This window comes from Bufo gargarizans, chromosome 7 (genome assembly GCF_014858855.1).
Source record: "Bufo gargarizans isolate SCDJY-AF-19 chromosome 7, ASM1485885v1, whole genome shotgun sequence".
Classification (NCBI taxonomy): domain Eukaryota; kingdom Metazoa; phylum Chordata; class Amphibia; order Anura; family Bufonidae; genus Bufo; species Bufo gargarizans.
In genome coordinates this window covers 11,121,915-11,194,003 of record NC_058086.1, presented here as the reverse complement: position 1 = coordinate 11,194,003, position 72,089 = coordinate 11,121,915, and the positions used below count along the sequence as shown (strand labels likewise).

General features: G+C 47.5%; 1 protein-coding gene and 1 long non-coding RNA gene across 3 annotated transcripts; one reads left to right on the top strand and one right to left on the bottom strand.

The window, feature by feature from the left end:
• Positions 1-55,865: 55,865 nt before the first annotated feature.
• LOC122943324 (protein BTG1-like) lies at positions 55,866-57,873 on the bottom strand. 2 transcript variants are annotated; one of them, XM_044300974.1, is made up of 3 exons: positions 57,727-57,873; positions 57,204-57,361; positions 55,866-56,511 (listed from the first exon to the last, which is right to left on the bottom strand). In XM_044300974.1, the coding sequence occupies exons 2-3, from the start codon at positions 57,319-57,321 to the stop codon at positions 56,168-56,170; spliced, it is 462 nt and encodes a 153-aa protein (XP_044156909.1). In that variant the 5' UTR covers positions 57,322-57,361; positions 57,727-57,873; the 3' UTR covers positions 55,866-56,167. The 2 variants fall into 2 exon arrangements, with proteins under 2 accessions (XP_044156909.1, XP_044156910.1); XM_044300975.1 differs by lacking the exon at positions 57,727-57,873 and having other exon boundaries at positions 57,204-57,707.
• LOC122943325 lies at positions 57,826-59,787 on the top strand. Its single transcript, XR_006390853.1, has 3 exons — positions 57,826-57,932; positions 58,367-58,534; positions 59,745-59,787. It is a non-coding gene; the product is annotated as an uncharacterized LOC122943325 (long non-coding RNA).
• The last annotated feature ends 12,302 nt before the right edge of the window (positions 59,788-72,089 follow it).

Below are 72,089 nucleotides of genomic sequence, written 5' to 3'. Positions count from 1 at the left end.
CCTAGAAACATATTTAAGGTGTTTTGTGTCTGAAAACCAAGAGGTGTGGTCATCATATTTACCGTTAGCCGAGTTTGCCATAAATAATCGCTGTCAGGAATCCACTGGCAAGTCACCATTTCTTGGTGCATACGGTTTTCATCCCCAATTTTGTACTTTCAAAGAGGGGGGGTCTTCAGAGGTTCCCGAAGAGGAACGGTTTTCTTCATCTCTTTCATCGGTATGGCAGAAGGTGCAAGCTAACTTGAAAAATATGAGTGGTAAATATAAATGCATGGCCGATAAGAAACGGTCGCCAGGTCCGGACCTAGGAGTGAATGACTATGTGTGGTTGTCTACTAGGAATATTAAGTTGAAGGTTCCCTCTTGGAAACTGGGCCCTAGGTTCATTGGTCCTTATAAAATAGTAGCCGTCATTAACCCTGTGGCTTTTCGCCTGGAGCTACCTCAGACTTTTAAGATCCATAACGTCTTCCATAAGTCGTTACTCAAGAAGTATGTTCCACCTCTAGAACCATCACCGCTGCCACCTCCTCCTGTTATTGTGGATGGTAATCTGGAGTTTTAAATATCCAGAATTGTTGATTCTCGTCGGGTCCGCCACTCTCTTCAGTATCTGGTGCATTGGAGGGGTTACGGTCCCGAGGAAAGAATGTGGGTTCCAGCGTCAGAGGTAAACGCCAACAGGTTAATTCAGGCTTTCCATGCCTCTCATCCTGAGAGACCTGGTCCTGAGTGTCCGGAGGCCCCTCGTGAAAGGGGGGGTACTGTCACGAGGGTGTCAAGAGCCACGTCTGACTCCGTTATACCCGGGGTCAGGAAGTCGCAGCGGGTGGCTGCGCGCTCTATGTCTAAAGATCACGTTGTTTCTTAGTGATTGTTTTCTGTGTTTGCCTTGCAATCCTTTTTGTCTCACTCAGGGATCCGTAGCTTCTCCTCCTCAGCTGTTTCTTGTCTGCCACTCCCAACCTCCTTATATTCTCCTCTCACACTTCTCTAGTTGCCAGTTATAGAGCTTCCTGCCTGGACTTCTATACTAACCCACTGGAGCTGTGAATCCTGGTTGTTGTTCCAGAGTGCTACCCTCCGGATCCCTGTTGGGCTTTTTGTTGTCTCCTGTTGTCGCCCACCTGGGAGTATATGTTTAGTCTGTATTGTCTGTCCTCCCCTTGGTGTTTTCCTTTAGAGCTAGTGGTGCGGACTAGTGTTCCCACCGCCCTGTTCACTATCTAGGGCTCATCTTAGGGAAAGCCAGGGTTTTAGGCACGTGATCGGCGTACGGGTGAGGAACCCGTCTAGGGACGTCAGGGCAGCCAGGTGCCAGCCGCAAGGTGAGTCAGGGGTCACCACCTTCCCTCTCACTTGGGCAGGGCCTTCCTCTTTCCCTCCCTCTGTGTCACGTATGTGATAGTCACGCCGATCGTGATAGACACTAAACAAATTGTGAATAAAAACTGAATGCAATGATGTGGAGATGGCAAATGTCAATATTTTGTTTGTAATAGAACGTAGATGACAGATCAAACGTTTAATCCGAGTAAATGTATCATTTTAAAGGAAAAATACGTTGATTCAAATTTTCACGGTGTCAACAAATCCCCAAAAAGTTGGGAAAAGTAGCAATAAGAGGCTGGAAAAAGTAAATTTGAGCATAACGAAGAGCTGGAAGACCAATTAACACTAATTAGGTCAATTGGCAACATGATTGGGTATAAAAAGAGCTTCTCAGAGTGGCAGTGTCTCTCAGAAGCCAAGATGGGTAGAGGATCACCAATTCCCACAATGTTGCACAGAAAGATAGTGGAGCAATATCAGAAAGGTGTTACCCAGCGAAAAATTGCAAAGACTTTGCATCTATCATCATCAACTGTGCATAACATCATCCGAAGATTCAGAGAATCTGGAACAATCTCTGTGTGTAAGGGTCAAGGCCGTAAAACCATACTGGATGCCCGTGATCTCCAGGCCCTTAAACGACACTGCACCACAAACAGGAATGCTACTGTAAAGGAAATCACAGAATGGGCTCAGGAATACTTCCAGAAACCATTGTCAGTGAACACAATCCACCGTGCCATCCGCCGTTGCCAGCTGAAACTCTACAGTGCAAAGAAGAAGCCATTTCTAAGCAAGATCCACAAGCTCAGGCGTTTTCACTGGGCCAGGGATCATATAAAATGGAGTGTGGCAAAATGGAAGACTGTTCTGTGGTCAGACGAGTCACGATTCAAAGTTCTTTTTGGAAATCTGGGACGCCATGTCATCTGGACCAAAGAGGACAAGGACAACCCAAGTTGTTATCAACGCTCAGTTCAGAAGCCTGCATCTCTGATGGTATGGGGTTGCATGAGTGCGTGTGGCATGGGCAGCTTGCATGTCTGGAAAGGCACCATCAATGCAGAAAAATATATTCAGGTTCTAGAACAACATATGCTCCCATCCAGACGTCATCTCTTTCAGGGAAGACCCTGCATTTTTTTTTAACAAGATAATGCCAGACCACATTCTGCATCAATCACAACATCATGGCTGCGTAGGAGAAGGATCTGGGTACTTAAATGGCCAGTCTGCAGTCCAGATCTTTCACCTATAGAGAACATTTGGCGCATCATAAAGAGGAAGGTGAGAAGGCCCAAGACGATTGAACAGTTAGAGGCCTGTATTAGACAAGAATGGGAGAGCATTCCTATTTCTAAACTTGAGAAACTGGTCTCCTCGGTCCCCAGACGTCTGTTGAGTGTTGTAAGAAGAAGGGGAGATGCCACGCAGTGGTGAAAATGGCCTTGTCCCAACTTTTTGGGGATTTGTTGACACCATGAAATTCTGATTCAACATATTTTTCCCTTAAAATGGTACATTTTCTCAGTTTAAACTTTTGTTCCGTGATTTATGTTCTATTCTGAATAAAATATTAGAAGTTGGCACCTCCACATCATTGCATTCAGTATTTATTCACGATTTGTATAGTGTCCCAACTTTTTTGGAATCCGGTTTGTATTTTATTTGCACAAAATGGCTGTATTTCAAATGCCTGAATCAAACCCCTGTACAGGGAGTGCAGAATTATTAGGCAAGTTGTATTTTTGAGGATTAATTTTATTATTGAACAACAACCATGTTCTCAATGAACCCAAAAAACTCATTAATATCAAAGCTGAATATTTTTGGAAGTAGTTTTTAGTTTGTTTTTAGTTATAGCTATTTTAGGGGGATATCTGTGTGTGCAGGTGACTATTACTGTACATAATTATTAGGCAACTTAACAAAAAACAAATATATACCCATTTCAATTATTTATTTTTACCATTGAAACCAATATAACATCTCAACATTCACAAATATACATTTCTGACATTCAAAAACAAAACAAAAACAAATCAGTGACCAATATAGCCACCTTTCTTTGCAAGGACACTCAAAAGCCTGCCATCCATGGATTCTGTCAGTGTTTTGATCTGTTCACCATCAACATCAGCAACCACAGCCTCCCAGACACTGTTCAGAGAGGTGTACTGTTTTCCCTCCTTGTAAATCTCACATTTGATGATGGACCACAGGTTCTCAATGGGGTTCAGATCAGGTGAACAAGGAGGCCATGTCATTAGATTTTCTTCTTTTATACCCTTTCTTGCCAGCCACGTTGTGGAGTACTTGGACGCGTGTGATGGATCATTGTCCTGTATGAAAATCATGTTTTTCTTACCTTGCAGACTTCTTCCTGTACCACTGCTTGAAGAAGGTGTCTTCCAGAAACTGGCAGTAGGACTGGGAGTTGAGCTTGACTCCATCCTCAACCCAAAAAGGCCCCACATGCTCATCTTTGATGATACCAGCCCAAACCAGTACTCCACCTCCACCTTGCTGGCGTCTGAGTCGGACTGGAGCTCTCTGCCCTTTACCAATCCAGCCATCTGGCCCATCAAGACTCACTCTCATTTCATCAGTCCATAAAACCTTAGAAAAATCAGTCTTGAGATATTTCTTGGCCCAGTCTTGACGTTTCAGCTTGTGTGTCTTGTTCAGTGGTGGTCGTCTTTCAGCCTTTCTTACCTTGGCCATGTCTCTGAGTATTGCACACCTTGTGCTTTTGGGCACTCCAGTGATGTTGCAGCTCTGAAATATGGCCAAACTGGTGGCAAGTGGCATCTTGGCAGCTGCACGCTTGACTTTTCTCAGTTCATGGGCAGTTATTTTGCGCCTTGGTTTTTCCACACGCTTCTTGCGACCCTGTTGACTATTTTGAATGAAACGCTTGATTGTTCGATGATCACGCTTCAGAAGCTTTGCAATTTTAAGAGTGCTGCATCCCTCTGCAAGATATCTCACTATTTTTGACTTTTCTGAGCCTGTCAAGTCCTTCTTTTGACCCATTTTGCCAAAGGAAAGGAAGTTGCCTAATAATTATGCACACCTGATATAGGGTGTTGATGTCATTAGACCACACCCCTTCTCATTACAGAGATGCACATCACCTAATATGCTTAATTAGTAGTAGGCTTTCGAGCCTATACAGCTTGGAGTAAGACAACATGCATAAAGAGGATGATGTGGTCAAAATACTCATTTGCCTAATAATTCTGCACGTAGTGTATATAGAGGGTGTATTTCACAGGGCCTGAACCAGTATAGGCCTAAATTAAATATTTCTTTGCACAAAATGGCTGTATTTCAAATGGCTATATTTCAAATGCCTGAATCAAACCCCTGTATGTAGAGGATGTATCTCACAGGGCCTTAACCAGTGTAGGCCTAAATTAAATATTTCTTTGCACAAAATGGCTGTATTTCAAATGCCTGAATCAAACCCCTGTATGTAGAGGGTGTATCTCACACGGTCTGAACCACTGTAGGCCTGAATTAAATATTTCTTTGCCCAACAAGGCTGTATTTCAAATGCCTGAATCAAACCCCTGTATGTAGAAGGTGCATCTCACAGGGCCTGAGTCAGTGTAGGCCTAAATTAAATATTTTTTTCCCAAAATGGCTGTATTTCAAATGCCTGAATCAAACCCCTGAATGTAGAGCGTGTATTTCACACGGCCTGAACCAGTGTAGGCCTAAATGTAATATTTATTTGCACAAAATGGATGTATTTCAAATGCCTGAATCAAACCTCTGTATGTAGAGGGTGTATCTCACACGCCTGAACCAGTGTAGTGAATTAAATATTGGTGCACCAAATGGCAGTATTTAAAATCTCTGACTATAACCAAAATGTATTAAGGGTGTATCTCACAATGACATCTGCATCAAAGGCTGCCAACAATTTTTTTTGTGCCCAAACGAGTGTTTGTTTAACAACTGAATTTGACAGCAGTATATAAGCCTGTAATTTCACACGTGCTGATGCTGCAAGGCCTGAAACTAGCATTTCTTGTCAAAAAAGTGTGTTTTTAAAACCCCAGAAAATGATGGGTGTATTTCTAGCTTAAATTGCACACTGACTAATCCAGATGTTGTAGATTGACAAAAAAAATTGTGATTTGCAATGTCCCAAAAGCTCAGATGGTGCACTGACCTTGCATAAAATGGCCGATGCTGCCGCCCACCTAACTAACAGAAATATAAAAGTTATTTTTTTTTTGGTCAATGGGCTCAGGGCAGGGTAAAACGATTGTGCCATGCACCCACACAACTATTTCTCTGTAGATCGCTGAGTTAGATTCTCTCCTATTCTCTCCCTGAAATCACAAGTCCAGCAGCATCCTCTCCCTACACTTGTAACAGCAGAGTGACGTGCAGCGCTACGTGACTCAAGCTTATATAAAGGCTGGGTCACATGCTGCTCTAGCCAATCACAGCCATGCCATTAGTAGGCATGGCTGTGATTGCTTCTAAGGTCAGACAGTTAATTGCTTGTTGATTGGCTGCTCTGCAGCCTTTCAAAAAGCGCCAGGAAAGCGACGAACACCGAACCCAAACTTTTACGGAAATGTAAAAAATCCTAAAGTTCGTTACGAACCCAAACTTTACAGTTCGGGTTCGCTCAACCCTAGTGCTGGGCACAGATGAGGGGTGCTGGGCTCAAAGATCCATGAGGCTCCTCTCTCCACGGCTCCAGGACGCAGTGTGGAGGAGGAGAGTAGAGCTGGGGGAAGTTAACCCCCGCCCACCCGTGCAGCCAATAGGAAGCGATCCTGGATCGCCACCTCCCAGGATCTAAGGATGGTGATTGGTGGTGTATTATCACGCCACCGATCACCATCCTATTCCGGGTTATCGGGTCACCGGAGACCCGAATAATCCGAAAACGCAGCAAACCGCAGGTCTGAATTGACCTGCGGTTTGCTGCGATCACCGATACATGGGGAGGGTCAGGACCCCCCTCGGCATTGTCACAGAGTGCCTGCTGAATGATTTCAGCAGGCACTCTGTTCCGATCACCACCCGCCGTAGTGATCAGAAATACACAGGGCATACATGTACGCCCTGTGTCCTTAATTATCGGGACATCAAGGCGTACCTGTATGCCCTGTGTCCCCAAGAGGTTAAGGATACTCATACAGTTTTGCAATCTTTTGATAATTTTGAATGGTGTGATGCTTTCACATGGATTACAGCTGATGTGGTTTGATTATATATATCAAATGGTTTTTGGGAAGTTATAGCAACTATACTGTGGAGTTGCAAGATTTAATCTATATTTCAGTCGATTTTTTTATGAAACACAAATTTTTTTATGTTTGATTGCAGTTTTTTTCTCCAGGTCTCCATATCCTGCCTCATGGGTGGGGAAGGAAGTTAAGTTAGTGTAACCCACCCCCTTCTAGGGGTAGGGTGTGCATGTAGGAGCTCCCAGATATAGGGATCCAAGCCAGGATCTTGTCTCGGCTGAGACATTGATCATCATCCCCAGCCTGAGTCCTTCAGCCTCAGCTGGAAGAAAGCAAGCAGACAACTCCAGTTACAGGAAGAAGCATACCCTGTGAAGCTAACTGTGAGTCAAAGACCAGAGACCCCAGGAGAAGCCTTATTCCTCCTCAGCTAGTCAGTCCCCAGACAGCATAAGATAGATGGTGCAGAAGCCAAATTCCTGCCATATTACAGAGCAATAAGCAGACGTCCTTTTCCTGCAAAACCTCCAGGCACATGATAGAGCAGAAGATATATTCCTGCCACACATTGCCAATAACTAGTGGGACCAAAGACTATTGCTGTACCTTGCTTGAATGAAAGCTACTACCAGTAAAGACAAGTTTGAACTTTACCAAGGTCTAGATCTCAATTTCTGCAGCAAATTCCTCAATTACTCCTACTAGCACAACACTAATTTTATTGCAAGTGAGCCAGGATCCAGGAGTCCACCCGTACCCAGGTAGGAGACACCGTTGACACCATTACCACTACCATACAGAGACATGACACCACTCTGGCATTCCTAACCTGGTACGTGAGTTACAACACCTTAAAGGGCTCTGTGTTAGTACCCTGTGCACGCTGCAATTGGCGTCACGAACAAACAATAGACTATTATACACATATCCTGACCCACTGCATAATTTGGCATCCGTGTAATGGTACCACGGTCCTGCTCATTGCACATATGATCGATGAAGGGGACATCACATGGACTAGTGTAGTGCCCTGGAGCAGGGAGTACTTTGACATTTGGACATTTGTGGACATTTGCCTATATCCCCAATGCAAAGTTAAAACAGCTTACTTTATTTCTCTTGAAAGGGTTAACTTATACTGTTTATTACTGTGTTACTGCATTATATATATATATATATATATCTGTTGTGATATATATCCTGTGCATTATCACTGTATTTACATGGCTCTGTGGAAAGGGTTAATAAATACTGAGAGACTGTTAGGACCTTGATTGAGAAGCTGGTCATTTTCCACAGCTGCGACAGGTGGCAGGAGATCGGTGAGACTGACAACACGTGGTTTGATCTGACAGGATTTCCTTATGGATCAATAGGCATCTGTGTTGTTTCTGGGAATGGCCACACCCCTTGCCTCAGGTGTTGCTTATGTGTTCATTTAACCTTCCGTATTTATAGTTGCTTCTCCCACTATGCTGTGCAGTTTATAGCTTCAGTTTCAATTGTGGATTGCTGGTGTGTGAATCTCGGCGGAGTTCCTTGTGGTTCCATAGCCCCTTTGAAGTTAAGTCTTTCCTTTCCCTTTTTGTAATTTGTTTGAGTTCTGTGTGTTGCATTTCCCTATTGTTTGTATTAGGCCTGAAGGAGACTCCTGTTCGTCCTTCCTTTTGGAGGAACAGGTAGTCTTGTCCCTGCCATTAGTACCAGGGCCTTATAGGGCTAGATAGGACTCTAGGTAGTCCTGCGTATAAACACACCTGCCTCTGGGGTCTGTTCATACTGGTAGTCAGTCAGAATTTTGGTTAGAATTTTACTAGGAGGTGCCCATCTGCCTTCCCTAGTTCTCAGGCCTGATTCCCTGTTCCCCCCTTCCCTTTTATGCTCGGTGTGGTGTTTCCCTCCCAAACCAAAGCAGGACATGCCATAGGGATTCAAAAAGACCATGTTTTGGAGGGAAAAACCCAGACTTGTTTACCACCAAAATCAGACAGTCTGACCTTTTCAATATCTGGTTTTAGCTATGTTATGTCTGGAAACTTGTTTTTGTCTGAAAAAACTGCTCTGTCATTGCTATTGAGTATTATTGAAGCTCTAATGTAAGTCTATAATTGTCATGGAACCATGAACCGGACGTACAACAGAGATAAGTGGAAATAAGAAGGCTTTATTAAAAATCAAGCTGTAAGGCGAAAGTCCAAACGGATGGCTAAACCGAAGCAGGGTCTTGCGAAGCCAGAGGTCAGGAACGAGAAGGGTGGTCAGACGAAGCCTGGATCAGGAACCAGCAGGGTAGTCAGACGAAGCCTGGATCAGGAACCAGCAGGGTAGTCAGACGAAGCCAGGATCAGGAACCAGAAGGGTAGTCAGACGAAGCCAGGATCAGGAACCAGAAGCAGCAGCAGTCTTAGAAGCATGTGAACACAGGAGGACCAAGCAAGGAACTGAAGCCACAGACCTCCTATATATATGAGCTGGGCATCCAGCTCCTCCCAGTGGGAAGGAGAAGCCGCAGGGTGGGAGGCTACAAGAAACCCAGAAACCAAGATGGCCGCCAGCACATGTCAAACGAAGGGGAACAGCAAGAAGGTAAGACCATGACAGTACCTCCCCCTCAAGGGCCCCTCCTCCGTGGAGTAAAGAACGGTTTCTGAGGGAAGCGTGCGTGGAAGGCTCGGAGCAAGGCAGGAGCATGGACATCTGCGGAGGGAACCCAGGAACGCTCCTCTGGACCATAACCACGTCAATGGACCAAAAACTGCACCCGACCGCGGACCAGGCGTGAGTCCAGGATATTGCTCACCTCATACTCCTCACGATTGCCCACTTGGACCGGACGAGGCCGAGGAACCGATGAAGTGAAACGATTACACACCAGTGGCTTCAACAGGGAGACATGAAACACGTTGGAGATCCGCATGCCAGGAGGAAGCGCAAGGGCATAGGCTACCGGGTTTACCCTGCGAAGCACTCGGAAGGGACCAACAAAGCGAGGCGCCAGCTTGGGAGTGGGCACTCGAAGGTTGAGGTTGCGGGTGGACAACCATACGCGGTCTCCGACCTGGTAGGAAGGAGCGGGCGCTCGTCTGCGATCAGCCTGGAGTCTCTGCCGCTGCGCAGAGACCTCAAGGGACCTCTGGATCTGTACCCAAGAAGCACGTAGGACGGAAAGGTGATCCTCCACAGCCGGAATATCCTGTGGAGAGAATACCTCCGGTAACACGGCAGGTTGGAACCCATAATTGGCCATGAAGGGAGACGTCCCAGAGGAAGAGTTCACCCCCGTGTTCCTGGCAAACTCAGCCCAAGGCAGGAGGTCAACCCAATTGTCTTGGTGATCGGAGACATAGCAACGAAGGAATTGCTCCAAGGCCTGATTGGATCGTTCTGCGGCCCCATTGGACTGAGGGTGGTAGGCCGAGGAGAAAGAGAGATGAATCCCCAACTGGGAGCAAAAGGCGCGCCAGAACCTGGACACAAACTGACTCCCCCGATCCGACACAATCTCCTTGGGCAACCCGTGCAACCGGAAGACCTCCCTGGCAAAAATCGTGGCCAACTCTTGTGCAGAGGGTAACTTCTTGAGAGGAACACAGTGGCACATTTTGGAAAACCGATCCACTATCATGAGAATGACCGTATGGCCTCGGGATGCAGGGAGGTCCACAATGAAATCCATCCCCAGGTGTGACCATGGACGCTCCCCGGTGGCTATGGGTTGCAAAAGGCCCAACGGAAGGTGCCGAGGGGACTTACTCTGGGCACAAACGGAGCATGCCGCTACATTTGCGGCGATGTCGGAACGTAGAGAAGGCCACCAGAACAGACGTGAAACAGCCCAGGACAGCTGATTCTTTCCAGGATGCCCCGCGGTCTTGGAGTTATGGTAGGTTCGCAACAACCGAGTGCGCAACTCCTCAGGCACAAAACATCTGCCGTTGGGTCTCCCAGAGGGAGCACCAGATTGAGCCGCCAAAATCTGCTCACCCAGGGGAGAGGTCAGGCTGGTGCGAATGGCGGCCAGGATCTGATTCGGAGGTATGACCGAAGTCGGAATCGACTCCTCCCCGGACAGCTCGGAGTACTGCCGTGATAAGGCATCCTGCTCTGATGTTCTTGGAACCGGGTAGGTAGGAGACCACGTAATTAAAACGTGACAAGAACAGAGCCCATCTGGCCTGACGTGGTGTCAATCTCTTGGCCTCAGAGAGGTAGGTCAGATTCTTGTGGTCCGTCAGGATGAGAACCGGAACCACCGAGCCCTCGAGCAAGTGCCTCCATTCTTTAAGGGCCTGCACGATGGCCAATAACTCCCTGTCACCAATCTGATAGTTGCACTCCGCGGAAGACAGTTTCCGGGAGTAAAACCCACAAGGAAGCAGAGGGCCCTCTGGTGTTCTACGCTGAGACAGGAGGGCGCCTACTCCCGTCTCAGACGCGTCCACCTCGAGGACGAAAGGCAACCCAGGGTTGGGATGCGACAGAATCGGAGCCGACACAAAGGCGGACTTTAGAGCCTCAAAAGCTCGGATGGCCTCGGGCGGCCAGACCTGGGGATTACTGCCCTTCCTGGTCAGATCCGTGAGAGGCTTGGCTAGCATGGAAAAGTCCCTGATGAACTTCCGATAATAATTGGCGAAGCCCAAAAAGCGCTGCAGGGCACGAAGACCACTGGGCTGGGGCCACTGTAAGACAGCCGAAACCTTCTCAGGATCCATGGAGAACCCCTCAGCGGAAATGATGTAACCTAAGAAGGTTACCTGGGATCGGTGAAATTCGCATTTCTCAAGCTTACCGAACAGCTTGTTCTCTCGTAACCGTTGCAACACTCGTCTGACATCCAGAATGTGGGCCTCCATGGATTCAGAATATACCAAGATGTCATCCAAATAGACCACCACACACTGCTGCAACAGGTCACGGAAAACATCGTTGATGAATTCCTGGAAGACTGCGGGCGCATTGCACAACCCAAAGGGCATAACCAAGGATTCATAATGACCGGTCCTGGTGTTAAACGCGGTCTTCCACTCATCGCCCGCCTTGATCCTTACCAGGTTATATGCCGCCCTCAGGTCGAGTTTGGTAAAGACCGTGGCCCCTTTGAGGCGATCGAACAGCTCGGAAATCAAGGGTATCGGGTAAGCGTTCTTGATCGTGATGCGATTGAGACCCCTGTAATCGATGCAAGGCCTCAACTCACCGCCCTTCTTTTTCACAAAGAAAAATCCAGCCCCTGCCGGGGACGAGGATTTGCGAATGTGTCCGCGTGAAAGCGCCTCCCTCACGTACTCCTCCATGGCCTCATTCTCCGCTACCGACAGTGGATAGACTTTGCCACGAGGAGGAACGGCACCAGATTGTAACTCTATGGCACAATCGTATGGGCGGTGCGGAGGTAGGGCAACCGCACGCACCTTATCGAATACATCCCGGTACTCCTCGTATTCAGGAGGCAACAGAGAGTCCGAGGAAGTACACAGCAACTTGACAGGCCCATGGATGCAACTAGCCCCACACTGCGGTGACCACGAGAGGATCTCGGCCGATTTCCAATCGAAAGTCGGATTATGCTTCTGGAGCCAGGGGTACCCCAAGACCACCGAGTAGTGTGGAGACGAAATAACCTGGAGACAGACCGACTCTCTGTGAACGGCACCAATGGCCATCCCCACTGGAAGGGTCTCATGAGTCACGTGTGGCGGCAGAAGGGGTCTGCCGTCTATCGCCTCAAGAGCCAGTGGGGAACCTCGAGGCTGCAGAGGAATGGAATTGGCGGCAGCGAACACACTATCAATGAACAAACCACCAGCACCAGAGTCCACCAACGCCTGGGTCATCACCGAGCCCCCGACCCAGGAGAGGACAACAGTAATCAGTGGTTTGTCAACACGGGAAACCGGGGACGAGGAGACTCCACCCAAGATCTGCCCCCGACAGGATCTCAGGTGCGAGCGTTTCCCGGACGGTTCGGGCATGCCAACCGAAAATGCCCACCGAGACCACAGTACATGCATCGGCCCTCGCGTCTCCGGAGTACCCTCTCCCCCTCGGACAGGCGAGCAAACCCCAGCTGCATGGGTTCACCCCCAGACAAGTCATCCCCAGGAGGCTGTGGGAGGAGAGGGAGGCACGGGTGGGACAGCAAACGTAGGCGCCAATCTGTTAGAAGGCCTCCGCAGGCTCTCCTTAAAGGAAGGTCTCTCCCTGAGTCTGGTGTCAATCAAAATCAGGAAAGAAATAAGAGACTCGAGCTCCACTGGTAGGTCCTTAGCTGCAACCTCATCCTTCAAGGCATCCGAGAGACCATGAGAGAAAGCAGCGACCAGAGCCTCATTATTCCAGCCCACCTCTGCTGCCAGGGTACGAAACTCAATGGCGTATTCAGCTACGGATCGTGAACCCTGTCTGATGGACATAAGGAGCTTCGCAGCAGAGGCAGCACGAGCCGGCACATCGAATACCCTCCGAAGAGAAGCAACAAAACCGGAAAACTCGGCAACCACCGGATTGTTGTTCTCCCATAAAGGGCTGGCCCAGGCCAAGGCCTTGTCCGAGAGCAGCGAGATCAAGAAGCCCACCTTTGATCTCTCAGTAGGAAAGGCATGTGGCAGCAACTCGAAATAAATGCCCACCTGGTTAAGGAAACCTCGGCACTGAGTTGGCTCTCCCCCAAAGCGCTGTGGAAGGGGGGCAGAACCGGTCATACCCCGAAACACCGCAGGCGCAGCAACAGGTGTCGGGGTAGACTCTGGCGCAACAACCGGAGCGGCAGTAGGAGCGGGCCCAGGAGCGACAACCGACCCATCGGCAACGGAAGCTAAATGAGCCGTGCGTTCAAGCAGGGTTTGCAACGCCACAGCGAACCGACCCAACAGGTGATCCTGCTGATCAAGTCTGGCAACCAGCGTAGGTAGCGAGGATGGCCCTGTACCGTCAGAATTCATGGCTTGGTCCTAATGTCATGGAACCATGAACCGGACGTACAACAGAGATAAGTAGAAATAAGAAGGCTTTATTAAAAATCAAGCTGTAAGGCGAAAGTCCAAACGGATGGCTAAACCGAAGCAGGGTCTTGCGAAGCCAGAGGTCAGGAACCAGAAGGGTGGTCAGACGAAGCCTGGATTAGGAACCAGCAGGGTAGTCAGACGAAGCCTGGATCAGGAACCAGCAGGGTAATCAGACGAAGCCAGGATCAGGAACCAGAAGGGTAGTCAGACGAAGCCAGGATCAGGAACCAGAAGCAGCAGCAGTCTTAGAAGCATGTGAACACAGGAGGACCAAGCAAGGAACTGAAGCCACAGACCTCCTATATATATGAGCTGGGCATCCAGCTCCTCCCAGTGGGAAGGAGAAGCCGCAGGGTGGGAGGCTACAAGAAACCCAGAAACCAAGATGGCCGCCAGCACATGTCAAACGAAGGGGAACAGCAAGAAGGTAAGACCATGACAATAATAGACAGGAGTTGAAACAATGTATTTGTTTGTGCTGAGTTTCTCCACTCCACCCCTCCCACTAGAAGGTTTTAGTCTATCTAGAAACTGTATATAAGGAGAGCAGTCAGAGCCCCTAGTGTGCTGCAGTTAAGGACCAGTGCTTGGAGGGGAGACTCATGCCAGCCTGCATGAGTGACCAGAAAAATACGCTGAGATGGGGACGCTGAGCCACAGACCCTGGGTCACTAGCCCTGTGATGGAGCCACCCGAACTACAGACTATGGGCTTGAGACCTGGATGCCAGCCTTATGAACAGCTAGCTCAGGCCTTTCCTCAGCATCAAATCCTTCTTCTGCTAGGAAGGAGACTCTGCCAGACTACTGAGTGACCAGAAGAAGACACAGAGACGGGGATATGCTACCACAGACCCTGGATTACCAGCCCTGTGACGGAGCCACCCGGACTACTGAGCTACAGACTATGGGCTCTTGACCAGGATGCCAGCCTTCTGTGAGAAAGAGGTGAACAGCTAGCTCAGGCCTTGCCTCAGAATCAAATCCTTCTTCTGCCAGGAAGGAGACTCTGCCAGACTACTGAGTGACCAGAAGAAGACGCAGAGACGGGGATATGCTACGACAGACCCTGGATCACCAGCCCTGGACCAGGGTACCACTCTTCTGAAGAGAGAGAGGGACAGCTAGCTCAGGCCTTTCCTCAGCATCAAACCCTTCTTCTGCCAGGGAGGAGACTGGAAAAGCCAGCCCAATGCCTCGCCCGTATTGTTTTGTACCTTAATTTCTCCAATAAAGAAGCACCCTGGTTTACTGCAGACCCTGACTCTCTGGACTTATTTCCCATTGGGGTGCACCACGCCTTACTATCCCTTCCAGAGAGCAGCAACACGTGGTGACAGCTCAACAGTGTCACGGGCCACCCCAAGCCCGGCCACAGCACTAGGAAGAAGCCTAAGAGCTCACAGAGAGCCGCTGCCTTTTCATAATATAGCTGATCGATGGGAGTGGCAGGATTTCGACCACCACCGATCTCATATTGACCTAAACTAAGGATAGGTCATCAATATGTAAATCCCAGAGAAACCTTTAACCCTTTGGATACTGGAGGTTTTTTCATTTTAATGTTTCTTCTCTATTTTGACGGAGCCATAACTTTTTTATTTTTCCACCTATATACAGGCTTGTTTTTTGCGGAACAAGTTGTACCTTCAGGGGCGTAGCTAAAGGCTCATGGGCCCTGGTGCAAGAGTTCGGCTTGGGCCCCCTTTCCTCAGTGCTTTGTGTGTCTTCTTATGCGGCACAAGGGTCTTTGGGCCTCCTCAGGCTCTTGGGCCCAGTAGCGACTGCTATCTCTGCACCCCCTTTACCTATCCCCCTGCTTCTAATGCCACCACTTAATATGGCATACAATGTAGTAGGAAGTGGGGAAAAAATTCAAAGGAGTTAAAAAAAAAAAGAGATTTCTCCACGGTTTTATGGGTTTTGTCCCTACGGCGTTCCCTATGCTTCAAAACAGTCCAATGCCCTTCATTATCTGTGTCAGTACGATTACAACGATGCCACATATGTATAGGTTTTATATGTCTAAATACCTAATAAATTAAATCTTCGAAAAACAAAATGTTTTTTTTGTACATCACCATATGCTGGCCCTCATAACTTTTTTATATTTTTTTGTACATCACCATATTCTGGCCCCCATAACTGTTTTATATTTATGTCTACTGAGCTTGGTAGGGGCTCATTGTTTTGTGGGGTGATCTGTAGTTTTTACTAATACCATTTTTGAGTGTGTATGACTTTTCTATCACATTTTTTATTTTTTCTGGAAAGACAAGCAATGAAAAAATGGCGAATCGGCCATTTTGATACTTTTTCCGTCACTCCATTCACCTTATTGGAAAAATATTATTATATTTTAATAGTAAAGGTGGTTTCGGAAGCAGTTGATGCCCATGATGTTTATATTTTTTATTATTTATGTACGTAAAGGAGGGAGGGGTTAATTTTTATATTTTTTTTATTTTTTGTAGCCAGTCTAGGGGGCTTCCACCATCACAATTTTTTTTTAAAGGGAGTCTGTCACCAACCTGACCGGTTTTAAATTGATCACATAGTTCAGTGGGACACAAAGACATGACACAGATGTTACCTTTGTTTCGTTTTTCAGATCATCCAAATCGCCCAAAAAGTTGTTTTTATGATATGACGACAGAAGCTTTACCTTTTATTTCCATTCCCGAGGGTCATGGTCCAGAATTGATTATATTTTTGATCACCATTCCCTACAGGGCAAAGTAAACCAGACTGAGATGGGCTATTTGGTTATTTCAGATCACGCCCCAGTCATGCTACAGCTGAAGGACACCTACCCCAGAGGTCCAGATTACTTGTGGCGTTTCTCTGCCCAGCTGACTACTAATGCAGACTTCGTAAGTAAACTGATAGTATGGTGGAAGGAATATTGTGGTGACAATGCCGTTCATGTAGACTCCCCTGGCCTCTTCTGGAACGCCTGTAAGGTGGTCATGAGAGGCTGAATCATGACCTATGTCTTTGGCATGAAAAAGAAGGAAATGCTCCAGTTAGACCGAGTGAGTCAAAAAGTTAGGCAAACGTATTTAGCATTTACCAGTTCCCCCATGAGGGATAACTAAGAGAAATGGGTTGAAGCACGCCGAGTTTTTGACCAGTGTGAGAGGGAACGGGAATCATTAACACACACGTTATTCGAGGCGAGACTTCACAAATTTGGCAAAAAGTCTTGCTTGCTTACTAGCTAATCTAGCAGAAGGACAGAGATCACCACAATATATAACAAGCCTGAATCTCACGGACGTACCGAGACATACGGACGTTCCGGCGACAGGCGACTCCAGATAAGCCAGATTTTTGTGATCAGTGAATACCGTGATCGGATGGATCGCCCCTTCCAACTAATGACGCCATTCCTCAAAAGCCAGTTTAATGGCCAGTAACTCTCTGTTACCCACATCATAATTTTTCTCCGCTGGGGAAAGCAAAAATGCACATGGTAGTCATTTACCAGGTGATGGGCCCTGCGACAAAATTGCTCATACCCCTACCTCGGACGCATCCACTTCTACAATGAACGGTTGTGACCCATCTGGCTGTGCCAATATAGGGCAGAAGAGAAGCATTCCTTAATCACAGAAAAGGCTTGCAAAGCCGAATCTGACCATACAGAGACATCTATCTCTTTCTTAGTCATGTCCGTTAAGGGTTTTACTATTGTTGAATAATTCAGAATAAATTTTTGGTAGTAGTTGGTGAACCCCAAAAACCACATAAGAGCCTTCAGATTTTCGGGTCAATCCCAGTCCAATACAGTACGGAATTTCTTTGGCCCCATTCGAAAACCTGAACATGACAACAGGTAGCCCAAAAACTACACGTCGTGTACAGCAAAAACACACTTCTCTAATTTTGCTAACAATTTATTGTCCCTTAGGATGTGTAACCCCTGTCTCACATGATCCTGATGTGTTTCCATGTCTGGAGAATAAATTAGAATGTCATCCAAATATACAACAAACTCCCCACCAGGTGATGAAAAATGTAATTCACAAAATGTAGGAAGACCGCCGGAGCATTGGTCAACCCGAAAGGCATGACCAGGTTCTTAAAGTGCCCCTGAGGAGTATTAAACGCCATCTTCCATTCATCTCCTTCCTTGATCCTAACCAGATTATATGCCCCCCTTAAGTCCAACTTGGAAAACACCTTGGCACCAATAGTCTGGTTAAACAAATCGTGAATCAAAGGAAGAGGGTAAGAATCACGGATAGTTAGGCCGCTGCAGACAGCGACATTAGCTGCGCCACATCTCCTGTGTAACGTGTGCGCATCCCCAAAAATCAGTGACATCCAGTGTACTTTTTCCGTAGACGGTTTCTGCTTCTGACAGTGACATAGCCAGTGCCACATCTGCAGTGTAACGTGTGCGCTGAAAAATGTTATCTGTGACATACAGTGTCCTTTTCTGTAGACGGTGTCCGCTGCAGACAGTGACATTAGCTACGCCACATCTCTAGTGTAAAGTGTGCGCATCCCAAAAAATATCTGACATCCAGTGTACTTTTTCCGTAGACGGTGTCCGCAGCGGACAGGGACATTAGCTGCACCACATCTCCTTTGTAAAGTGTGCGCATCTAAAAAATATCTGTGACATACAGTGTACTTTTTCATTAGACAGTGTCCGCTTCTGACAGTGACATAACCAGTGCCACATCTGCAGTGTAACGTGTGCGCTGAAAAAATTTATCTGTGACATACAGTGTACTTTTTTTGCGTAGACGCTGTGGACAGTGACCTTACCTTACTGTATAACGTTTCCCCATCCCAAATACCTGACATTCCCTGTAATTCTTCATTACCCGCTGGTGACAGCATTGACATTACCTGCGGGATATCTCCTGTGTGATGTTTCCACATCCCAAATACTTTTAAATTTGTTTGCATATACACTTCCAAATCCTACGCTACTGTATGTGTGACAGACTTTCAATCATATATAACATTTAATATAAAGAAGGCAAGCAGTAAGGGACATGGCAGTGGCCATGATGCTGATGGTGCATGCATAGGCTGTGGCCCTGGGTGTGGTGAAACTGTGCCTGCTGCCAGAGCACAATAAAAAAAATTATCCAAGATACCTAGCTTCATGTCCCAGTTTGCAGCGCGGCGCAGGACACCACTCTAAGTCAGACCAGTGCGACCAGGTGGACGGTTGGATTGCAGCAGATTGTCATGGTCTTACCTCCTTGCTGTTCCCTTCGTTTGACATGTGCTGGCGGCCATCTTGGTTTCTGGGTTTTCTTGTAGCCTCCCACCCTGCGGCTCCTCCTTCCCACTGGGAGGAGCTGGATGCCCAGCTCATATATATAGGAGGTCTGTGGCTTCAGTTCCTTGCTTGGTCCTCCTGTGTTCACATGCTTCCAAGACTGCTGCTGCTTTTGGTTCCTGATCCTGGCCTCGTCTGACTACCCCGTTGGTTCCTGATTCCGGCTTCGTCTGACTACCCCGTTGGTTCCTGATCCTGGCTACGTCTGACTACCCCGTTGGTTCCTGATTCCGGCTTCGTCTGACTACCCCGTTGGTTCCTGATCCTGGCTACGTCTGACTACCCTTCTGGTTCCTGACCTCTGTCTCCGCAAGACCCTGCTTCGGTCTAGCCATCCGTTTGGACTTTGCTTACGGCTTGCTCTTCAATAAAACCTTCTTCTTCTCCACTTATCTCTGTTGTACGTCTGGTTCATGGTTCCTTGACATTAGGACCAAGCCATGAATTCTGACGGTACAGGGCCACCCTCGCTACCTACGCTGGTTGCCAGACTTGATCAGCAGGATCACCTGTTGGGTCGGTTCGCTGTGGCGTTGCAAACCCTGGCAGCAGAGGTGGGCTGGAATAATGAGGCTCTGGTCGCTGCTTTCTCTCATGGTCTCTCGGATGCCTTGAAGGATGAGGTTGCAGCTAAGGACCTACCAGTGGAGCTCGAGTCTCTTATTTCTTTCCTGATTTTGATTGACACCAGACTCAGGGAGAGACCTTCCTTTAAGGAGAGCCTGCGGAGGTCTCCTAACAGATTGGCGCCTACGTTTGCTGTCCCACCCGTGCCTCCCTCTCCTCCCACGCCTCCTGGGGATGACTTGTCTGGGGGTGAACCCATGCAGCGGGGGTTTGCTCGCCTTTCCGAGGGGGAGAGGGCACTCCGGAGACGCGAGGGCCGATGCATGTACTGTGGTCTCGGTGGGCATTTTCGGTTGGCATGTCCGAACCGTCCGGGAGAACGCTCGCACCTGAGGTCCTGTCGGGGGCAGATCTTGGGTGGAGTCTCCTCGTCCCCGGTTTCCCGTGTTGACAAACCACTGATTACTGTTGTCCTCTCCTGGGTCGGGGGCTCGGTGACGACCCAGGCGTTGGTGGACTCTGGTGCTGGTGGTTTGTTCATTGATGGTGTGTTCGCCGCCGCCAATTCCATTCCTCTGCAGCCTCGAGGTTCCCCACTGGCTCTTGAGGCGATAGACGGCAGACCCCTTCTGCCGCCACACGTGACTCATGAGACCCTTCCAGTGGGGATGGTCATTGGTGCCGTTCACAGAGAGTCGGTCTGTCTCCAGGTTATTTCGTCTCCACACTACTCGGTGGTCTTGGGGTACCCCTGGCTCCAGAAGCATAATCCGACTTTCGATTGGAAATCGGCTGAGATCCTCTCGTGGTCACCGCAGTGTGGGGCTAGTTGCATCCATGGGCCTGTCAAGTTGCTGAGTACTTCCTCGGACTCTCTGTTGCCTCCTGAATACGAGGAGTACCGGGATGTATTCGATAAGGTGCGTGCGGTTGCCCTACCTCCGCACCGCCCATACGATTGTGCCATAGAGTTACAATCTGGTGCCGTTCCTCCTCGTGGCAAAGTCTATCCACTGTCGGTAGCGGAGAATGAGGCCATGGAGGAGTACGTGAGGGAGGCGCTTTCACGCGGACACATTCGCAAATCCTCGTCCCCGGCAGGGGCTGGATTTTTCTTTGTGAAAAAGAAGGGCGGTGAGTTGAGGCCTTGCATCGATTACAGGGGTCTCAATCGCATCACGATCAAGAACGCTTACCCGATACCCTTGATTTCCGAGCTGTTCGATCGCCTCAAAGGGGCCACGGTCTTTACCAAACTCGACCTGAGGGCGGCATATAACCTGGTAAGGATCAAGGCGGGCGATGAGTGGAAGACCGCGTTTAACACCAGGACCGGTCATTATGAATCCTTGGTTATGCCCTTTGGGTTGTGCAATGCGCCCGCAGTCTTCCAGGAATTCATCAACGATGTTTTCCGTGACCTGTTGCAGCAGTGTGTGGTGGTCTATTTGGATGACATCTTGGTATATTCTGAATCCATGGAGGCCCACATTCTGGATGTCAGACGAGTGTTGCAAAGGTTACGAGAGAACAAGCTGTTCGGTAAGCTTGAGAAATGTGAATTTCACCGATCCCAGGTAACCTTCTTAGGTTACATCATTTCCGCTGAGGGGTTCTCCATGGATCCTGAGAAGGTTTCGGCTGTCTTACAGTGGCCCCAGCCCAGTGGTCTTCGTGCCCTGCAGCGCTTTTTGGGCTTCGCCAATTATTATCGGAAGTTCATCAGGGACTTTTCCTTGCTAGCCAAGCCTCTCACGGATCTGACCAGGAAGGGAAGTAATCCCCAGGTCTGGCCGCCCGAGGCCATCCGAGCTTTTGAGGCTCTAAAATCCGCATTTGTGTCGGCTCCGATTCTGTCGCATCCCAACCCTGGGTTGCCGTTTGTCCTCGAGGTGGACGCGTCTGAGACGGGAGTAGGCGCCCTCCTGTCTCAGCGTAGAACACCGGAGGGTCCTCTGCTTCCTTGTGGGTTTTACTCCCGGAAACTGTCTTCCGCGGAGTGCAACTATCAGATTGGTGACAGGGAGTTATTGGCCATCGTGCAGGCCCTTAAAGAATGGAGGCACTTGCTCGAGGGCTCGGTGGTTCCGGTTCTCATCCTGACGGACCACAAGAATCTGACCTACCTCTCTGAGGCCAAGAGATTGACACCACGTCAGGCCAGATGGGCTCTGTTCTTGTCACGTTTTAATTACGTGGTCTCCTACCTACCCGGTTCCAAGAACATCAGAGCGGATGCCTTATCACGGCAGTACTCCGAGCTGTCCGGGGAGGAGTCGATTCCGACTTCGGTCATACCTCCGAATCAGATCCTGGCCGCCATTCGCACCAGCCTGACCTCTCCCCTGGGTGAGCAGATTTTGGCGGCTCAATCTGGTGCTCCCTCTGGGAGACCCAACGGCAGGTGTTTTGTGCCTGAGGAGTTGCGCACTCGGTTGTTGCGAACCTACCATAACTCCAAGGCCGCGGGGCATCCTGGAAAGAATCAGCTGTCCTGGGCTGTTTCACGTCTGTTCTGGTGGCCTTCCCTACGTTCCGACATCGCCGCATATGTAGCGGCATGCTCCGTTTGTGCCCAGAGTAAGTCCCCTCGGCACCTTCCGTTGGGCCTTTTGCAACCCATAGCCACCGGGGAGCGTCCATGGTCACACCTGGGGATGGATTTCATTGTGGACCTCCCTGCATCCCGAGGCCATACGGTCATTCTCATGATAGTGGATCGGTTTTCCAAAATGTGCCACTGTGTTCCTCTCAAGAAGTTACCCTCTGCACAAGAGTTGGCCTCGATTTTTGCCAGGGAGGTCTTCCGGTTGCACGGTTTGCCCAAGGAGATTGTGTCGGATCGGGGGAGTCAGTTTGTGTCCAGGTTCTGGCGCGCCTTTTGCTCCCAGTTGGGGATTCATCTCTCTTTCTCCTCGGCCTACCACCCTCAGTCCAATGGGGCCGCAGAACGATCCAATCAGGCCTTGGAGCAATTCCTTCGTTGCTATGTCTCCGATCACCAAGACAATTGGGTTGACCTCCTGCCTTGGGCTGAGTTTGCCAGGAACACGGCGGTGAACTCTTCCTCTGGGACGTCTCCCTTCATGGCCAATTATGGGTTCCAACCTGCCGTGTTACCGGAGATATTCTCTCCCCAGGATATTCCGGCTGTGGAGGATCACCTTTCCGTCCTACGTGCTTCTTGGGTACAGATCCAGAGGTCCCTTGAGGTCTCTGCGCAGCGCCAGAAACTCCAGGCTGATCGCAGACGAGCGCCCGCTCCTTCCTACCAGGTCGGAGACCGCGTATGGTTGTCCACCCGCAACCTCAACCTTCGAGTGCCCACTCCCAAGCTGGCGCCTCGCTTTGTTGGTCCCTTCCGAGTGCTTCGCAGGGTAAACCCGGTAGCCTATGCCCTTGCGCTTCCTCCTGGCATGCGGATCTCCAACGTGTTTCATGTCTCCCTGTTGAAGCCGCTGGTGTGTAATCGTTTCACTTCCTCGATTCCTCGGCCTCGTCCGGTCCAAGTGGGCAATCGTGAGGAGTATGAGGTGAGCAATATCCTGGACTCACGCCTGGTCCGCGGCCGGGTGCAGTTTTTGGTCCATTGGCGTGGTTATGGTCCAGAGGAGCGTTCCTGGGTTCCCTCCGCAGATGTCCATGCTCCTGTCTTGCTCCGAGCCTTCCACGCACGCTTCCCTCAGAAACCGTTCCTTACTCCGCGGAGGAGGGGCCCTTGAGGGGGAGGTACTGTCATGGTCTTACCTCCTTGCTGTTCCCTTCGTTTGACATGTGCTGGCGGCCATCTTGGTTTCTGGGTTTTCTTGTAGCCTCCCACCCTGCGGCTCCTCCTTCCCACTGGGAGGAGCTGGATGCCCAGCTCATATATATAGGAGGTCTGTGGCTTCAGTTCCTTGCTTGGTCCTCCTGTGTTCACATGCTTCCAAGACTGCTGCTGCTTTTGGTTCCTGATCCTGGCCTCGTCTGACTACCCCGTTGGTTCCTGATTCCGGCTTCGTCTGACTACCCCGTTGGTTCCTGATCCTGGCTACGTCTGACTACCCCGTTGGTTCCTGATTCCGGCTTCGTCTGACTACCCCGTTGGTTCCTGATCCTGGCTACGTCTGACTACCCTTCTGGTTCCTGACCTCTGTCTCCGCAAGACCCTGCTTCGGTCTAGCCATCCGTTTGGACTTTGCTTACGGCTTGCTCTTCAATAAAACCTTCTTCTTCTCCACTTATCTCTGTTGTACGTCTGGTTCATGGTTCCTTGACACAGATGATGCTTCCAGTCGGTTAAGCACCACCCTGTCTTACACCAAGTCCAGTCTCAGTAGCCAAGATTCTGCTCAACCCAATCCTCACCCTGATTCTCCTTCCTCCCACCATGGAGAGTCTGGGTAAACAAGTGATCCCACACTCGGATATTCTTGTAATGACCGGCGTCACACACAGGGAGGAAAACAGGGAAAGCCCCGCCCAAGGGAGAGGGAAAGGTGGTGACCCCTAACTCACCTTGCGGCTGGCACCTGACTGCCCTGACGTCCCTAGACGGGTTCCTCACCCGTGCGGCGATCACGTGCCTAAACCCTGGCTTTCCCTGAAATGAGCTCTAGATAGTGAACGGGCCGGTGGGATCGCTAGTCCGCACCACTGCACTAAGAGGGAAACACCAGGGAGAGGACAGACAAATACAAACGAACACAAACACCCAGGTGGGCGACCACAGCAGTCCACAAAGGTCCAACAGGGATCCGGAGGGTAGCGTTCTGAAACAACCATCCGAGAACGCAGCAACACAGCTCCAGTGGGTCAGAATAGATGTCCAGGCAGGAAGCTCTATCTCTGGCAACCAGAGAAGTGTGAGAGAGGAATATAAGGAGGTTTGGGAGTGCTGGACAAGGAACAGCTGAGGGGAAGGAGCTACGGATCCCTGAGTGAGCCAAAAGGGTTTGCAAAGCAAACCCAGAAAGCTACCATAAGGAAAACAGCCCTATCTTAAATAGAGCGTGCAGCCAACCGCTGCGACTTCCTGACCCCGGGTATAACGGAGTCAGGCGTGGTTCTCGATACCCTCGTGACAGTACCCCCCTCTCTACGAGGGGCCTCCGGACACTCAGGACCAGGTCTCTCAGGATGAGAGGCATGAAAAACCCGAACTAACCTGTCGGCGTTTACCTCAGATGCAGGAACCCACATTCTTTCCTCGGGACCGTAACCTCTCCAATGCACCAGATATTGAAGAGAGCGGCGGACCCGACGAGAATTAACAATTTTGGATAACTGAAATTCTAGATTACCATCCACGACAACAGGAGGGGATGGCAGCGGTGATGGTTCTAGAGGTGGAACATATTTTTTGAGTAACGACTTATGAAAAACATTATGAATTTTAAAAGTCTGAGGTAACTCCAGGCGAAAAGCCACGGGGTTGATGATGGCTACAATTTTGTAAGGGCCAATAAACCTAGGACCCAGTTTCCAAGAGGGAACCTTCAATTTAATATTCCTAGTAGACAACCACACATAGTCATTCACTCCTAGGTCCGGACCTGGCGACCGTCTCTTATCAGCCATGCATTTGTATTTACCTCCCATATTTTTCAAGTTAGCTTGCACCTTCTGCCATACCGATGAAAGAGATGACGAAAAACATTCCTCTTCGGGAACCCCAGAAGACCCCCCCTCTTTGAAAGTACAGAATTGGGGATGAAAACCATATGCACCAAGAAATGGTGACTTGCCAGTGGATTCCTGACGACGATTATTTATGGCAAACTCAGCTAACGGTAAATATGATGACCACAACTCTTGGTTTTCAGACACAAAACATCTTAGATATGTCTCAAGGTTTTGGTTGGTACGCTCAGTCTGTCCATTCGACTGAGGATGGAAAGCTGAGGAAAAGGACAAGTGTACCCCCAAACGGGAACAAAAAGCTTTCCAAAATTTTGGAAACTTTTGCGCGCGCACAGGTAGAACAAGAAGACACAAAACCTAATACATCCTGACGCAACCTTGGCCACCAAAAACGACGAGACAATAGCTCCAAGGTTGCTTTACTACCCGGGTGCCCAGCAAGTGCCGAATTATGATGTTCCTTTAATAATTTGAAACGTAGGTTCAACGGTACAAACAATTTCTCTGAGGGGCAAGAGAATGGGGCGTCCCCCTGGGCCTCTAGCACCTTCCCCTCCAAAACAGAGTGTACTGCAGAGACAACCACTCCTCTTTGTAGAATGGGCACCGGATCACTCACAGTACCCCCTCCAGGGAAACAACGAGATAGTGCATCAGCCTTGGTGTTTTTTGCCCCGGGACGATAGGTAATCACAAAGTTAAACCTGGTAAAAAATAGCGACCACCTAGCCTGTCTAGGGGTGAGACGCTTAGCTGATTCGAGGTACAGGAGATTTTTGTGGTCCGTAATCACAGTGACGGGGTGGACTGCCCCCTCTAAGAAGTGACGCCACTCCTCAAACGCAAGTTTAATAGCTAATAGTTCCCTATTGCCAATATCGTAGTTCTTTTCTGCTGCAGATAGTTTTTTAGAAAAGAAAGCACAAGGACGCCATTTGCCAGGAGACGGACCCTGAGACAGCACAGCCCCCACTCCCACCTCTGACGCATCGACTTCAACAATAAAAGGCTGAGAGACATCAGGTTGGACTAGTACAGGTGCTGAGGTAAACCTCTCTTTTAGAGAGGAAAAAGCAACTTTAGCGGCGTCAGACCATTTAGAAAAATCAGTCCCCTTCCTAGTCATATCAGTAAGCGGTTTTACAATAAGTGAATAATCTTTAATGAATTTCCTATAGAAATTCGCGAAGCCCAAGAACCGTTGTAGTGCTTTGAGGTTCTCAGGAAGATCCCAATCTAAAATTGCCTGGACCTTCCTAGGATCCATACGGAAACCTGACGCAGATAAAAAAATAACCCAGGAATTGTATCTCCTGAACGACGAAGACACATTTTTCAATCTTAGCATATAATTCATTCGTCCGTAGGACCTGCAGTACTTGTCTGACATGCACCTCATGTGTCTTCAGATCAGACGAATAAATTAAAATATCATCTAGGTATATTACCACAAACCTGCCGATTAGATGACTAAAAATGTAATTAACGAAATGTTGAAAGACGGCAGGAGCATTGGTCAGACCGAAAGGCATAACTAGATTTTCATAATGCCCCTCAGGGGTGTTAAACGCTGTCTTCCACTCATCCCCCTCCTTAATACGAATCAGATTGTAGGCCCCCCTAAGATCAAGTTTGGAGAACCACCTAGCACCCGCAATCTGATTAAACAGGTCAGGAATGAGAGGAAGAGGGTATGGGTCTCGGATGGTTATCTGATTTAATTCGCAAAAATCTAAGCAAGGACGCAGGCCCCCATCTTTCTTTTTAACAAAGAAAAACCCTGCAGCCACGGGTGAAGAAGAGGGTCTGATGTGTCCCTTAGCCAAGCTCTCGGAGATATAATCTTTCATGGCTTGTCTCTCTGGACCCGAAAGATTATATAACCTGGTCTTGGGTAATTTTGCGCCGGGAATAAGGTTAACCGGGCAATCATAAGGACGATGAGGTGGTAACTTCTGACAACCTTTTTCAGAAAAAACATCCTCAAAATCCGAAATAAATGTAGGTAGGGTAGTTATGGAGGCGACTAAGCAATTGCTATTTAAGCAATTTTCTCTGCACTGCTCACTCCACTCCAATATCTCCCTGGCCTGCCAATCCACCACTGGATTGTGCGCTACCAACCAGGGAAGGCCCAGCACCACCGGAGTGGGAAGCCCCTCCAGAACATAACCTGAAAGCATCTCGTTATGGTGGTCCCCTACCCGAAGGTGTAAATTATGAACGATGTGGTTGAGGTTTATCTGAGACAGGGGAGCAGAATCAATAGCGAATATGGGAATGGGTCTCTGTAACGTACAGAGAGACAAACTCAAAGAGCGGGCAAAATTGGCATCTATCAAATTTACCCCTGCTCCACTGTCTAGAAAGAAAGAAATAGTCTCCGTCTTATCACCAAAAATAATAACCGCTGGCAACACAAATTGCGATGTACGTATGGAGGAGACGTATACCCCCCGGCTGACATCCTCCACACAGCCTGGGGTTAGTAGTTTTTCCGACGGTCTTTTGTTTCTGAGGAAAGAAGGACAGACATTAATGAAATGACCCCTCTCCCCACAAAAAAAACAAACCCCACGCCTACGGCGAGCCTCAGGAGGACGGACCTGACGAGTAGTTCCTCCTAGCTGCATAGGCTCGTCTAAGTCCATACAGACTAACTGCTGCTTGGGAGGGGTTACCAATTTCTCTGGTTCTTTCAACCTGTCCCTAAGGCGTCTCTCTATACGGATAGAAAGGGACATAACCGCATCAAGGGAAACGGGGGTCTTATATAATGCAAGCGCATCCTTAACCCTTTCGGATAACCCAGAGCAGAACTGACTCCTGAGAGCCGGGTCGTTCCATTGGGTATCCGTAGCCCACCTACGGAATTCAGAGCAATAATCCTCTACTGGCCGCTCTCCTTGTAAGAGTCTCCGTAATCTTGAGTCAGCCAGTGCTACTCGGTCAGGGTCGTCATATATGAGACCCAAGGCCCCGAAAAACTCATCCACTGACCGAAGAGCCTGGGAATCAGTAGGTAAAGAGAACGCCCAGGACTGCGGGTCCCCCTGCAGCAGGGAAATAACAACCCCCACCTGCTGATCTTCATTACCAGAGGAGTAAGGGCGCAGTTTAAAGTATAACTTACAGGCCTCACGGAACGTCAAAAACTTGTCCCTTCCCCCAGAAAATCTGTCAGGGAGAGGGACCTTGGGTTCCGCAACAACCTGGTTACCAGTAGCAACCGCTGGGCTTGCGGTCAGTTGTAATAGCTGCTGTTGCTGGAGGACCGACGCCTTCAATCCTACCACCTCCAAAGACAGGTCACAAAATTGTTTGGACAGAGCAGCAATTTGATCCATACTGGATTCTAAGTAGGTAAAAAATTATTATTATTTTTTTTATTTTTTATTTACCTACACAAAATAAGGGCCAGAGATAATGTAATGACCGGCGTCACACACAGGGAGGAAAACAGGGAAAGCCCTGCCCAAGGGAGAGGGAAAGGTGGTGACCCCTAACTCACCTTGCGGCTGGCACCTGACGTCCCTAGACGGGTTCCTCACCCGTGCGGTGATCACGTGCCTAAACCCTGGCTTTCCCTGAAATGAGCTCTAGATAGTGAACGGGCCGGTGGGATCGCTAGTCCGCACCACTGCACTAAGAGGGAAACACCAGGGAGAGGACAGACAAATACAAACGAACACAAACACCCAGGTGGGCGACCACAGCAGTCCACAAAGGTCCAACAGGGATCCGGAGGGTAGCGTTCTGAAACAACCATCCGAGAACGCAGCAACACAGCTCCAGTGGGTCAGAATAGATGTCCAGGCAGGAAGCTCTAGCTCTGGCAACCAGAGAAGTGTGAGAGAGGAATATAAGGAGGTTTGGGAGTGCTGGACAAGTAACAGCTGAGGGGAAGGAGCTACGGATCCCTGAGTGAGCCAAAAGGGTTTGCAAAGCAAACCCAGAAAGCTACCATTAGGAAAACAACCCTATCTTAAATAGAGCGTGCAGCCAACCGCTGCGACTTCCTGACCCCGGGTATAACGGAGTCAGGCGTGGTTCTCGATACCCTCGTGACAATTCTGAGGAGCTCTTTTCAGCGCCATTCCTTGATTTGGCCCTCTCGCCAAGCACGCTTGAAGAGGGACAGATCTTGTGCCCTGATTCCCAAACTCTTGAGCATCCACAATCACAATAAGATGACGGTGGGGAACGGAAATTACTGTTTAATGAGGTGGATGATGATGAGACACAGTTGCCAATCACTGAGGTAGTGGGAGAAGAATGAGGAAGCGGAAGAGGAGGTGGTGGAGCACCTCCTTGCGGAAATTTCCCTTGCCAAGGGGTAGGTGTTCTGCAGTATGGCACTTTTTTGAGGAAAAGTGCGGATGACAAAAGAATAGTAATTTGCAACCTGTGCCGTACCAAAATAAGCAGGGGCATGAACACTAGCAACCTCACCGTGATCCGCCACATGGCATCCAAGCACTGTAATAAGTGGGACGAACGACTGGGTCCACAATCTTTGTCTGCAGGTCACACCACTGCCTCTTCTTCCCTTGTGTTACCTGCAGGCCAATTCCCTGTTGAAGGCGCAGGCCCAGATGCCTCCCGCCCTGCACCTGGACCTTCGCAAGCACCATCAGCGACCACATCCACTTTCGTGTCCCAGCGCAGCATCCAAATGTCCTTACCCAGGCCTTTGTATGCAAGCGCAAATACCCAGCCACCCACCCACAGGCCATAACACTAAATGTGCAGCTTTCCAAATTACTGGCCCTGGAAATGTTGCAATTTTTTTGGGTGGACACTGAAGCCTTCTGCAGCCTGATGTCGGTGGCCGGCACCGCGTTACGCAGTCTTCAGCTGCCACTATTTTTCAAGGTGTACCGTGCCTGCCTTACACCAACATGTGTCCCGTAACATCACACAAGCCCTGACCAGTGCAGTTACTGGGAAGGTCCACTTAACCACAGACAGATGGACAAGTGCATTCGGCCACAGACTCTACAGTTCCCTGGCAGCACACTGGGTGAATGTTGTGGAGGCCGGGAGCGAGTCGTACCCTGGGATGGCACAGGTGCTAGTGACGCCAAGGATTGTGGGCCCTAATTCCATCAGGGTTTCCACCACCACCTACGTTAGTGGCTCCAACCAGCGGCAACAGGCCGTGCTGAAGCTGATGTGCTAAGGGGACAAACAGCACACCGCCGCACAACTGTGGCAGAGGATAAGAGACCAGACACTTAACCTAGAACCAGGCATGGTTGTGTCTGATAATGGCCGTAACTTGATGGCGGTTTTGGAGCTCGGGAAGCTCACACAGATGGTGAGTGGCGATAACGCTATTATCAGCATAACCATCCCACTTCTGTGTCTACTCAAACGCTACAATTAAGGACGACGCTTTGCATGTGGAAGAGGTGGAAATGGGGGAAGACATTACACAGGGTGATTGTCACGATCAGTGTGGGGGGAAGGGGAACAGTAACTGGGCCTGGAAACTAGGGAAGAAACAGGTCACCTCCTAGACAACACTAATCCGGGCCCTGACTACCTATCAATATGAATAGACCTTGCAGGTAGGAATATTCATAAGCAGGATACCTAGGCCTTTCCCGCGACCCACGCGTTATACAAATTTTAGACAACACGGATTAATGGTTGTTCAACCTTCTCGACCCCCGCTACAAAGAGAACTTCTCATCTCTAATACCTCTGCTGAAGAGGATGAGCAAAACTGTGCAATACCAGAAGATCCTTGTTGAAAAATTGCTCCAAAAATTTCCATCTGACAATGCTGGCAGCAGAGTCCGTAGTTCTTTGGCCAACCGAGGAGGGGAGACAAGGAGAACACCCAGCAGTTCCAACAGAGGCAGGGCAACACTCTCCAAAGCCTGGGACCGTTTCATGGCACCCCGCTAGTACCCTCACCCTGATGCGCGGCCTAGTGTCACAAGGAGGAAAACATTTTGGAAGATGGTGAAGGAGTAAATAGCAGAACATGTCAGCGTCCTCAATGAGCCCTCAGTGCCTTACAACTACTGGGTGTCCAAGCTGAACACGTGGCACAAACTACGGAGGTGCTGGCCTGCCCTGCTGCCAGCGTTTTGTCTGAGTGGGTATTTAGTGCTGCTGGTGGCATTATAACAGATAAGTGTATCTGCCTGTCAACTGAAAATGCTGACAGGTTGACTCTTATATAAATAAACAAGGCCTGGATTGACAAATGAACAAGGCCTGGACAAGGCCCTTCGCATATAATCTTTTACAGGGTCAGCTCAGCTGCAGGCCCTCGTATATAATTTTTTAGAGGGTCAGCTCACCAGCAGGCCCTTGCATATAATTTTTTAGAGGGTCAGCTCACCAGCAGGCCCACGCATATAATGTTTTACAGGGTCAGCTCACCAGCAGGCCCTCGCATATAATTTTTTACAGGGTCAGCTCACCAGCAGGCCCTCGCATATAATGTTTGACAGGGTCAGCTCACCAGCAACTCGCATATAACTTTTTACAGTGTCAGCTCACCAGCAGGCCCTCACCTACAATCTTTTACAGGGTCATCTCACCTGCAGGCCCTCGCACAAAATGTTTTACAGGGTCAGCTCACCAGCAGGCCCTCGCATATAATATTTTATAGGGTCAGCTCACCAGCAGGCCTTCACCTACAATCTTTTACAGGGTGAGCTCATCTGCAGGACCTCGCATATAATGTTTTAGAGGGTCAGCTCACCTGCAGGCCCTCACCTACATCCTTTTATAGGGTCAGCTCACCAGCAGGCCCTCACCTACAATCTTTTACAGGGTCAGCTCACCAGCAGGCCCGCACTGTAAATCTTTTATAGGGTCAGCTCACCAGCAGGCCTTCACCTACAATCTTTTACAGGGTCAGATCACCTGAAGGCCCTTGCATATAATGTATTAGAGGGTCAGCTCACCTGCAGGCTCTCACCTACAACCTTTTAGAGGGTCAGCTCTCCAGCAGGCCCTCACCTACAATCTTTTACAGGGTCAGCTCACCAGCAGGCCCTCGCATATAATAATTGACAGGGTCAGCTCACCAGTAACTCGCATATAATTTTTTACAGTGTCAGCTCACCAGCAGGCCATCATCTGCAATCTTTTACAGGGTCAGCTCACCAGCAGGCCCTCGCATATAATTTTTTATAGGGTCAACTCACCAGCAGGCCTTCACCTACAATCTTTTACAGGGTAAGCTCATCTGCAGGCCCTCGCATATAATGTTTTAGAGGGTCAGCTCACCTGCAGGCTCTCACCTACAACCTTTTATAGGGTCAGCTCACCCAGCAGGCCCTCACCTACAATCTTTTACAGGGTCAGCTCACCTGCAGGCCCGCACCTAAAATCATTTACAGGGTCAGCTCACCTGCAGGCTCGCACCTAATTATACCTAATAAGTATAGCCGTAGTCGTTGCTCAGGCTCCTTCTCCGGAATCGACCCTTTATTTTCCGTTACACATGGTCTAAATGGTTTTGGCTGAAAATAACATTGAAAGTTGATAGGGCAGACATCCGAACATCACTTCTCATACCAGCACCGCCGCTGCCGCATCTCCCCATTGAGCGAATTAAAATATCCCCCGTCGGGGAAAAGAGGCAGCCAATAGCAGGCCATGATAGGAATGAGCCTCGCTAGCATCGCGGGTGACACTAGGGAGGCTCGTCTCTGTTGCGGCCTGCTATTTGCTGCCCCCCAGGTGCCAGATGTTTTCATCCACACGATGGGGAGATGCAGCGACAGCCGTGTCAGTATGAAAAGCGATGCGGGTGTCGGGGAGCAAGGTATATACAACCTCTGTGAGGGGCCCAGGCATATGGGGGGCATTATAGATCTTGGATAACCCCTTTAAAGGGGTTTTCTGGGTGATTAATATTGATGATCGGTCAGGATTGGTCATCAATGACTGATTGGTGGGGGACAGCGAGTTTATGTGAGCGCCGTGGCCTCCTCCTAGGCTTGTGATGTCATGTTCATTGGTCACATGGCCTAAGCGCAGCTCAGTTCCATTCTAGTAAAAGGGCAGAGCTGCGATACCAAGCACAGCGCCATCTATTGCATAGCGGCTCTGCTTACTATTGGTATCGGTACACTGCGGGGACGTCACGTTGCTTACCGGAGTGTCGCAGCCTCTTCAAACAGCTGATCAGCAGGTTTGCCAGGTGTTGGGCCCCCGCCTATCTGATATTGATGACCAACCTGAGGATAGGTCATCAGTTAGAAAATCTTGGAAACCCCTTTTAAATGTCTGATTAATGGCCTCCTTGTCTGGTCTTTCAGTTTCGGTGGTTGTCCTTCCTTCATCTGGTCTGTACTTATTCTGTCCAATTTGTTATCATCTCTGTGAGATGTTCAATATTTGGGGTATTTTTATAACCCAACCTGATTTATACTTTTTGACAACTTTTTACTTAGTAGAATTGCAGGCTCAGGGCCCTTTAAGAGCAGGTGTATTTATATTCACATCATGTGACAGATCATGTGACACTTTGCAAACAGAAGGACCATAGTCAATTGTGTGACTACTGAAGTTAATTGCCACGGCCAGACCATATTTAGAGGTTTTATCACAAAGGGTGTGCAATATCTTCAGCTCTGCTACATACCTACTTCTGCAACTTCTCCCACTCTGCTACATCACAGACTCTGCATCTTCTGCTCCGCTACATTATTAACTCTAGTACATCTATAGTTCTGTTGCATCACCACCTCCTACTTCTACAATTGTGTTACATCGCCAGCTCTGTCACATCTCTAGCTCTGCAACATTTACAGCTCTGCTACATCACCAGCTTAGTTAGGCTAACTGCACACTGTGAGTTATGTGTGTTTTTTCCATGCAGATTCCCATGCAGAAAGAACGCAGGGTGATACAGCACCAGCAAAGTGGAGGAGATCAGACACATTTCATATGCACTTTGCTTTTGTCCTCCTTGCGGAATTTGACCCGCTGTGCGGATTTTGAAATCAACAGCATGTCAATTTTTTGGGTAATTTGTTTTGTACAGATTTAACTATTTTTAATGCAAGGATGAGAGCTGCAGAAAATCTGCACCAAAACCCACAAGTGTGTTTTTTTGGGGCGGAAATGCACAGAAATCCACACAAAAAAATGCACCCATGTCCATGTGCCTTACTTTTCCAGTTCTGCTGTCTCACTGGCTCTGCTACATCTGTTCTTTAACCCTGCTGCACTAGTGCAACTTGTCCAGACCTGAGGCTTAGCAGATCCCTCTCCCCAGATGAGAACTTAACAGACTGCCTCCAGGATGCAGGGGCTAGATGGCCCTGTTCTGTCCTCAAACCCTCTGTGCTGCTCAGATGCAACTTAGAGCTCATGCACACGAATGTGTGCCACCCGTGCCATGCATAGGGGACCACAATTTGCAGTCCCCAACGTGTGGTCGGTGCTGATGGATGCAGACCCATTCAACTTAAATGGGCCCGCGATCCGTCTGCACCGCAAAATATAGAGCATGTTCAATTGTTTTGCAGTGCAGAGGCACAGACTGACATGCCACGGAAGCACTCAGTAGTGCTTCCGTGGCCCTCTGCTCTGTTCTTCTGCACAGTATCTTCCGGATTGCAAACCCATTCAATCGGTCGACATCCGTGAAATGGTGAGCATATGGCCGATGCCCATATATTGTGGACCCGCTGTTTATGAGCCGCAATAGGGGCACGGGCTGCGTGTGCACACTAAAGTGGCACACTGATATGGCTAGTGTGGCTCACCTCTACTACTAGCAAGTTACACTCAGGAATATCTGCAGCGTGTCTCATCTCAGTGAGGCATATTTATCAAGCTCACCTATTTTTGGGAGTAAAAAATAAAAACAGGCGTATTGGCAATGTTTGCGCCTCAATTATTATCCCTTAAAAAATCATTTTTTAATTTTTTGGTTTAAGTCTGACATCTAGTGGTTGTTTTCTTGTAAGACAGGTTCATATTCAATACGACTTGTCTACTTAGTATCCACATAATTGTGACGCTTAAAACTTAAATAAAAGTGAGCTGAAATTAGGCGCACGTCTCAATGAAAGCAGGCAAAATTTGGCGCAACTCCTCACTCAATACAGAGACAGAAAAGTACACCTGCCCTGCAGTATAAATTAGTCTGTTTTTACAACTAAATCAGGTGCAAAATAAGGCACGTATACTTTGGGCCCATTCGTGTGTGTTTTGTGGATCCACTGATCCGTGGATCCGCAAAACAAGGACATCGGCGATGTGCGTTCTGCATTTTGCAGACCGCACATCGCCGGCATTTAATGGAAAATGCCTATTCTTGTCCGCAATTGCGGACAAGAATAGGACATGTTCTATTTTTTTTTTCGGGATCGGAATTGCGGACCCGGAAGTGTCCATCCATTGAAATGAATGGGTCCGCAATTCCGTTCGGTAAAATGCAGAACGAAATTGCGGATTTGTGAATGGACCCTTAAACAGGTCAAAAAATAGACGCAAAAGTTTGATATCTTCTGAATTTGTCTTAAAACTCAAAGTAGGTGCAACAGGCGCAAATGCCACCAAAACAGATGCAAAATTATTTTGTAAATGAAACTTAAAGGGGTTCTCCGGGCTTTTAATATTGATGACCTATCCTCAGGATAGGTCATCAATATCAGATCGGTGGGGGTCCGACACCCGGCACCCCAGCCGATCAGCTGCTGTCTCATCATACCACTGATTGGCAGGGGTACCAGGTATTGGACCCCCACCGATCTGATATTAATGACTTATCCTGAGGATAGGTCATCAATATTAAAAAAACCTGGACAACCTCTTTAAAAAATAAGAGTTGGAAACAGGCTTTTTACTCAGGTGCAAACACAATGGTAAATGTGCCCCAGTATCTCCATGTTGAGTATGGCTTCTCTCTCAGCCTCCGGAATTTCCGTGCCTTAACATGAGGTTTGCCTGCAGTCTCATTTATCACCATGGGGCTTCACTATAGCTCGAAGACCTGCATAATGTGACCCAACATTTCCTGTGCCCCCAACAGCATATTATCCATCAGCACTAACACCATTGGCCACTAGGTGTCAGCATAACCTTAGTGCTGTTTACATTTCACATCGTTCTGATCCTTCAGAAGAAGAGAAAAATAAAAATAACAGATCCTTTACTTTGAGCATGTTAGGGCTCTTTCACACCTGCGTTCTTTTCTTCCGGCATAGAGTTCCGTCGTCAGGGCTCTATGCCGGAAGAATCCTGATCAGTTTTATCCTAATGCATTCTGAATGGAGTGAAATCCGTTCAGGATGCATCAGGATGTCTTCAGTTCCGGAACGGAACGTTTTTTGGCCGGAGAAAATACCGCAGCATGCTGCGCTTTTTGCTCCGGCCAAAAATCCTGAAGACTTGCCGCAAGGCCGGATCCGGAATGAATGCCCATTAAAAGGCATTGATCCGGATCCGGCCTTAAGCTAAACGTCATTTCGGCGCATTGCCGGATCCGACGTTTAGCTTTTTCTCAATGGTTACCAGGCTGCCGGGACGCTAAAGTCCTGGCAGCCATGGTAAAGTGTAGCGGGGAGCGGGGGAGCAGCATACTTACCGTCCGTGCGGCTCCCGGGGCGCTCCAGAGTGACGTCAGGGCGCCCCAGGCGTATGGATGACGTGATCGCATGGCATGTCATCCATGCGCATGGGGTTCTCTGACGTCATTCTGGAGCGCCCCGGGAGCCGCATGGGCGGTAAGTATACTGCTCCCCCGCTCCCCACTACTACTATGGCAACCAGGACTTTAATAGCGTCCTGGCTGCCATAGTAACACTGAACGCATTTTGAAGACGGATCCGTCTTCAAATGCTTTCAGTACACTTGCGTTTTTCCGGATCCGGCGTGTACCTCCGGCAAGTGGAGTACACGCCGGATCCGGACAACGCAAGTGTGAAAGAGGCCTAAATGCTCATTTTGCATCCCTTTGGCCGAATGCACACGGCCATGGAACACGGATGTGAGCGGTCCGTGGTATCCCGGCCTGGCATCCTGCTGACAGCAGGAGCGCACGGCGTCATTGGTTGCTATGACGCCGTGCGCTTCATGCTGCCGCTGCACTACAGTAATACAGTCGTATAGATCATACCAGTGTATCACTGTAGTGCAGCAGCGGCATAAAGCGCACGGCATCATAGCAACCAATGACGCCATGCGCTCCTGCTGTCAGCAGGATGCCAGGCCGGGATACCACGGACCGCTCACGTCCGTGTTCCACGGCCATGTGCATTCAGCCTTTTTGGTAGTTCCGTCAAAGATCCATTATTTTAGCCGGGAGAAAAAGTCCTTTGTGGAGGAACCAACTGGTGTACAGTCAAAGCAGACTAGTGCAAAACACACATTTTACATAGATGCAAATACAATGTTATGCTTGGGGCACAAACTACATAGCATAAATCAGTTTTTTCAATTCCGCTATTGAGATCCGTCATAGGATCTCAATAGCGGAAGAAAACGCTTCAGTTTTGTCCCCCTTTATTGTCAATGGGGACAGAACTGAACTGAAGGGAATGGAGTGCACCAGCATGCATTCCGCTCCATTTGGTTGCGCTCCCATAGCGGACAGAATAACGCTGCAAGCGATGTGGTGCGGAGCAAGATGGATGCAGACGGTTGTATTATCTGTAACAGAAGCGTTTTTGCTTAATCCTGCCGGATCCAGTAAAAACGCTTGTGTGACAGTAGCCTAAGGCGTGTTTCACACTAGCATTAGACATCTTCAGCACGGAGCAGCCTGCCGGATATGTCTGGATTCAGCATTGCCAGACGCTATCTGATCCGTCAATGGGGACGGATCCGTTTTATCTGACACAATATTAAAAAAACGGATCCGTCCCCCATTGACTTTCAATGGAGTTAATGATGGATCCATCATGGCTATAGAAGGCATAATACAACCGGATCCGTTCATGATGGATGCATGCGGTTGTATTATTGTAACGGAAGCGTTTTTGCAGATCCATGATTGATCTGCAAAAAACGCTAATGTGAAAGTAGCCTTTTAAGGCTACTTTCACACTAGCGTTTTAGTTTTCCGGTATTGAGATCCCTCATAGGGGCTCAATACCGGAAAAAAAAAACGCTTTCCGTTTTGTCCCCATTCATTGTCAATGGGGACAAAACTGAACTGAACAGAACGGAGTGCTCCAAAATGCATTCTGTTTCTGTACCGGAGAGCAAACCGCAACATGTTGTAGTTTGCTTTCTGTCCTGGGATGCGGAGCAAGCCCTCCAGCTGTTGCAAAACTACAACTCCCAGCATGCCCAAACAGCCTACAGGTATCAGCCTACAGCAGGAAATTGTGGGAGTTGTAGTTTTACAACAGCTGGAGGACCGCAGTTTGAGGATGCCTGCACTAATCCAAAAACACAGTTTAGGATATAATATTTATTTTGACCACTAGATGGCGCATCTGAAAGACAAAAGAAAATAAACTACTGGACAATGAGAAAAAGAACACCTGGAAAAGGTTAATGCTATTCAGCTGCGATTGGCAAAATAAAAAAAATGCTGGCGGTGCTTGGTCAATAATCACACAAAGAAGGAGGTGTACCGTTTATTTTGGGTTCTGCAGCAGTTATGCACTCCAGCAGTGGCATAGGTACCATGGAGACAGACCACATGATTGCTCTGAGACCCAGGGTGAGAGGGGGGTCCGATTCTGAGCTCCAATTTCTGTTCTTGATATACATCCAGGGCATTTTCTGGTAGCCACCACTAGGAAGGTTCAGTACATAGAGAGTTTACATCTTCAATTGTCATTAGTAACTGTAAAAAAAGATCCTATGCACTGAGCACAAGCAAAAACCAATGGCATAAAAGAGGCATAAATTGAGTGCATTAAACACTTACACAGGCAGAGCAGCAGGAAAGTGAGTGCAGGAGCCTGACACAAAGGCACTCACTTTCTGCCTCTGTGCATGAGTTTTATGCCCTTAGGTGGTCATTTACTATCCAGAAATACGCTTATATTAGGCGTATTGCTGGCTCAGCAATCTGCAACTTGTCCCGACTTTCGCCAGGTCTAGAAAAGTGGGCAGGTAAGGGGATGGGCCGGCCATCATGTTCTACGCCTGTTTTAGGCATAGAAAATTGTCTAAATGTAAGACAGCAAGGAAGCTAGAACTGGCACTGGATAACCCGACATTATGGAGAGGCCTGCTGCATTTTGTCGCACCAATGTCGCGCACCAATTTTTATAATGGTAGTCTATGGTGTCGCACTGGGACTGCGACACAACAGTCGCAAAAAACCCATTCAAGATGGATTTTTCTGCGACTGTTGTATCGGTGTCGACACCATAGACTACCATTATAAAAATTGTCGCGCGACACATGTTGCAGTGTAGCTGTGCCCTATGTCGTCGTGTAGACCTAGCCATAAGCTCCGCCTCCGCCCCTGCTGTGATCAATCCTCTGTATGTAATCTGTGCCTTGTAAACAGGGCTGGTGCAAGGATTTTTGCCACCCTAGGTAAATGCTAATTTTGCCGCCCCCTTGACTCCGCCCATTGACCTGCCCCTTTTTTGTCAGCCACCTATTTAATGATTGTTGCATGCAACATTTTACTTGACCAGCTAATTTTAGATATTCTACAGCAGTCCCGTTACAATCCCCCCTCCCCCCCCCCAATCAGCCTTTCGACCAAATAAAAAGGCTAGGTTCACACCTGAGGGTTTTACAGAGCGTTCCTACATGCTGTAAAACGCTCAACAGGCAAAAAAACAATGTTTCCCTATGGGCATGGTTCTCACCTGAGCGTTTTACAGTGCGTACGAACGCGCTGTAAAACGCCCTACGCCCAAGTACAGGAGCTTCTTTGGGGCGTATTGTCGCGTGTAACACCTCTGTTTTTCATTGTATGCCTCTGTGGTCGATAGCAAGAACGTGCGTATGACTTTACATTAAGTAATTTGCCCCCCACACTGCCTCACATTAAGTAATTTGCCTCCCACACTGCCCCACATTATGTAATTTGCCCCCACACTTCCCCACATTAAGTAATTTGCCCCCCACACTGCCCCACATTAAGTAATTTGCCCCCCACACTGCCCCACATTAAGTAATTTGCCCCCATACTGCCACACATTAAGTAATTTGCCCCCACACTGCCCCACATTAAGTAATTTGCCCCCCACACTGCCCCACATTATGTAATTTGCCCCCACACTGCCCCACATTATGTAATTTGCCCCCCACACTGCCCCACATTATGTAATTTGCCCCCACACTGCCCCACATTATGTAATTTGCCCCCACACTATGTAATTTGCCCCCACACTGCCTCACATTAAGTATTTTGCCCCCCACACTGCCCCACATTATGTAATTTTTCCCCCACACTGCCCCACATTATGTAATTTCCCCCCCCCACACTGCCCCACATTATGTAATTTGCCGCCCACACTGCCCCACATTATGTAATTTGCCCCCCACACTGCCCCACATTATGTAATTTGCCCCCCACACTGCCCCACATTATGTTTTTTGCCCCCCACACTGCCCCACATTATGTTGTTTGCCCCCCACACTGCCCCACATTATGTTGTTTGCCCCCCACACTGCCCCACATTATGTTGTTTGCCCCCCACACTGCCCTCCATTATGTAATTTGCCTCACACTAAGTAATTTGCCCCCACACTAATTTTGCCCCCACATTGCCCTCCATTATGTAATTTTGCCCCCACACAAGTTAATTTTGCCCCCAGACTGCACTCTGTTATGTAGTTTGAAGCCCCCCCCCCCCCCCCACTTGTGTTGCTGAACCTATACAGTCTGTACTTGCTGGCTGTGCGAGCATGAGTTCAGTGAAGTTCAGTGTCTTCGGTGTGCAATCCCGTCCTGCGGCCCGTGATCCCGCGAGACCCACCTCAGGAGGTCACGGGATTGCACGTTGAAGTGACTGAACTCATGCCCGTGCAGCCGACACGTACAGGATCAGATCAGCGATACAAGTACAAGGGGGCAGGCGCTAGTAGTGTTGGGAACTTGGGTCCGGCGGGTGACACCTCTCGCAATGCCACTAGCGGCCAGACTCCAGAACGCCAACGCCCCCAGCAAGGGTGGCGCTCTACGCGGTGGCCTCCTCTGCTTATGGCTGGAGCCTGCCCTGCTTGTAAATTACTGCTGATCCCACCCCACTAGTACAGTACAGGCTGTACTCACGCACGGATGCTCCACTCGCCTGGACATCCTGCGCAGTGACATCAGTAACACCCCGCTAGGGGACATTACCACTCTTTTTACCCCTCTGCTATCCCTAATGGTGTATCCTGTGTCATCATGTGTATTTATTTCCATGTCCTGCATAATGTATATTTATTTCTATGCAGCAGTTGTGTTAAGATTAGGGTTGAGCGAACCCGAACTGTAAAGTTCAGGTTCGTACTGAACTTTAGGATTTTTGGAACCCGGACCCGAACCCGAACTTTTCAGTAAAAGTTCAGGGCTGTGCCCTTAGAAGCCATCACAGCCATGCCTACTAATGATTGGCCAGTGCAGCATGTGACCCAGCCTCTATATAAGCTGGAGTAACGTAGCGCTGCATGTCACTCTGCTGTTACTAGTGTAGGGAGAGGATGCTGCTGCTGTGCGGGAGAGAATAGGAAAGAAATAATCTCACATCACAACTTTTTGTCGGTGCAGTGCAACATTTTTGTACCCTGCCCTGAGCCCAGTGACACAGAAAAATAAGTTTTATCTGTCTGTGAGTTAGATGGGCGGCGCCCATTTTGTGCAAGTTCAGTGCACCAGCACAGCATATGTGCCAGGGGCAATAATAAAACCTTGTTCTTTTAGTTCAGTGGGCAACATATACCCATTTTTTAAGTGCAGCTGCACTGCATATGTGTCAGGGGAAAGGAAAATAATACCGGGAATCCGTCTGAGTTCAGGGACCCAGGGGGTGACATATTCCCATTTTTTTCTGTAAAGTACAATCCAAGTAAATCCTGTTAGAGTCTATGGGGACAAATAATTTTTTATTTTTTTTTGCTAAAAAGTACATTTTCGCCCTGCACTACATTTGTGATAGTGAAAGAAAATCTGTTAAATCCATCTGTTATATTGTGGTTGAAAAAAAACATTATTTTTTTCATAAAGTACCTTTGCGGCCTTTGCTGCATTTCTGACAGTCCAATACAAGCGTTAGGATACTGCTGTTATATTCTGGTATTAAAAAAACACCCATTTTGTGCAAGACACTACATTTGCAGCCTTTGCTGCATTTCTGACAGTCCAATACAACCAGTCAATACTGCTGTTACATTGTTAGTTGACAAATTAACATTTTTTGTGACCGTGAAGTAGTTGTATAAAATTCACCTGGCACGCTGTTGTGTGACCTCAAGAAATTTTTCCTCTTTATGACACCGGCACAGCCTTATTGTCAATGAACTTAATTGTTGACTATTGGCGGTTACATAGTCGCCTGACATAAACCATCTGTTAGTTTGGTGGGTGAACGCAAAGAATGAGGAAAGCGTCAAATAAGGGTCGTGGTGCTGCTGGTGGAGCTCCTGTTGCAGGGAGAGGACGTGGTCGATCTGTGCCAGCTACACGCACAAGTGAAACACCTTCCTCAGGTGCGAGTAGGCGACCGAACCTTCAGCGTTATTTGGTAGGGCTGAATGCGGCTCTACGAATGGTGAGGCCAGAACAAGTACAGGCGATAGTAGATTGGGTTGCTGACAGTGCCTCCAGTTCCTTCACATTGTCTTCCACCCAGTCTCCTGCTGAAAGATCAGAGTTGGCACCTACAGCCCATGCCCATCAGTCTTTCACCTCACCCCCTTGCAAATCAGGCAAGCTGTCTGAGCCCCAAGTCATGCAGCAGTCTCTTCTGCTTTTTGATGACTCTGCTGGCGGGGTTTCCCAGGGCCATCCACATAGCAGGGTTTCCGTGGGCCATCCACATAGCCCTGCCCCAGAAGTGGAAGAGATTGAGTGCACTGATGCCCAACCACTTATGTTTCAGGATGAGAACATGGGAGGACCACCGCAGCATGTCTCTGATGATGACTAAACACATGTGCGGCTTTCTGCAGTCTGCAGACCGACAAGGAGTGCAGAGGTAAAGAGTGGGTGGAAGATGATGTGGAGGATGATGAAGTATTAGACCCCAAATGGAATTAAGGTCATGTGAGTGACCTGTCTAGTTTGGAGGAAAAGGTGGTGGTCGCACAAAGGCACCAGCACAGCAAAAGAGGGAGCAGGGTGCAAAAGTATCTGTTACATTCTTGGGTGACATTTTACCATTTTTGCAGTGAATAAACCCCTGCTCTGCATAGTTGACAAGGACTCAAATTTTTTAAAATCCTCTTTTCCATTGGTGGGTGACATTAGCCCATTTTTGCAGATAAAAAACCCCTGCTCTGCATCGGTGACAGGGACTTAAATTTCTAAAATTCGTCTTTAATGGACGCGCGCCCCCTCCTTTCATTCGATCCTTCCGCTTTAATAACTTGTCCCACATTTCCGCTCGATCACATTGCAGCCATTGACCTCCCTTGGATGTGGTATCCCTTTTTCACGCTCTCTCTCCGACGTGGAACCCTGATTCCCCGCCACCCGTGATCACCATGATAGGCACAGAAAAGAACATCGAAACTTGATAGAGAAGATATCCAATTGGATGGTGGACGTCACAGGGACGTGCGATCAGGCAGAAGTTATCTAGAGTCAACAAAGCGGCAGCAGGGCCTCTCCTGGCTAACGTTTACAAATCCAAAATACCCCAGTGACATTCCCTGTAATTTTTTATTAATCATTCCAATAACAGGGCATCTTAAAAGTCCTGTATTGTTATTTATCGTCACTACCTCCCCGAGTCGGGAGTGGGTAATTGCCGCGCGCCCCCTCCTTTATTTTGATGCTTCCGCTTTAACAACTTGTCCCACATTTCCGCCATTGACCTGCCTTGGATGTGGTATCCCTTTCTCATGCTCCCTCTCCGGCATTGAGCCCTGATTCCCCGTTACCCGTGATCACCATGGTCGGTGCAGAAAAGAACATCGAAAGTTGATAGAGAAGATATCCAATTGGATAGTGGACATTACAGGGACGTGTGACACGGTGGAGCAGTATGTATGCACACGCCTACACGTACTGACTGATGGGTCTGCCCCCTTCAACTTCTGGGTCTCCAAATTGGGCATATGGCCTGAGCTTGCCCCTTACGCCTTAGAGGTGCTGGCCTGCCCTGCAGCCAGTGTATTGTCTGAATGCTTGTTTAGCACGGCAGGAGGGGGTTATCAAAGAGAAGCGCAGCCGCCTGTCCACAGACAATGTAGATAGCCCTTTCCACCATTTTAGTGCTCCAAAGTTCGTGTCCCCATTGACTTCAATGGGGTTCTGGGTCAAGTTCAGCTCCCGAACTTGAACTTTTTTGTGAAGTTCGGCCGAACCCAAACATTCAGGTGTCCGCTCAACTCTAGTTAAGATGTAATGTGCCTGGTTCACTAGCAAATAGCGGCAACATTGGCAGAGCTAGTGTTCCTGGAGAGGAACCTCCTAGTTCCATTCCAGCCCTCTCTAGAGAGAGGAGTTTAGTTAATTAGTGGAAGGTCAGTCTAGCCTTCCCCTCCTAGGGGGGAGGTTGTGTACTTAGTCGAGCCCACCCTCCTTGGGGAGAGGTTATTCCCCGCTGGGGAAGGAAGCAGGCCTCGACCTGTCTAGACAGACTCTGCCTGTGAGTACTAAATGGTTGCATGTCCCCTCCTGGGCTTGCATTGCCGAACAAGCCAAGTAAGCTTGAAGCCAGAAAGAAGTTTCCTAGGATTACAGTGAGAGTCAGACTACAGAAATCTAAGTTGCAGCCTACAGCAGAAAAGGAAAAGTTTCTATTTAATCCAGTCAGATGTAGCAGTCTGAAATTGTTTGCCTGCCAAAAATTAAGCCAAAGTCTGCTTAGGACCAAGATAAAGCCAGAAGATTGTCTTTGGTGCAAGTTTATTCAAGTAAAGCTGTTGTGCAACGCTATATCAAGTTTGGACTCCATTTCTTTCACCATCCCCTCCAAGTTAATCACCCGTCTTGCACTACTTTGGACGACCACGTCTGAGATCCAAGAATATCCAGGTAGGAGCACCGTGACACGTGCACAGCCACACCATCAAGGTACATTAGGCCACCCTTACACCAGTCTGGCAATCCTACATCTGGGTATCAGCACCACTATACTTAAAAGGGGACTCCAAGTCCTCGTTGCTGAAATGCAACTGGCTTCATGACAACCTGCTCTATCAAGAGGGACATATATCGTAAAAACCTCTTAAAGCGTAAGGGATACCCCAGAAGCTGGCAACTGCCCGATGCGTCCCATTTGGCCTCACGAACAAACACTTTTATAAAATCTTAAAGGGACTCCTGGTAGTACCTTGTCTGCTGCACATCATGCGCTGGCAGCACAGTGGCAGTATGTCAAGGCAGGGTGATGTTAAAGGGACAGCGACTGCCACAATTTTGAAGTGAAGAAATGAATGGGCCCCTGTCACGGCGGACGTACACTTTGTACAAAAGATAACACACCAACCAGGCTCTGGACGAGAGACAGGGGAAGGGTCACCTCCTAGCTTATCCCTGACCTCTTTCCCTGCACTGCTCAGCCCACAGCAGACCTTGAAGGTAGGTGTGCTAGTGTCCTCCAGCCTGGGCTGACAAAACCCTGAACTCCCTAAGATGGTGAAGTGGGGAGATAGGAGCAGTCTGCTCGCACAGAACCTGGATGGAATAGAAGACACAAACAACCGAACTAGAAATGACACTTATCTCTGAGAGCAGGAACTGACAGCCAACCTTCCCTACAAGCTTCCCAGACCAGAATGAACAGTATAATCCACTCAGGGCACTGGGCAGTGTGCTATTTAAACTAAAGACCCCACCCAGTGCACCTGATGAGAGGCGGATCCAGCACGGCTCCAAGGCAACCACTAAACTCGTGCTGCTATCCTGGCTGACCTCCGCACATCGTCAGAATGGGGCATGACAGCCCCCTAGGGAACAGTGGGCCTCGGCACTTGCTCGGGTATGCCGGGTGCTGACGCCGGCCCTAGCTACAGCCAATCACTGTCCTCAGTGGTCTAATGCTTAGGACAGTGATTGGCTGCAGCATTGACACTCCATATGCCTGCATGTCACTGTGAAAACTGTGTGTAAACAAGCGGAGGCAGCTGACCAGATCAGCACTGGAGAAATTGGTGAGTATAAGATCATTTTGTTATTATAGCCTATTCCTTATTCCTGCTAGAAGTTATGAATGAATAGCTAGAGGTTTGCAATGAAGGGCCAGATTGTTGTTATCAGTTGGGGGTGTTCTTAGGTAGGCCCTATAGGGCATCGCTAGCAGGCAGTATGGGGTTATCTGTGGTAGGCTCTCTGGGCAATCTGAAAGAAGCACTTTGAGGGCAACGAATGAATAAGCTGTCTATTTAAAGCAATTCTCCTTACACTGCACTTCTCTATCTGAATCTTGCACAAGCATCCAGGAATGGGGTGTATCACTTCTTTTTCCACAATGCAACCAAAAGATGGACGTCAACATCAGATTATGCTCTTCACCTTCTTTACAGGTTGACATACTTACAATGTACGCTTCCCAAAGGTTCTTGGTGGGAACTGGATATTCTCTTATGCAGATGGCCAATCTGCTCCCAGGTGTGTCCAAGTACCATAAGACTTTAATCTCCTTGACACATGACTATGGAGACTCACCCGTCCTTTTCATACAGCAGTGCTCCACAGAACTTGTCTCTAAACCTCCTCCTTTACATCTGGCATGCTTTTTGAGCCTTCTCTGTTTTCTCTTGGCTTTCTCTGGCTGGTACCTTTCCAGGGCTGGCTTTTCTCTCAGCTCTCCCAATTAACATGTGCTCACTCCTCTCTGCTGTTAGGGCTCGTTCACACGAACGTCTTTTGCGTTCCATATACGGGCCGTTTTCTGCATACGGTCTGTATACGAAACTATTCATTTTAATGGGTCCGCAAGAGATGCGGACAGCACTCTGTGTGCTGTCCGCATCTGTTGCTCCATTTCGTGGCCCCGCAAAAATTATGAGTCCTGTCCTTTTCTTGTCCGTTTTGCGGACAAGAATAGGCATTTCTATAATAGGCCTCCTGTTCCATTCCGCAAATTGCGGAAGGCACGCGGGCGCATCCGTGTTTTCCGTATACGCAATTTGCGGACCGCAAAAAACGGCGCGGTCGTGTGTACGAGCCCTTAGACTCACACACACTGAACTATTCTGTCCAAACTCCTCCTCTCCATATAGAAAAGGCAACAGCCCAATCTAGTGGTGGGTGTAAATATGGCCTATTAACTCCTTGATCAGCACAAATATATGAAATGCATATGTAACATGAAAGCACTGCTTTACACCCCGTTTTTGCAGTGTAACCCCTGCATTGCAGTGGGATGCTGCATAATGAGCAAGTACCTAGGCAGCAAATCTCCCGGGGGACCAGGCCGCAATAAGCTTTGTTATGGAGCCCTATTATTTGTCCACCGTCTTCATTGGCTAGCATTATTCAGGCATTGCCAAACCCAAATTTGTTCATCAGATCACCAGTAAAACATGAATGGGACTGAGTTATAGTACCAGGCACAGCCACGGCTGTGTATAAGATGATGTGCCTAGATAAACATTGAAGAGGACATTGATGTAGCTGGTGTGCTGTCCCCCATTATTTAGCTGATCAGTTGGGGTGACTGGAAACCCCCATCAATGTAATATTGATGTCCTGTCCTAAGTATGGCTGAGTGGGTATGTTTAAGCACAGCCCTTTACTAAGTCTAGACTGCAGGTAGGACTCTTTGATAGTCAAGCTGCCCTGTTGGTATATGTGAAAACAACAGAAAGACATTCACTTCAACAAGTCAGTATTGTCCCTAAATAATCCCTTCGGGCTGCAGAGCCCTCTCCTGTGGATCCTGTACACAGATCATTACACAGTGTGAATCCATTATCCACACACCACTTAGTTGGTTTGCAATAAAATGGTGTCCCCATAAAATACTTTAGGTTAAATACATTGCATTCAGAGAAGTTGCATAGTGTCTCAACATTTTCTTGCTGTATATAAAAGCACAACAGATTGCTGTTTCCTATACAGTGGGCATTACACTAAAGCGTGTATTACACTGCCCAATTTTTAGGCAGATGATCACTAAGCAGCGTTCGCATGAACGCTAGTTAGCGATTATCTAGCAGTGTAATACTGCCGCCGATTTCCCAATGAACGAGCAATCCTAAATCTCTTGACATGTTAAAAAATTATCGTTTGAAGGCGTCAGATTGTGGTGTCTAATCACGATCTGCCGCCAGCAAACCACTATACAGCATGGGGACAAGCGATGGCATAGTGATCGCTCCTCCCCATGATGCGGAGGAGACCTTTGCATCTAATAGCAGCAGTCTCCTCCGCTAGCGAGTAGGAAATTGCCGGGAGGGAACATCATCATCTGCCACATTGGGTTGTGTGATACAGTCTTAAGCCATGACTCTGTCCAATGCCTCTCTATAGACGCCCAACCCCACACTGTCCTCTTCATGCCCCCTTACAATATTTATGCCCCTTTTGGCTGTGCTACCCCATAGTGCTTCCCTTACAGCAGTGCTGCCCCCTTTGTACCCCCTTACATTAGTGCTTTCCCCATAATGCTCCCCTTACAGTGGTGCTGCCCCTTAGTCCCCCAATAGTGCCCTCTTACAGTAGTGCTTTCCCCTTAGTGCCCCCTTACATTACTGCTGCCCCCTTAGTGCCCCCCTTTACAGTTGTGCTGCGCAAGTCGTACATTTCAGGTATTTACTGCAGTTTTCTGGCATAAATGATAAATCACCTAAGCTGAAGCCTGCACTGCCCTCTTTTTTTTTTTTTAATAAAAGTTGAAAGATCAGCGCAAAACCCTCAAAAGTCAGATTTTTGCACAAATGGGACTTGCTCCAAAATTTGCAACTTTCTGACACCAGAAAACTGGCATCGAAGGGGTTGTTCTCAACTCACACAGTAATAAAAGTACAGTTAACTATTCAAGATATACTGATTGAAGACTCTATTTACTCTTCCACTCCTACCCCTAACATAAAGGTATTATTTAGGGATGCCTTAAGGCCAATATGCAAAATAAAACAGCAGCTATTGTTTAGCGTTTAATAAGCCCTTTGCTTGACTTCTCAGAAAAACGGGCAGTTGTGACCAGCAATAATAACATTCATGAAATGACTTTGAAGTGGTTTCTGGGGATACATAAAAAAAAACTAATCTTCATCGATCACTTCACCTCTTCCGTGTCCTCTGCTATCTACTTCCTGTCCTGGCTTGATGCATCAGAAATTCCAAGTATGGCCTGCTTTGCCCATATTTGGCTGAGGTGGGTCACCACTAAGGCCAGTGTTTGTCTGATCAGGCCTTTTCCTGGCATTTCTAGCATGTGGATCCAGGGCAAAAAGTGTAGAGTAGTGGGGACCAGAGTAGCATCATAATGGCTGAGACAGGTAATCAGTAGAGGTGAGTAATGATTCTTTTTTGTGTTTAACATTTTCTACATTTGCTACAGAATGCCCTTATTATGTCACACATTAAATGCATCAATAATGCATACCGTGCCCATAATACAAATACTACATAGTACAGTTGTGGCCAAATGTTTTGTGACTGACACAAATTTTGTTTTTCACAAAGATTGTTTCTATGGTATATCAATATGTACAGTGTTGATCCCTCTTTTTTAAAGACTTTTGCAATTCTCCCTGGCATGCTGGACACCAGCTTGTGGGCTGAGAATTATGAATGATGGCAACCCATTCTTGCCTAATTAGTGCTTGTGTTAGGCTCAGCACTAAGCATTAGCCCAGTTTGACTTTGGGCTAATCCTAAGGATGTTATCCTGGAAGTCCCCTGGTATTCACTCTTTACCCCCGTATACAGGGATCTGGACTTCACTGCAGGGGAGCCACCAGACCGCCACCACCTCGGGGTAGTCCCTGTGTGGTTGACAGTTTACCCACAGAGGTCAGAGACACCAGTGCAAAGCACTGAGGGATTACGCAAACTCTCGTAGTCAGGCAGAAGCTAAGGTTGGGGCAGACAATGTTTGTGTTGTGAATCTGAGAAACAGTCCAGAGGTTATGTCAAGGAACACAGGGTCAGTACGGAGATCAGGCATGGCAGAGTCAGAATCTGTGAATCAGGCAGAAGTCTGAACACAGGCAGACAAGCAGATTATAGCATCTTTGCAATATATAGCAAGCTAATGAATGTAATGCTTATGCAGAGAATGAGACAAACAGCAGGGTATATATAGTAGAAGCTGATTAGCACATTGGAAACAGCCTAGCAGATGCACACAGAGCCAAAGGAGGGTTTAACCCTTGCAGCACTGAAGAATGCAGGTGAGGATCAGTGAAGAATATCCCTGAAAGACATACAAGACAGTGGAGCCTGGGCCTGCTGCTGGATCCCTGGAACTGCGACAGCACAGGGTGAGTGGAGTGGCGCCCGTTTCCACCTAAAGTAGTGGGGCATCGGCGGGCACAAGCAGTTGATGTAACAGCTTAGAGTTTATCACAATTTCTGTGTTTTTGTTTGTTCACCCACTTTTTGAAGATTGACCACAGGTTCTAAGCAGGGTTGAGATTTGAGGAGTTTCCTGGGCATGGACCCAAAATTTCTACGTTATGTCAATTATCACTTCTACCTTAAAGGGGTTCTGCAGTTCTTTTAAACTGATGATCTATCCTCTGGATAGATCATCAGCATCTGATCGGCGGAGAAGTTGCTCTTGGAGGGTATTTTGATACCATTCTTTATTCATAAAAACACAAATGCAATCGCACTCTGCAAACCAGCACTCTGCCCTGCCTTTATGCTTGATGTTGAATAAGGCATTGGTGTACATTTTGGCCAAAGCGTAATAAGCCACTCACCACGTCAAGGTCGCCTCCATGAGTGGTCCATGGTTGGAATGGTTGGAGGCGTGGCGATCTCCATGCAGTCATGCACACCTGACCAGTTAGTCTGCCCTGGAGGCTGGTTTTAAGGACCACTCATGGAGGCGACCTTGACATGGTGAGTGGCTTATTACGCTTTGGCCAAAATGTACACCAATGCCCCATTCAACATCCAGCATAGAGGCAGGGCAGAGTGCTGGTTTGCAGAGTGCGATTGCATTTGTGTTTTTGCGTTTGTATCCGTATTTCGCCATAGCAATGTGCACCTGCATACAGGGTTGTGCGGGCTGAACCCCCCACATTTTATTCTTTATTCATGGCAGATTTTTTGGGGGCAAAATTGTGAGTAAGCCCACTCCCTTGGATGGGAAACAACCCCACACATGAACGGTCTCAGGATGATTTACTGTTGGCATGACACAGGACTCAAGTGTCCATCCATTCTCATAATTGTTCTATGTAAAATGTTACAGATGTTGCTATAATAATAAAAAATCATAATGCAATTCTACTATGAATAGTGCCATATTGTGCCCAAATGAATAGTGCCTCATAGCAACACTAAGAAGGCCACACAGTTCCCATTTAACTACAGCCACATAGCGCCCTAATGAATAATGCCACACATTGCCAAAATAAATAGTTCCATACAATACACATGTTAATAAAACAGGAGGAAAGATTTTGATACGAGAAATCTGCGAGTTCATCTCCACGCCAAACTCTCGTGTCAGTGTACACCAGGCAAGCTTTAGCATTAATGACATCTGAAGAGACTACTTAAAAGTGCTGTAACATGGAATCCTTTAAAGGGGTTATCCTATATCATAAACTGCCCCCTCCCCCAGGGAGCGGGGGCCCAGGTAAGTATATTTCCTGTGAGGGGCCTGGCACATGGGGGGGCAGTTTATGATATTGGATAACCCCTTTAAGACCAATGCTCCTTCCCCCAGGAAGTTCCACCTTACCTTGAGTTGTGTTGTGTGCTGCTTATGTATCCACCATAAGGCCTCATTCATAGACCAGTATTTATTTTTTATACATTTTTAAGATCAAGAGTGAATAAAAAATTTTTTTTTTTTATATTTTCTATATTTAGGATTCATGATGCAAAATACTGATCAAATACTGAGATGTGAATGAGGCCTAAGGGCTCATGCACATGACCGTTGGATGTTTTGCGGTCCCCAAATTACAGATCCGCAAAACACATATACCGGCCGTGTGCATTCCGCATTTTGTGGAACGGCTAGCCCCTAATCGAACAGTCCTATCCTTGTCCAGAATGCGGACAATAATACGACATGTTCTATATATTTTGTTTTTGCGGAACAGCCATCCGGACCTTGAATTCACACATCCTTTCCGCATGGCTGTTCCACCAAAAAATAGTCCTATTGTCCGCTATATGGACAAGGATAGGACTGTTATATTAGAGCAGGCATCCTCAAACTGTGGCCCTCCAGCTGTTGCAAAACTACAACTCCCAGCATGCCCGAACAGCCTACAGGTATCAGCCTACAGCAGGGCATTGTGGGAGTTGTAGTTTTTCAACAGCTGGAGGGCCGCAGTTTAAGGATGCCTGTATTAGAGGCTGGCCACCCTGCAACACGGCCAGTATACATATGTGTTTTGCAGGACCGCAATTTGCAGACAGGAAACATTCAACGGTTGTCTGCATGAGCCCTAAGGCCTCATTCACACGTCAGTGATTTCCATCAGTTATTGTGAGCCAAAAAACAGGATTGGAGACTACACAGAGATAAGGTAGAAGGAAGAGATCTGCTCCCGCTCTGTGTTTAGAGACGCACCTAATTTTGGCTCAAATCACTGATGGAAATCTGGACTGTTTTAAAACCCACACCCATGTGTATGTAGCCTTAAGAGATCACCACATACGGATTTTGTTGTGGAAATCCACAAGTAAGGCCTCATGCACACAACCGTATGTATTTTGCGTTTCGCAAAAAAATACGAATGACATCCATGTGCATTCCGTATTTTGCAGAATGCCACAGCTGGCCCCTAATAGAACAGTCCTACCCTTGTCCGACAATAATGGGACATGTTCTATTTTTTTGCGGAAAGGAAATACGGACATACAGAAACGGAATGCACACGGAGTAACTTCCGTTTTTTTTCTGCGTACTCATTGAAATGAATGGTCCTGTATACAGTCCGCAAAAAAAAACTGAATGGACATGGAATAAAAATTTGTTTGTGTGCATGAGGCCTAAATGTAAAGGAAAAAGGATTGCGTTACGGAAAATATTTGCTATTTGTGGATAAGATTTGTTAAAATCTCTTCCAATTTGCTGCTAATATAAATGGGGTGGATTTTCCACAGTGGAGAATCCGCACCGTATACGCCACATGTAGCTATACCCTTAGGTTGAATCACACAGGTTTTTTTGTGTTTTTTTTAACCAAAGCCAGGAGTTAATCCAAAAAGAGGAAAATGGGAAGATTGATACCTCCCTTTTGTGTCCACTCCTGTGTTTGGCTCAGAAAAACTACAATTACTAGATGTGTAATTCTAGTCTTGGGACATATTCATAACTGGCAAATTTAAATTTCTTTTGCAAAAAAAATAAAAAATCTGCAAAAATTGGTCCCTTAAGGCCCCTTTCACACGAGCGAACACATTGCGCCTGCACTGAATCCGGACCCATTCATTTCAATAAGGCTGTATACATGTGCGTTGGTTTTCACGCATCACTTGTGCATCGCGTGAAAATCGCAGCATGTTCTATACTCTGCGATTTTCATGCAACATTGGCCCCATAGAAGTGAATGGAGCTGCGTGAAAAATGCATCGCATCCGCACTTGCTTGCGGATGCGATGCGTTTTTCACGGATGGTTGCTAAGAGATGTTGTTTGTAAATATTCCGTTTTTTATCACGCGCTTGCAAAACGAATTAAATCATTTACTAATGAGGTCTAAAGCTGGCGATACACAAGAACTGGCAGACTGTCCTTTCAAATGTGTTCCCAGAGAAACTTAAAGAGGGTATCAGATTTTTTTTTCCTATGTTCTCATTCCCTTGATTAGAGTGACAACTTTTTAATTTGTACTCATTAAAAGTTTCTTACCCAGACCAGCACTTCCGGAATCACATGCTGCGCACTGTGCACGTGATCCAAGCCTGGTTACAACCCACAGCGCATGCGTGAGAATCAATCTCTCGCTCACACCTGGATGGAGTGGTCTTGTACGCTCTTTTCATGAAGAACTAATCCTTCACCTGGATCCCGTATTGCCATGTGGGCAAAGTGCTCCATGTACAGCATGCCTAAAGATCCCTACAAATGCTGTAGGCTGTGAGAGTGCAAAAATAAATATATAAAAAGTTTTTTGTCTGCATTTATACACCCTCACATAGAATAATGTTGTTTTGCGAAGAATGGGGCACGTTTATTAAGACTGGCATTTTAGACGCCGGTCTTAATAAAGCCCTATACCTGGCAGTGGATCCGCCGGAGTTATAAAGAGGAGCCGGCCTCTCCATAACTTCAATGCACCCCGCGACAGTCCTAAATGTAAGACGGCTCCCTTTCTATCTTACATTTAGACCATTTTCTATGCCTAAAACAGACGTAGAAAATAATGAATGAGACGGGCCTGTGGGGCCCTTCCCTTCCCCACCCACAATTTTAGGCCATGGCGTGATCGGAGCTAAGTCGCAGATAGCAGCGCAACTAACCGCTGCGCCACAATCTGTGCCTAAAAATACGACGAATGTAGGCGTATTTCTGAATAGTAAATGACCCCCAATATGTTTAAAGAGGTTGTTCATCTCTGAGGATCTTTTCGGAAGACCCCCCACCATGGCTGGACCTGTGTTTGGGAATCTTACTTAACCGATCCCCACCGCTGAGTTCTGGCTCCATCACTACCCCTTAGGCGCCACAGGTCTTGGGTGTCCACGCATCAACATATGGTTTGACACGGGTCGTGTGGTGGCTGCAGACAATGGTTGGCCACAGAGGTGACATGTCCCCCAGGCATCACGTGACCCATCATTGGCCATGTGACTACAACACCTGCATGTGGTGCAGATTCATGTGCAGAAAACCCATACAAAATCTGCACCAAACCTACACGTAGATCCCCACTATTAATGGCGGTTTTAGTGCAGATTTGATACAAAGTTCCTGCAGACCACCCTGTCATTGGAAAGGGTGAACTCTACACAAGAAAAATCTAACAATTCAAATGCTGTAGGTTTCAAAATCCACACGATAGGTCAATTTCCGCACCTAAGAAAAAAAGTGTACATAGGAGTTGTCTAATCTCATACACTTTGCTGGTACTGTATTAAACTGTGGTTTTTACGCATGAAAAAATGCGCTGAAAAACCATGCATAATACACATGGTGTGCAGGCTCCGTCAAACCGAATGTTGATGTGGGGAGACCCAAGACCTGCCGAGCCCGAAGGGGAGCAATGGAGCTGGAATCCAGCGGCGGGGATCAGGCAAGTATGATTCCCACCGTAGATCCAGCCACTCTGGGGGGTCTGCAAAAAAGTTTCCCAGAGGTAAACAACCCCAAAGGGGTTCTCTGAACACGCGCGCAATGTGCATGTGCCGTTTCTCTTCCTGCTGCTTTGCCTTAGACAGCAGCGGTGAACAGGAAGAGAGATGGGAGGTGGCACATGCACACTGCTTGCTCTTTACCTTCATACAGCTGATCGACGGGGGTTCAGGGTGTCGGACCCCCACCGATCTGATGTTGATGACCTATCCCGAGTATAGGTCATCAATATGAAAAGCCCGGAGAACCCCTTTAATGTATTAATAATTTATATGCCACTTATCCTGTGAAGAATAAAGAAACAATAATAAAACATATTTTACAGGGGTTTTTTTTATTAAAAAGAGCCAAGAGTAATCCAAAAATATAAATTCTCTCTGGACTCAATATTTCATTTACAATATACAGTTCCACAAAACCTAATAAGAGCCTTTGATATCAAATTACATTTCTACGCTCGCCTTTAACACAAAGAAAGGAGAGGCCTGGCAGTACTACACGGTCTATGTGCCGAGGATGGGACGGTTCAATGTCTTCTTCACCTCGTGAAGGCAAGGAAGAGTTAAAACGGGAAACACACAGAATGGTACAATTAAAGTGCTCTTTTAATTGCATATTTAACTAGAAACTGTCATCATGCTGTAATTTTTGGAGGGGCTGTGTCGTCCGATCCGAAGTGCATCTTTGCAGCTAGAGTGGCTTTCCAGAGGCTTGACCACCGCTGGCGATCCGTCATATAATACACAGATAGATCCGTCTTCTCCAATACGATAGGAAACTTCATATGGGTCGACCCACATTGTGAGCTCACTGGGAAGAAGGTGGAACAGTCTGTGGTGGCTGAGGCCAATATGGCCAGCCGCACGACCTATCAAGGGGTCCATTTTGTGGTTGATTCTTAAACAGCGATACCCTGATCCTCTGCATGGAATCTGAGGAAACCAGTGTTGTTTATAATGATCTGTTGAAGACAAAGAGGAGAAGTGGGAGTGGAGAGGGGGAGGAGGAGACGTGCGTGAGGGGGTTGGAGTTGAAAGGGGGTGGGAGTGAGGAGAAAGAAAAAAAACAAAAAAAATTAGCAACTATTCATTACAACCTAACTATTCGATCGCTGGTCTAATTCTAAAACGTAAGCAGAATACTCAATCACAGACATCAAGATCAGTCCCAAATGAATCCCTTTCCATAATGGCCAGGGCTACGTGGATTGCTGTAGGCCCATGGCAGCTTTGGCCGGTTGTTTTGATTGCTATAAAACGCAATGTTTCGTGCGCTGCGATTCATTGATCCGTATCCCTCTACGCCCACCTCTCAATAGGGATCAAATGGGCTGCACAACTCAAACACTGCAGAAGTTGTATCACAAAGAGACACTAGAAGACTTAGAAATGAGGTCAGTGCCGTGATGCAGGATCATACAAGTAGATAAAATATACACAATACAACGGGGGTTTCTATCAGCCACCAAACCTCATCCAGGGATTACATGAAGGGTAATGAGATAGTTCTGAGTCTCACTGAAACATCCATATGTTACAACAAGTCACATAATACAAGTGTTCTCCTAAATACACAAAGGATTGGCGTTTCCATGATGTCCCCTCCATACGTAAAAAGCCAAGCCATACCATAGATTGTGCACTGGCTTCTTACCTTTCATGGACTCTTGCAAGGACTGGCAGAACTGTTGCAATTGCTTCTCCTCAATCAAGCCGCTTTGTTTGAGGAGCTTGGTGATGAAAGCAGCAGCTGTCGAGATTTCGGTCTTCATTGTGCCTCTTTTAGGTTCTTGGACGACTAATACAAGGATCCTATGAAGACCATACAGTAAGTTTATTCTATCCTATGACTGTTGAGCAAAACAGATCATGAGATTTTGGGTAAAAAATACTGAAGATTGGCTCTAACACAGTTCGCAGGGTCAGAATGATCCAGGATCACTAGATGCCTACAGACCCCCCCAAAAAAAAATGTTTCCTGGTGGTCTGTTTAGGGTAACCGTGAAGAGCACCACTGCCCCTGGTCTGACCACAGCTGGATCCCCTGTTTTCCAGGAAGTGTAGAGGGCGGTCCTATACTGGTAATGATGTGTGGAGGCGATCAGATCACAAAGTGAATACAACTGCTGCTTCCCCTTCCTTCCCTCCCATAAAGACCTTGACGCTGGGGTCCTTGCCTTAGTGCAGCAGACGCTTTGGGGAGCCCTGCGAGCTGTCCTTCAGGTTGCAGCTGTCCTAAGCCTGTCGGGACGACTAGACAAGCAGAGGAGGCTCATAACAATCTGCACCGCACAGCCAAGGGTAAACAAGAGGGGGAGGCGGGCCCTGGACACGCCACTCCCCTCTGACGTCACAATGGAATCGAATCAGCGCGTCTGCACAGGTTACAATGTATAAATAAACAAACGAAACGTTTTGACACGTCACGCGCCAGGAATCTGCCTAGCAACAAGTGGGAGTGGGCGGCTGAGGCTGGGGAGAGGGGGGAGTTTGCTTAGCAACAGGTTGAAAGTCGGGTGAAAGGGGGCAGCGACCGACTGCCTCTAACTTCTGCTGACAGGAGCTGCACTATACCAGTGGTCTTGATACTTCAGTCATTCATTGTGCCTCCCAGTGTCCCTCTTATTGACCCAGGTCTCTCTGTCCCTTTTTGTTCCATAAATGTCCCTCTTTTTGACCTGGGGAGTTAATACATGAATGCGCATTAATACATGTACTAGATTGCTCCTTACTATAGTGTCTGTAGGGTTTCTACCTGTATATTAGACCGTAACGTCGTTATTTGGTGCAATCTTAATATTTCAATGTTTGTCTCAGGGCTCCACATGCTGTAAAACAATGAAGGAACTTTACACTCACCTAACCGATCCCCAGCTGCTGCAATTATGCTTTGGGCGGAGTTAGGGGCATGGCCAAGTATGAAAAAAATCGCCGTGATGCGCGCAGCACGAATTGTCCCTTTTAGCGATTTTCAAAAGTTGGGAGGTAAGTCCAAGTCATATGAATCTCAATAATTCTGTACAGAAGGAGTTCATCCACCTAAAACAAGTCCATAAAGTTTCCCAAACTAAGGGCGCCTTCACCCTGTGGATTTCGATGCAGAAAATTCCGCGACTGAAAATCGGTTCCATTCACCTGAATGGGGCTTGCAGAAATCCACGTGCTTTCAACCCCATTGTAATGAATGAACTGATTTTCAGTCTAGGAATTTTCTGCCATGAAATCTGCACTTTGTGAAGGTTTGCCCCCCGCGGGTGCAATGCATGACGAGAACGCATAGCACCCGCACTGAACCCGTACCCATTCATTTCAATTGGTCTGTGTACATGAGCGGTGTACAGGAGCGCCGCTGCCTTCTGAAACAGCTGATCGGCGGGGGTCCCAGGTGTCAGACCCCCGCCGGTCAGACGTTGATGATCTATCCAGAGGATAGATCATCAGTTTGAACAAACTGCAGAACCCTTTTAAGCCAGCTGAGGACCGTGTACTGCGTTTTAAGGGGTACGGGTAGGTACGGGTCTAACCTCTGGGACCCGCACCTATGCCAAGAACGGAGATAGGAGAGTGGTGGCCGGAGGACCCCAGGTTTCCTGGGGTCTGGTCACTGCAAAGCACTCTCCGCATACAAGTGAATGGGAGCGCACCGTGCTTGCAGAGCCACCGCTCCCATTAATTTCTATGGGGGCGACGGAAATAGCTCGACTATTTTCAGCAGCCCCATAAAAATGAATGGAGGGTGGCTGTGCATGCGTAGTGCGCCCTCCACCACCTTCCCTGCACCGTTCTCGGTGTAGACCTATCAGCCAATGGCCTAGCAATATGTCCCCATTGTCTGTGATGGGATAACCCCTTTAAAGGACTTTACAAAGTTTCTGATTTTGATGACCAATCCTAAGGTTAGGTCATCAATATCCAATCATCTGGGGTACGATATCCCACCCACCACCGATCAGCTGTTCCCTGCAGCCTCCAGTGCTGAAATGAGCTCATCTGCCATTGAAGTGAATACAGAAACCACTTTAAAGGAAACGTGTCACCAAAAATGTTATCTGCCAGTTAAAACCAGATAGTGATACTTATCTTTTTTTCTAATCTGTTTTTATTTTTCTCGTGCAACAAAAGAAAATAATCTTGCAGCACTCACCAATCCACGACTCGTTGTCTAACTTCATTGTTTTCATTTTTCTGATTGTAGATTTTTTTAATTCTAATTTCTGAACATGATTATGGGGACGGCCATCTTGCCTGAGCTGTTCTCTAACAGCATTTAGCAAGCATTAAGAAAATTGCTTTACAGCAGCGCCATGGTCCATAGACACAACGGACAGGAGGGGACCCCATTGACTTCTATGGGAGAATCTTATAGGCACGATCTGTGACCGCTGCAGAGGTCGTTATACAAGGAAAGAATAGAGAAGCTCTGACAATCAGCTCTTGTGAATGGTGGATATAACTACAGTGAAGTGATCAGTACAGACCAAGAAGTGGCCAGGTCAAAAACTGCAGGATTTTATGTTTTGTTTATATATATAGATGGAAAATTAAAAATATTATCAAAAAATGTTAAACATAAAAACGTGACTTAAACAATAGGTCACTTTCTGATGACAGAGTGCTAGTTCCAGAGCCAGAGGCTGCAGGGAACAGCTGATTGATGGCCGTCTGTGGAGTCAGATTCCCACTGATTGGATATTGATGACCTATCCTGAGAATAGCTCATTAATATTAGCTTCCTGGAAAACCCCTTTAACCACCTCCGGTCCGCCCATTGCATATAAACGTCCGGGAGGTGGATCTCTATGTATGAATGCACGTTTTAAAACGTCCATTTAGAGATCGCAGCTGCATGCTAATCGTGCAGCTGATAATCGAGTTGCCCGCTGTCAGTGACAGCAGGGCAACCCAGAGAGAAGGCAGGGACAGTGCCCAGGTGTCCCTGCCTTCTGGATCGCTGCATACATGAGTTTTGTTTGTCTGTTAACCATCGATGTGTTAAAGAAAAAATTGGATTAAAATGGAAAATCGGCCAAAAAAGTTAAATTTTTACATTTCATCTCCATTTTCCTTTAATTCTTGTGGAACGCCTAAAGGGTTAACAAAGTTAGTAAAATCGGTTTTAAGTAACTTGAGGGGTTTAGTTTCTACAATGGGGTCATTTATGAGGGTATCCACTATGTAGGCCCCACAAAGTGACTTCAGACCTGAGCTGGGATTTGGCAATTTTCTTAAAAATTTGAAGAATTGCTTCTAAACTTCTAAGGCTTTTAACGTCCTAAAAAAATAAAATTACATTTCCAACATGATGCCAATATAAAGTAGACATATGGGGAATGTTAAGTAATAAATATTTTATGAGGTATCACTTTCTGTTTTAAAAGCAGAGAAATAGAAATTTTGAAAATTGTGAATTTTTCAAAATTTTTGGGATCATAAAGTACAATGTGTCCTGAGAAAACAATCTCTGAAAGACTTGGATAAGTAAAGGCGTTCCAAAGTTATTACCACATAAAGTGAGATATGTCAGATTTGCTCAATTAGGCCTGGTCAGGAAGGGGGCAAATGGCCCAGATGGGAGTTGGTTAAAGGGCCACTAAACCCTGGAAAACAACAAAAAGAAGCATATCCTTCTAACAAAAGTTTGTCTTTAGCCCATTCTGCATGGACATCTTCAAGTTGCTACAGAAAGCAGTTTTGCAGATATCCATCAGTCAGAGAAGTGCTTTCTTCCTCCCAGGCCCTCCTTCCCCTGGGGAGGGACTGACTCTGTGCACTAGCATGAGTTCACAGTCAAAACAAGAAGTTAAAGCGGTTATCCTAGACCAGTGATGCCCAACCTGCGGCCCTCCAGGTGAATGCAAAACTACAACTCCCAGCATGTCTGGACAGCCTACAGCTATTAGGACACTTTAGGAGTTGTAGTTTTTCAACAGCCGGAGGGCCGCAGGTTGAGCATCCCTGTCCTAGACCAAAACAGATGTGGCAGAACCACATTGATGATGATACTCACCTGGTCCCTGCTGCTGGATCCAGTCCGTGTGGCCCCCAGAGCAGCACTTCTGCTCCCCTATGCGCCGGCATCAAAATCCATCAACGCAGTGACCTGCTCGCCTTACGTCACATGTAAGGAAAGGGGCAGGGATTTACACTCCATTCACTTAAAACCAGAATCCAAAAAAGAAATATAAAGAAGAACAGCAAGTAAAACCTAACATAATATCCTTATTTGTCTTTATTTGTTCTTGTTTCGTCAGATATCACAGTTTCAGACCATGAAAAATAAAATAGAAAAGCAATGTATTCTTCTGTCAAGCTGAAGCCATGTCTTCTCCCCTCCCTTTCCCTCCTTTGATGCTAGTGCACGTGAGCCAGGAAGTTAAGGAAGAGGGGGCTGGGTTTAGTCCGGATAATGTACACATTTGGTGAGATTTATCAAACTGGAGTAAAGTAGAATCAGATTCCACCTTTCATTTTCCAAAGGAACTGTCACAAATGAAAGGTGGAATCTGATCGGTTGCTATAGGAAAACTAAGCCAGTTCTACTTTACACTGGTTTAATAAATGTCCCCCATTGAGTGTGTCCATTTTGTTGGGAGGAATATCCTAAGTACTAATAGTACAAAATAGTTTTGGACAGTGTACGGGGGCAGTTGCATAGGCTGGATGCAGGGGCGTAGCTAGAAATGACTGGGCCCCATAGCAAAAAAATTTATGGGCCCCCCTCCCAGATCTCCCACCCTCACATACCTCTCAGACCTCCCACCCCTTCCAGATCTCCCACCCAAACACCCCTCCAGTACCTCCTACCCCAGCATCCCCACACTCCTCCAAGACATCCCACCCCCACACCCATCCTAAATCTCCCACCGCCCGTCCCCAGATATAATGGTCCAGACATCAAGTGTCCTGCTCCCCCCCCCCACAATTTAATGGTTTAGACCTTGGAGATCCTGCGGCTCCCCCCTCAATAAATTGGTCTAGACCTCCAGGGTCCTGCTCCCCCCTAAATATAATGGTCCAGACCTCCAGGGTCCTGCTCCCCCTCCTCCCCAGATATAATGGTCCAGTGTCGTGTTCCCCCCTATATAATGGTCCAGACCATACCTCCAGGTCCTGCTCCCCCCTTCTCCTTAAATGTACTGGTCCAGACCTCCAGGGTCCTGCTCCCCCTTCTCCTTAAATGTACTGGTCCAGACCTCCAGGGTCCTGCTCCCCCCTCCTCCCTAGATATAATGGTCCAGGACTCCAGAGTAAATTTTTACCAGTCCCAGAGTCAGCCAGCCCTCACCTCACAGCCACTTGAACATCTGCGCACCCCCACTCCAGCAGTGCTGCCAGGCCCAGGCCCAGGCCCAGTACGCTCCGCCTCTTCCACTTCCGGCCAGTAGGACTGCCGCCCAGACTGGGAGCGGGACCATTCCATCTCCTCATTGCAGGTACGCCTCTCTGCCTCCAGCCACCCCCTATCGCACCGCCCACAGCCTGCAGATAGTGCTTTCTCTGTCTGTCCTGGAGGGGCCTGCGACCCCTGTAGCTATACTACATGAATTTAAAAATGTATAATAATCCTCAGCAGGCAGCCCGGGCCCCCAGTGGCGTAGGGCCCCATAGCCATTGCTATGGCTGCTATGGTGATCCCTACGCCCATGGCTGGATGCATGTATTGGAGACATGGCATGATGAAAGACGCCATGTTATTGTCCAAAACGCTTAGTTGAACATTCATGTACCTATAGATTTTTTAAAGTGACCAATAAAGTATGTGGTTTTAAGAAGACGAGTTGCTGGATTAACTTCAGACGGTACTTACTGTTCCGGAGCGGCTTCTTCTGTGTACCGTCTTGGATTCCTGGGGCCTGAACCGTCAGCGGTGGTGTGATGAGCTGGAGGACTTTCCTCTTTTCTTCTTTTGGTGGTCCTGTGTCAGTGCCTCTGTTAGTTGAGCACTTGGAATCTGTTATGGGAGTACTATGGCTGCCATTTTGGACACCCTTATTCTGGCTCTGTTTAGAAGCACTGTGGTTGGCAGTTAGGAATCGCTGTAGCTGCTTTTTCTGTTATGGAGGCACTGGCTAGTAATTGCAGACATAATAGATGTATTTGAGGGCAGGGCAATAATAAGCACTATACGCAAAGTATACCAAATCTAATTCTTCTAGCAAATGTGCACAGAACCAACCATGGCAGATAATGGTTGTTTGTTAAACGGAAATTATCTTTTGCAGATCTCTTCAAAATGCCAAACACAGGGAACATTTTATTAATTAGTAGAACAGGTTTATAAATATTATGCACTTTTTTACTTGTCTTTTAAAGTTTATATAGTATTTTATCAAATATTTTCCACATTGTACATTGATTTTTACCAGTATTTCCATATTGCATTTGGCTCATGCATATACACGACCGTATGTATTTTGCGGTCCACAACAGGAACGGAACAGCTTGCCCCTAATAGAACAGTACTATCCTTGTCCGTAATGCGGACAATAATAGGACATTACGGAAATACGGAAATGGAATGCACATGGAGTAACTTCAGTTTTTTTGCGGACCCATTGAAATGAATGGTTCCGTATACGGTCCACAAAACCCCCCAGAACGAACACGGAAAGAAAATACGTTCGTGTGCATGAGCCCTTATTTCAGATGGTCAGAATATATGACAATTTAATACTGTTGCAGCCACAGAGCTCCCTGTGGTTCTACCAAACCAAACTTATGATTCTCTGGTGACCCAAGTTAGAATCACAGGGGTGTGAGTGTTCCTACTGTAATTTAGCATTTACAACCTGGCCCTATTATGTCTGTCTGTAATTGGTGCAGTATGTAATAGAATTAACCTAATTACAGTAATAGGTGGCTAGACAACTATCCTGTTATGAGTGTCTTTTGTGCTTAGATGTACTGTATTTTCCTGCGTATAAGACTACTTTTTAAGGCTACTTTCACACTAGTGTTCGGGTGTCCGCTTGTGAGCTCCGTTTGAAGGGGCTCACAAGCGGACCCGAACGCATCCGTCCAGCACTAATGCATTCTGAGTGGACGCGGATCCGCTCAGAATGCATCAGTCTGGCAGCGTTCAGCCTCCGCTCCGCTCAGCAGGCGGACACCTGAACGTTGCTTGCAGCGTTCGGGTGTCCGCCTGGCCGTGCGGAGGCGAGCGGATCCGTCCAGACTTACAATGTAAGTCAATGGGGACGGATCCGTTTGAATATGACACACTATGGCTCAATTTTCAAACGGATCCGTCCCCCATTGACTTTCAATGTAAAGTCTGGACGGATCCGTCTGAGGCTACTTTCACACTTAGAAATTTTTTAACAATATAATGCAGACGGATCCGTTCTGAACGGAGCCACCGTCTGCATTATATGAGCGGATCCGTCTCAGTCACCAGTATCTGTACCGGTTCATACAGTACAGCACCAGTATCTGTACCTGTTCATACAGTACAGCACCAGTATCTGTTCATACAGTACAGCACCAGTATCTGTACATACAGTACAGCACCAGTATCTGTACATACAGTACAGCACCAGTATCTGTACCGGTTCATACAGTACAGCATACAAATGGCTAACAGTCAAGACCCCATCATGGCTCTACCAGCAAGAAGAAAGAAATATTAAGTCAGTTTCAAACTTAAAGTTGTAAACTTTGCCATGGAACATAATAACTGCGCTGCAATATAGAGTAACAGAAAAGATGGTTCGGGACTGGAAAGCAAATTAAAAAGCATTAAAGAGTATGCCAATGGGTAAGTGTGCATTGAGAACAGGCACCCCACATTGGCCAGAACTCGAAAAACATGTAGCAGACATGGTGAATGAGCATCGCCAAAACGGTTATGTAGTGGCACGAAATAAAATACGTTTGTTTGCACTTCAGTGGGCCAAATCTAACCAGGATCACCGCAACAGATTTACCACCACTGTATCCTGGTGTACTAGAGTCTTGGAAAGGCATAGTATGGTACTGAGGCAAAAGACGAAAATTGCCCAACAATTACCGGCAGATCTTGATGCCAAAGTAAATAGCGTTGGAGGGGTAGTCTTATACGGCGAGTATAGCCCAAACCCTATATTTTAACTGGAAAAGTTGGGGGTCGTCTTATACACCCAGTCGTCTTATATGCAGGAAAATACGGTATTTCATTTTATTGTCTACACACATGTTCACACAGTCTGTTATATCCGATGCTGGCTATTTGTCCTCATAGTGCAGCTTCAGTTTACTGAGTATCCCTAGGTAACTCATGCAGATCATTAATTTATTGGTATCATTATGGCCATGATGGAGTCGGACACAGCAACCAGCATGCATATGAATACCTTCAGATGTGCCCAGAACCATCCAGATGTGCACAGACTGCACCACTGGTCCATATTACAGACGCGTATAGGCACTCTGTGTGCTCTCATGTGGTACCTCCATAAAACAGCATATCCTCTTGCCTCTGTGACTTGTTTATTACTTTTCTCCTTGGATTGCTGAAACCTGTGTAGCCTGTTTCACAGCCTTGACTTCAGCTTCCTTAAAGGGGTTATCCCATGACTAGTACATGACAGTCTCTTTCTAACAAAGCTAGAACCAGCCCTGTACCTCAGATGGATCCAGAGATCTCCACATTCATTGCTCTGTTAGATTTATACAGGGCTTTTTTTCTCAGAGAAAAGGTGGTGGAACTCCCCCCCACCCCTGGCCACGCCCCTACCCAAAACCCCTGGCCACGCCCCCCCCCCCTTGGACCGCCCCCTAAAACCGCCCCTTTAGAGAACAGGGATGCAAGTTAAATTTTGGGGGGGCTATAAAAGTCCAGCCCAGCAAAGAAACCCCCCAGATGGGGATGGCACTGTTAATGGGGGATCTGGGGATGGCATTGTTAATGTGGGATCTGGGGATGGAACTGTTATGGGGTGGAGGATCTGTGGATGGTACTGTTATGGGGGATCTGTGGATGGTATCCACAGATCCCCCATCCTATAACAGTGCCATCCACAGACCCCCCATCCTATAACAGTGCCATCCACAGACCCCCCCATCCTATAACAGTGCCATCCACAGACCCCCCCATCCTATAACATTGCCATCCACAGACCCCCCCCCCTTAACAGTGCCATTCACAGACCCCCCCCCACCTCATAACAGTGCCATCCACAGACCCCCCCCCACCCCATAACAGTGCCATCCACAGATTCCCCATCCTATAACAGTGCCATCCACAGATTCCCCCATCCTATAACAGTGCCATCCACAGACCCCCCATTGCCGCTCCAGTACAGTTATAAAATGTGTAATTCAATTAATAATGATTCATGCTGCCCCCTCTGTAGTATAACATTGACTATATCCTACTCACAGGGCTACTGTTATATCGTAATGCAGGCCGGCCGGGCAGACGAGCGGCAGCGTGACTGACTGACGTCACATGCCTGCGCCGCCTGCTTCATTCATAAAGTAGGCCGGGCAGGCACGTGACGTCAGTCAGTCACGCTGCCGCTCGTCTGCCTGGCCGGCCTGCATTACGATATAACATTTTATAACTGTACTGGAGTGGCGGGGCCGGAGCACAGTGAACGCAGCGGTCCCCAGCTCCTCCTCCCAGTCCCTCCCCGCTGATACATCGCAGCCTGCGATGTCAAAAGGTGGAAGAACACCGTTCCGATGCGTTCCACCAGAAAAAAAGCCCTGGATTTATATCATTCAGACAGCTCAAAGGGAGTGTCTTTTCTGCTGCAGATAAGGGGGGTGTCCTTTCTACTGCAGCTCTCTTCCTATCACAGCTCAGGAGGCAGTTGAAGGATGAAACTGAGCATGTGCGGCCTTCTCAGTAAGAAGGTCAAAGAAATAAGAAAAAAAAAACTGCAGGTGGTGCTATACAGATACATTTTTATTGAATAACTAAGTGGCTATACTAAGTTTTTAATTACATGAAATTACAAAAGAATTCAAATCCAGCTGCTGGTTTGAAAACTGTAGAATATTTTTTGTGGGACAACCCCTTAAGACTTTGCTACTGTATTTGCTGCTTGGATTTCCGATACCGGTTGTTCCACTACATTTGCTACTGCTATGTTACATGGAAGGGAAGAGTGCAGCCATGAATTCCACCCACACCTCTATTCCTGCCTACTTGCACGGCTGTCCTAACTGACGGCTTACAACTTGGTGGCGGTCCCTCGTCTGTGTACGTGCAGGGGCCTACTGAAAAGAGCAAAAACGTAATGGAGTCAAGGAAGCAAGGGTCAAGGCCAGGAGGTCAAGCAGTACACAGGGAGAAGGCAAAGAAAGGTAAAAAACAATCCGAAGTCAGAAGCCAAGAGGTAACGACAAATCCAAGGAGGTAGCAAGGTCGAAGTAAAAAAACTAGCTGAGGACAAAACACAATAGGAAATCCAAATACGCAGGTGAGGGTAGAAAGACCAATTACAGGCAACCTGTGGCCAGCAGGCTGCCAGTTTACATAACCCCTACAGGTGAGTCACGTGACGTGGCCAGCTACACGTGACTCACATTGCATGCCACACAGCTGAGCGCCGATTCATTCCCCTGCTGCTCATTGTTTAGGGGATGGAGGACGCCGGCCGCGCTAAAGAGGTGCGCGCAGCCGGATCCTCCCCGCCTCCTGGTTGCTGTGGAGACGAGGACGCCGGCTCCCCGTTACAGTACCCCCTCTTCCACGAGGGGCCACCGGACCCATAACCACTGGAGTAGGTTTCTCCGAGTGAGCTAGATAAAAATTTATCACCAACCTCTTAGCATGCATCTTAGTAGCTGGCACCCAAGACCTCGCCTCAGGACCAAAGTTAATTTTGGACCCTTCTCACATCAAGGATTTTAGAAATTTTGAATTCCAATTGGTTGGCAACCTTTACTGGTGGCGGAGATTCTTGTGTAGGAGAAACCGGTGATACATACTTTTTCAGTAAGGATTTATGGAAGACATTATGGATACAAAAGGAGTCAGGTAATCGTAACCTAAAAAACACGGGGTTAATTATTTCAACGATTTCATAAGGACCGATAAACCGTGGTGCAAATTTACTTGGAGGTACCTTCAGAGACAAATTCCTGGTAGATAGCAAACACTTTATCTCCCAGCCCAAAACGTACTCCTAGCGAGCGCCTCTTGTTAGCATTAGCTTTTTGAAAATGCAGAGCTTTTTTCAGGTTCGACTGAACCTGGGCACAGACTGTGCACAGTTCTTTGACTACCACGTCCGCTTCAGGAGTTTGCGAGGAAGACGGCGAAACTGAATTAAATCGCGGGTGGAACCCAAGATTACAAAAAAAAGGAGACATACCAGAAGACGAATTCACCGTCTGTTAATTGTTAATGGCGCATTCCGCCACAGACAAATATTCCACCCACCGATGTTGGTTATCGGAAACATAACACCTCAAATATTGCTCTAGAGACTGATTTAGGCGTTCAGTTTGACCGTTGGTTTCAGGATGAAAGGCCGAAGAAAAAGACAAAGAAATATTAAACTTCTGACAAAAGGCCCTCCAAAACCTTGAGACAAATTGTGCCTCTCTATCAGAAACGACATTCTCCGGAATCCCGTGTAAATTTATCACATGAGCTACGAACAGGGAGGCCAAAGTCTTAGCATTAGGTAGCTTAGTCAAAGGAGTAAAATGCACCATCTTACTAAATCTGTCAACCACTACCCATATCACCGACTTACCCTCAGACACCGGCAAGTCAGTGATAAAGTCCATGGGGATAAGCTCTACTAGCGATGGGCAGTGGTCGTAACTCCCCCACCAGATGGGACCTAGGAGTTTTGGACCTGGCACAAACTGCACATGAAGATACATATGAGTAAACATCTCTAGACAAAGTAGGCCACCAGTAAAACCTGGAGACAAGTTCCTTGGTGGCATTAATACCCGGATGTCCGCTAAACACAGAATTATGGCACTCACCCAACAGTTGGAGACGTAAATGACCAGGGACAAATAATTTATCAGTAGGGGACTGTACCGGAGCCAAGTGTTGTCTCACAGTTATTTCAGTTGTCAGATCGGAGGAGACTGAAGCCACAATGACACCTGCTGGTAATATCGGTTCAGGTGGAGTATCAGGAGGTTGAAATGCACAACAACTCTGTGATAAGGCGTCTGCTTTGATATTTTTACTTCCTGGCCTGAAAGTAATACAAAAATTAAAACGTGTAAAGAACAATGCCCACCTAGCCTGTCTGGGATTCAAACGTTTAGCAGACTCAAAAAACATCAATTTCTTATGATTCAGTAAGTACAGTGATTTGATGGTGAGCCCCCTCCAAAAATTGCTGCCATTCCTCAAAGGCCCATTTAATCGCAAGCAACTCTCGATTTCCAATATCATAATTTCTCTCAGTAGGAGAGAATTTCCGAGAAAAGAACACACAGGGTCTTAGATTAGTGAGAGCTGCTGGCCCCTGGCAGAATATTGCTCCTACCCCATCCTCGGAGGCATCGACCTCGACTACAAAAGGCCTCTCTTAGTCAGGTTGCACAAGTATTGGGGCGTTAACAAAACATCCCTTGAGTGTTTCGAAAGCTTTAATGGCTTCCAGCAACCAATTCTGTATACCTGCCCCTTTCCTAGTCAGGTCGGTGAGAGGCTTAGCAATAACAGAATTTTTTTTCAATAATAATTCGAGAACCCCAGAAAACATAACGCTTTAAGGGAGGAGGGTCTCACCCATTCCAGAATAGCCTGCACTTTTCCCGGATCCAGGATTGGGGTGTGAGAATATAACCCAAAAATAAGATTTCTTGTACTCCAAAGATACACTTTTCCTGTTCGGCAAATAGTTTATTCTCACGAAGGACCTTCAATACCTGTCTAATGTGGCTAATATGAGAATCCCAGTCAGGTGAAAAAAATCTAAATGTCATCCAAATACACAATCATGGATCTTCCAATAAATCGTCTAAAAATATCGTTGACAAAATTTTGGAAAACCGCTGGGGCATTACTTAACCCAAATGGCATTACTAAATATTCATAATGACCCTCAGGGGTGTTATAGGCCGTCTTCCACTTGTCCCCCTCCTTAATTCGAATAAGATTGTAGGCCCCCCTGAGATCAAGTTTAGTGAACCACTGAGCTCCAAGAAACTGATTGAACAGGTCCGGAATCAACGACAAAGAATACTGATTTTTTTTTAGTAATTTTGTTTAACTCTCTGTAGTCAATACAAGGGCTTAATCCCCCATCTTTTTTCTCAACGAAAAAGAAGCCTGCCCCCATAGGAGACACCGAGGGTCTAAAATGACCTTTGAGTAAACTCTCCTTCAAATAATCCCTCATAGCCTTCCGTTCAGGACCGGACAAATTAGAAATACCACCTCTAGGGTATTTGGATTCTGGAATCAACTCGATGGGACTATCATATGGTCTATAAGGAGGAAGGAACTCGGCTTCGGACATGGCAAACACATCGACGAAGTCACTGATGTATGGGGGAAGGGTTTCTGACCTAGTACTGATCCCTGAATGACGGGTAGACAGCATAAATCAAATTTAGGTCCCCATTTCTCTAATTCACCCGTGGACCAGTTGATGACTGGGTTATGATTCTGGAGCCATGACCATGCCCAGAGCTACCACCACGGGTAATTTTTTTAATATAAAAATAATTTTCAGTATGACAAGCCCCCACAGTTAAAGTTATCTCCGGGGTACAAAATTCTACAGTACCATTACCCCAAAGAAGTGGAGTCGATAGCAATAATGTGGATAGGATCAGAAAGAGACAATATGGGTACCACATCGAAATAAAATTATAGTCAATAAAGTTAGAGGCGGACCCTGAATCAAATGCCCTACCATAACCTTTGCAAGAGCCCAAGAAAATAGTTACTGGTAACAGCACTTTCTCTTTACCCACTTCTGGGAGTACCTTATCCTTCTGGGCGTTCGGTCCAGGTGATCTCCTGGATGGAGGAATCTTAGGGCACTGTCGTAGCCAATGATCAGACCCTCCGCAGTAAAAGCAGGCACCCCTCTGACCTCTTTGATCCCTTTTGGTCATTACTATCTGCATGGGCTCTTCTGGAGGATTTTCCGATGTGACTCTTAGGTGTGAGGGATCAGGGTCGACCACCACCTGTGGAAACATTTGTTGTTCTCATTGTCTATTCCTAATACGCTGCTCCAGTCTAATGGCTAAAGTCATAGTCTGTTCTAAGGTATCCTGAGAGGGATAACTGACTAACATGTCCTTTAAAGTTTCAGAAAGTCCGGCCCTGAACTGGCACTTCACTGCTGGATCGTTCCAGCCAGAGGCAACACAAACACGTCCGGAATTGAGTGCAGTATTCCTCCACAGGTCTGTCCCCCTGATTAAGAGATTTTAGTTGAGACTCTGCTACAGTCGATCTATCGGGTTCGTCATATAATACAACCAAAGCCTAAAAAAAAAGAAAGCTTCAACAGACACAAGGTAAGGAAGGAGAGTCCGTGGGGAGGGAGAAAGCCCATTTTTGTGGGTCCCCCTGCAGCAAAAAAATGATGATGCCTATTCTTTGCTGTTCGGAGCC

What these genes read in the sequence shown, in the direction of transcription:
- LOC122943324 (XM_044300974.1), bottom strand. Translation starts at nt 57,321, where the DNA reads ATGAAGACCGAAATCTCGACAGCTGCTGCTTTCATCACCAAGCTCCTC. An exon ending in CTTGCAAGAGTCCATGAAAG is followed by an intron (nt 56,512 to 57,203) that starts GTAAGAAGCCAG and finishes TGTCTTCAACAG; the next exon opens with ATCATTATAAACAACACTGG.